At 28.3% G+C, this 72,089-nt stretch overlaps 1 protein-coding gene and 1 long non-coding RNA gene across 2 annotated transcripts; one reads left to right on the plus strand and one right to left on the minus strand.

Moving 5' to 3' along the window:
* Positions 1-21,558: 21,558 nt before the first annotated feature.
* On the minus strand, positions 21,559-49,816 carry LOC149061253 (uncharacterized). The gene is made up of 2 exons (XR_016189880.1): positions 49,684-49,816; positions 21,559-21,778 (listed from the first exon to the last, which is right to left on the minus strand). It is a non-coding gene; the product is annotated as an uncharacterized LOC149061253 (long non-coding RNA).
* LOC149061254 (syntaxin-16-like) lies at positions 34,681-36,785 on the plus strand. The gene is made up of 5 exons (XM_089215631.1): positions 34,681-34,922; positions 34,986-35,100; positions 35,588-35,753; positions 36,269-36,525; positions 36,612-36,785. Exons 1-5 carry the CDS (start codon positions 34,681-34,683, stop codon positions 36,783-36,785), a joined length of 954 nt encoding a protein of 317 aa, XP_089071757.1.
* Positions 49,817-72,089: the final 22,273 nt, after the last annotated feature.

Here is a 72,089-nt window from a genome sequence, read left to right on the forward strand (position 1 = left end):
CGTTTTTTAGTGCTATTTACCAGTCGGTGCGGCAGTCACGCCTATATAGTTAGAGGTTTGTAATGAAATTCTGGTAAAAACTAGTTTTTCTTTTAAATCTGACCTGCAATAAATAATACATACCACAATATGGCGTATAGAAAGCCTTTATGCCTTGATTATATTATTATTATTTACTGCGGAAACGTGAAGTTTTGAACAAAAATTGTGCATCATTGTGTGCGTTATATTATATTAATACCTATTATTATGTTTTAATTTCATTCTGTGTTCACAACCATGTAATTTGACGCTCAAGTTGTGTTCGGAATTGACCAATTCTGTACCTTATCGACATAGTCCCATTGTTTTATGTACAGTATAAATCGTTTATAAAGTCTTCCAAAGGAACAGGAAAAAATAGGTACTTAACCGATAGTCATAAAAATCAACATTTGAAGAGAAAAAATTTTATTCTCTATTAAACATCATTTCAATCGAAAAATATATAATACAACATCTATAATAGTAGGTATATATTATAATGTATTATTATTAAAAAATTAAGTATATTTTAATTACATACTATAATTATAATTAATACTGTTTATTGCACATAATTATATTAAAAAAATCAGTTATTTCTGTTTATGCCGTTTAAAAAAAAAAATAAAAATCTAGTTGTATTTTTGTTTCTATAGATGTTGCAAGTTTTTGAACTTGAGTTAATAATAGTTATGTCGTTTGAAACTGATTGTTTAGTATTTTCCATTTAATTTTAAAATTAGGCATTCGATTAAATATATACATACATTTTAAATATTACGTTACCGATAAAAATTAGCATAATATAAAAAATAGGAAGTTTTGACGGGTCCTATACTTTTGGTCAGGGCTGGGCCGATCAATTGCGGCGCTCCTGGCAAAACAAAAATTTGCGTACACTCCCTAGATTTTCAAATTTAATTATATCAAATTTTGCTCCCCCATTCCTAATCCATATTTTGCGCCCCTGGCAGACATCCACCTTGCCAGGCCCTCAGCCCAGCCATTCTTTTGGTCATACAACCCAGTATGTCACTATAACGGTTGTCACACTGTGGATGATGTCAACAGCAAAAGTATTAAACTATTGACACGCAAATAAAAAAAGAACCGCATTTTCAAATTATTATTTAATTTAAGGTTTTTTTTTCCAAATACAAAATAAACATATTATTCTGCATTATACATTAATAATAATTATCCCACGTATTAGTAGTTCATAAAAATAATATCAGATGACTATAATTTTTACTATTATTTACAATGTATCTAGCAATGGAAGTGATATTTTTCGCATTGTTGAAATTTCGACTAGTCATCAAGTGCTGTATATTTTATCAAGGTATATATATTAATATTAATAATAATAATAATAATGTTATGTATAAAATATCGAATATACTGCATTGCATACAAAATTACGTTTTTTTTCACGTTTTATACTTCTAGGCGTAATTTAATAATAATTTGCTACATTTGTCTTTTGTCTAAATAGCAAAACGAGTATCTATTATTTTCCATAACTAGCAATTTTACGAGAAAAAAAATAATCTTTGTTTCCACTTTAATAGTTATATATAATATATATATATATGTATATATACATAAAACCAAGAACATAATATTATACTAATGTGATTCCACACGGCCGCACGTAATATTGTGTGTAACCCTACACGCTCGTGTAACTATAATATAATACAATTTATAATACTTGAATAGTCAAATTCATATTGCTTTACAATATTATAATAATATAACGACTAACGAGTTAATCTTATGATAAACTCAATACATCTATAGAGGTATATAAGCAGTATATGGATGCAGGTAAAACGCGACTAACATATATTATGTAAATATTATATCCACAATACAAGTAGATGCGGATTTATGGCCAGTAAATGTAAGTTATCCTGCTGTAGTGCTATACATATAAAGACAGCTAATGAAATGTGGTAAAACTATAAATTTCTATTTAATTTTGGTTTTGTATTACTTATAATATAGATATATAGGTATTAAAATATCGTTATAGTACTGAAATATCACTGTCGCATACTACCAGGTTGGAAATTAAATTATTTTTCGAAATGCATATTTTAGCGTGCGATTTCTAAAAAGTAGAAAACTAAAAATTAGGCAATTTTATAATTACGTGTTTTCCTCACGATATATTGACAATCATGAGTACAATTAATATATATAATATATATCATGAGCGGATATAGGCCTACCGAGCAACCGGGCATTTCCCGGTGGGCTCGCTTCGTATTTCGGTAATGGGGTCTTTTAATATCATATATTATTAAATTCTTTTTCATATGGGGCACCTTTTTAAAATTTTCCGGTAGGCTAAAAATGGCTTATCCGCCCATGATATATATACCGTGTGTCCCAAAAAACAGGGGCCACTTTACCACTCATTACCATGAAAATATTTTTCAATTCTGTTTGCGGGACATTAAACTAGACTAATGGATCATAAATTTCTATGACTTACAATTTTTTTAAACTCATGTATCTTGCGCATGCGCAATAAAACTTACATTTTTTTTAATGGCAACCTGTAATTTGAATATCATATTCGGGTTTATCGATTTTTTTCAAGCCATTTTGATGTATCAACTTGTGTCATAAACCCAAAATTGACTAAACTAGAGCTATGGAGAATTTAAAAAATTAAAAAATTAAATTTATAATATAAGTTCCACATTTTAATAGGAATAGGTAGGTAAATAACAAAAATAGAAATACCAATGCTCATTATTATTTTAATAGATACTTAATTATAGGTAATTCTGATGGAAACAAAAATACACTTCTTCTTCTTTTTTGGTCTCGGCCAATTAAGACCATATGCAATTTCATAATGTGTAATAATAAAATAAGATAATAATTCATAAATAGTAAATAGTTCATTAATTTAATAATAATAATTTTGATTGTTTGTTGCATGGTGTTTAAAAAAAAAATAAGTACGTACTACAGTTAGAAAAAAAAATTAAATAAATTAAATTTTTTAATTTTTTAAATTCTCCATAGCTCTATAGTTTAGTCAATTTTGGGTTTAGGACACAAGTTGATACATCAAAATGGCTTGAAAAAAATCGATAAACCTGAATATGATATTCAAATTACAGGTTGCCATTAAAAAAAATGTAAGTTTTATTGCGCATGCGCAAGATACATGAGTTAAAAAAAATTGTAAGTCATAGAAATTTATGATCCATTAGTTTAGTTTAATGTCCCGCAAACAGAATTGAAAAATATTTTTATGGTAATGAGTGGTAAAGTGGCCCCTGTTTTTTGGGACACACGGTATATATTAATTGCACTAATCATGATTGTCAATATATCGTGAGGAAAACACGTAATTATAAAATTGCCTAACTTTTAGTTTTCTACTTTTTAGAAATCCCACGCTAAAATATACATTTCGAAAATAGTTTAATTTCCAACCTGGTAGTATGCGACAGTATATAATATATATTACATTTTTACGTGGTTCATAGGTTGAAATTGAGTACAGATATTGGTTATTTAAATGATTACGAAATATACTCCATGTGATAAAACTAAATCATTTATATTTCCAATTAGTTTTGTACCATATAGTTACATAAAGTTAGTTTAATATTCTAGCACTGAAATTTCACTAAACTGCAAATTACCGGTTGGAAATTAAATTATTTTGCGTATTCCAAAACGTATGCTCGTGGAATTTAAAATCTCTAGAAAGTATAGAAAATATGATGCTTTAATTATTTCTATGATAGAGGATAGTGAAAACTACTATTAAAACTAATATAATATAATATATTAATCATAGGTACATAATAATTATGTTTACATCATTTGGTATTTTAAAATACCAAATTATGAAAAAATTATATAAGTGATAAAACTAAATTCTTATTTGCTATTGGTTATTTATTTATCTGTATTATTTAGGTATTTATATTGTTCTATTACTAAAATGTTACTTTTAAATTTGTAATTTTTGGAGATAAAATTATTTTTTGTTTTCAGAAATGCATATATTGCGTGATTTGTAGAAAACAGAAAAGACAGACCCATACAAGTGTAAAGTCATTCCCATATGATGTATGTAAAGAGTTGTAATTTGACGATACATCAATAAATCTACTGGCTGTAAACAATTTAATATGTTAATAATATAATATAAATAATAATATAATATATAATAATATAATATAATATAATAATAATAATATAATATAATAATAATAATATAATATAATAAAATCAAAAATATATAATATTTATAAACAGAGCAGATATTAAATAGACTAGACGGGTTGGAAGTTAAAACCGATAAGCTACTTTTAGAGATAGAATGGAACGCTTGGAGCGAGAGTTATCCGAAGAAAAGCTTGTTTGAACAGATGATACAAGCAAGTTCCTTATGCCCCGTTAATTCTCCACAGCCTTCCATAATTGATATATATCCGGTACAAATGAAAATTGCTTGTACGGAAATTAAATTTTCCGGTCAAAACTCAAGGGATACGTTTTAAGAGCTGATCATCTGCACTCATCAGCTCTCAAAAAAGATTGCCCGGAGAAAACTCGCGAAATTAGAGTTTACCCGGAGTTTCTGGTAACCAAAGAAAAGAAAGTTGTAGTCGGGAAACAATGATCACCGGAATAAACACATGTTGTCCGAAAAGAAGTAAGCTACGGAGTTCTACTAAGTCAGTTAGTAGCATTTCAGCACAGGAGCCACAAACTATAAGAATTGACTTGGAGAAACGGAAAGCTTTAAGGGCAGGAGACATGGGAAAGGGTCCGAAAAAATAGGGACGGAAGAGTTCTGACCGGAAAAAACGGTAAAAACGAAAATTCTCTGTAGAAAAACTTTGTTTATATACGTAAATAAACTCTGGGAGGTCTTGAACATCGATCTTATAGGTCCTTACCCGCGGACGCAGCGGCAAAAGACAACGATTTTGGTAATAACTGATTGTTTCAGTAGCTAGGTAAAGACAAATTCTATATGTACTGAAATTTTGATAGTTATATCATGGCATCATGCATTATAATATGTACACGTTAATGAAATAGAAACTTGTGTCTTGTATCAGAGAATATCGTGTGCATGCGACGCGTTTGTTTATTTAAAAATATTATAGACATCAGGTAGGTATATAATATTATACGTCATATTATACATATTATTATTTTGTAAATGAATCGGCGGTGGATATACAGTTACGTATGTAGATAAATATGATATAGCGAGATGTATAATGGAGATAGGTACTACTGTTGTACAAGTACTGGTTTATAGTGAATAATAATAATAATACAATTAAAAAAATCCAACGAGATGTGCCGCCGAAGCTATTTCGTACTGCATGTACAACAGGTATATAATATAATATATTCTACATCGTACATGATTTCATGATGGTACAAAATGATGTACTGTAAAATAAAGTATACCTAACTCAAAATTGTATGTTTTATAAGTATCGCTATGAAGTTATATAATTTGTATAATGGCAAGGTTATAATTGTGTAGGGGAGGAGCCGAGGGGGTCATACTAAATATCCGTTGTGACATTGTTTATATTATAATTTTGTTGGCAATCTTAAGTTGAAATGTATTACAAGTTTATTATTCATATTATAATTTACTATTATTACAAAAAAAAAAAAAAAAAAAAACAGTACAATTTGCTATATTTCTTCCCCATAAAACATTTCAATCACACCACTGATTTACTAGACAATTTTTCATCCAAACATAATACGCTTACCAGCTACTAAACATTTTTATTTGTTTTTTTGAACATATATTATTTAAATTATATGATACTTTAGAATAATACTTACATAATAAATGACCCAAAAGTTATATTAAAAATAGTTGTTTAACGTCTGAATACAATTTTGACGGATTACGATAAAAAGAGTCACTTGTGCAATGTAACTCACCCATTGTTACTGTAAATTGTTGTCGAACCTTTTTTTCGAAAATTAAAAATCATCTATATAAATACATATTTGAATGAATAGTTTCCATTTTCTTAGTTGATAATAGTATATTATATTTTTATTAATGATGGGTCAAACTGTTTATTTCTCGTAAACCATACTGAACTGACCTTTCAAATATCTTTTACTGTTTGAAAATTGAACTAGAAAATGCTCTTAATATACTTATTATACTCTGCCAATTTTTACAATTTTTACTTTATTTTATCATAGCCTTCATGTTATCTAATTATGATGGTCAATTATTTTTAGTAGGTACTACTACCTACGTCCTATCTAAATACGAAAAATACTTTTCAACAATTTATACACTGCAATTTTTATATAACATTTAATTATTTATTTATACTATAATTTAAAAACTTCAAATACAAAAGTATGAATTTCAGTAAATTCCTTAAATCACATATTTAAAAAATAAATTATTTACTATAACTAGATAAGGTACCTATATACTTGTCTTTTATTGCCCCGCTGCAAAAGATCCATACGAGAGTGGGGGTACAAGATGAACAGCAAATTTTAAGAAGGGCCAAAAAGTTTATTGGAATAATTTAATAATATACATACTGAAGTTTTTATTACAAATGTTTTTTTTAAAGTGCAATAAATGATTATTTTGAATATTAAAAACTTAAATTGTCTATCTATTGTTTGCAATCATTGCAATCGCAACCGTTTTTATATCTGTATAATATACACCTGTGTATGATTATTACCAAAATGTCGTATTCCTTATCTTATTCACGACCTGGTACCTACGTTAAACAATGCTCATAGCTAGGTTACAGCTGAACACTTTTCTACAATATGTTAGCGACGTTATTATTATGTCGTTGGGTATTTCAATTGAATATTAGAATTAAATAACTAATGTATTTTATTTTTTAACAGTCAAGAGGCAGTGCATACAATATGTAACTTACGATTATCGCAGTATATGAAACAATTATACCTAACTTATAAGTTTATGGAAACACTCAAAATATGAAATAAGTGAGGATACAAAAATATATATACAATATTATGTAGGTACTTTACCACTTTGTATTATAAATTATAACAATATTTATACTTCGTAAAAAATAGAATGATAATTCTTCATAATAACCAATACACGAAATTAGATATAATGCGACAAAAAGACTGTTTGATCAATAATTTATTCCAAAAACAAATTTAAAAAAACATGTGTTTTTTTGTGTTAGCATTTAGGTAAATGTTAAAAAGAATTCAATAAAAAGATTCGTGTAAAAAAAAAATTAAATAAAAATCTATTTTAATTGAGATACATTGTATACTTGGCATATTCTTGGCGCCTTTTAACATTTCGACGCTACAGGCAATTTCAGCCTACACTGCCTCAGTATAAAATATAATTCATTAGTACAAAATAATATTATCATATAAATGCGCATTCACCGGCGGGTCAAACGAGTGCGTAGAAGCTCACACGCACGCACCATTCGAGTTATTTTTAGCGTAGTGTATTATTATATTATTATTTTACGTGTGTAGACTGTAGACATTATAATATGTTGTACGCACAAGGCTTTCGAGCCTCACCGTAAAATACGATTTCAATTACTCCAGACGAACATCGTCGTCGTTGTCGGTAATATTATAGGTGATAGTGTAATACGCAATATCTATACTAACACTAGACTACATAATAATAATATTATATAAACTGTAAGTAATATGGGAATCGCTACAACGACGAAAAAACAGTAAAATATAAACTTCCTATAGAATGCTCCATATACACTGCTGAAGCATTTGCTATTTTAAAAGCTCTTGAATTTTCATTGGAAAAACAAAATAACAACTTCGTCACCCTAAGTGATTCCCTAAGCTCAATAATAAGTATTGCTAACACACACAATCCCTGCAATGACATATTAAAAAGAAAATACATATCGCTATCTCTGACCACCACGCCAAAGAAAATGTAATCAAATTAATGTGGGTTCCTGGCCACTCGTCGATAAAAAGCAATGAAAAAGCTGATGCGCTAGCTAAAAAAACAGCACCAACCTCAGGCAATGTCGAAAACATATCCGTTCAAGATGTAAAACGCAAAATAAAACTTATTTCAGTACAATCCTGAAAAAATCTACACAAAAAATAAACTAAATGAAATTAAGCAAACTAACTTAATCTAACCCTACATATTTGGCAGAATAACCACTTAAACCGTAAAATAGAAACTATCATTAACAGACTCCGAATTGGTCACACAAAACCTAACCCACATGCCCATTCTGTAGTGTCAATTTGTCAATCAAACATATCATGATGACCGAATATTGCACAGACCGCGAAGCAAGGGACCGCAACCAACTATCAGAAGATATACGTATTTGGACCAAACCTGCCAGTCCCTAATATAATATCATTCCTCCAGCAAACCGGATTGGACAAGCTAATTTAGTTAGAATACTGAACCTTGTCTCTGTTTTTTCCCTTTTTTTTTTTGTTTGTTTACGTTTAGTCAACTGTTACAGTAATGCATATATAATAATATAAATGTAATATTGCGTCCAATGGCCACAGCTGCTACGGACTGTTTCTTTCTTTAAATAAATAAAAAAAAAATATTATATATTTATAATAGTAATATTTTATAGAGAAACCGGATTTTGGAAAAATATATCTGTTTTTTGTTGATAAAATATAGATTCAATTTTTTACTGATGTTTACATTGGTATTATTTATTTGCAATTTTTACCATCTTAGTAAGTCGAAAATAATGTTTATAATTAATTATTTGCGTTTAAATGAATAGGTTACCTACCTTTGTATGAAGGTACTGTCGATTGTTTGGTATTCATTTTAATTCTGCTGACTATTTGACTGACAATTATTGTTTCTAAGGTGCAGTTTTTGAAAAGTCCCTCAGATAAAAAAAAGAAGATTTCATGAGACCTGATTATATTTGGTTCTATTTATATTATCATACTTACTACATATTTTCATACCAGAAGGCATCACTCGTCGATTGATACAAAATATCATATAGACATTCGTTTTGAGTGTGCCAGGTTTATATGAAATTTCAAAATACATTTATGTTGGAACTTTTTGTGTTATATAAAAATGCTACAAACGGTAAATCATGAATATGGCAATATTTTTAATAGGTTATTGGAATTTGAAATCCTGCATTTACTTTTTAATAATTATTTAATATAGTTTATACCATTATCACCACGGTTTAAGGTAAATTATTGTAATTGTTAAATTTCTATATAGTTATCATTTTATCACAATCACAAATTAGTTTTCAATTCAAAAAAGCGAGTTTTTTAAGAAAATTATGCATCAGTTATTAATAAACTTAATGTATAAAACTGTTTATGCTTTAACTTTATGCAAACTATTGTTGAATTATAAATATACATTATTACATTAATGAACAATAAATAGTAACTTTGCTGCGATATTTAGTATTGTTTTTGTGAAGTATCGATTAGTATTGTTACCATAATAATATGATTGTTATTAAATGAATAATTAATGTTTTATATGTAGGTACTTACAAAAAAAAAAAAAAATGTGAAAATAGTATAACAGTAAAATATCAGTAAAACTAGCTATTCTTAGCATTATACATTTTTGAGGATGAAAGATTTTAAGAAACGTATTCAATTTTTCTTACATAACCGCTTGCCAAATTCCTGTGCACGCGGTTACCAAAAATATTATCCTATATGTAATTTGGTAGTTATAACTGTTATTACGAGAGCATCATTGCAATTTTAGTTTTACCGGGACAGAATATTATTTTTAATATTATATCATCGTCGTTGTCGTGTAGGTATAATGATATTTATTGTAAACTGTAATGTGACATTTTCGTGTGGGTGACTGCAGGGCGTGGGATTGAAACTGGAATATGACGTTTGCTGGTATAGCGTATTAACCCTCTTCGCAAACACAGATCTGTCGAGCTTTTAGTAGCTGGATGCCTCTCTCTCTCTTTAGATAACAAACGATAAAAAAAAAGTTATCCTTGGAACGTGAAATGTAGTCAATATCATCAAATTCAACAAAGTAATTTTTCTCTATATTGATCGGAGGAAAAAGCATTAAATTTTGTTTATAAGGAATCTTTTTTTCGATGGAATCTAAGATACAAAAAAGAAATTGTTTATGAATTTCTAATTCAAAATAATTTACAAATTGTTATGAATTTGTCAAAATTATAACTATAGACGCTTATGAGAAATTATTGTGAATTTACTATTAAATGTTTTTTTTAATTACCATCCAAAACCACTTATGGGAACCTTGTATTAAATTTTCATAAATTTTTTGACCAAGAAAAAATTATAAATCCATAATTTTATTATACCTATAAATAGCTCAGAAAGTCAAAAATTGTAAAAATATTTTTTAAATGTGACTGTATATACTAAATGGTAATTAATTTTTTTTCGTATGGCGCTATGTCCGAGAGTAGGCACGAAGGCCTAGTGCGGACGCCTATTTAGCAGAATTTCTATTGGGGCACCCGTTTCTGCAATGCCCCGGAGTGGGGGATGGCGGCACTTGTTCTCTGGTCCCTGTAACTTGCCCAGAGAAAAATGTCGCCCGATGGTCGAGGATCGAACCGGGTCCGGCTGAGCCACAGCCGACGCGTTAGAACGCTCGGCCACTTCGTTCCCCATGGTAATTTAAACTTGCGATAAAAGCTTAGGTAATGTATTCATAGTTGCACCAAAAAACTAAATTGATTTTGTCAAAAATAGGTTTTTATAAAAATCCTCATATTTCCCTATTTTTTCCCCCAGACGCTTTTGTAAACTAATGTGAATTTTCAAATTTGACCTCTCCACGCAAATTGTTTTTATAGATAAATCGTTCAATTTGTACTCACTACTCACAATAGATAGTGTGAATTTGTATACTGATATGTTTTATACAACATTGTGCTAATTAGTGGGCTTTGACTTAAGTACTTGTACCATATGTAGGTGTACAATGTACATGTTTAAAAAGATAAAATAATTGATAGGTGTGTGTGAGTATGTGTGTGTTGGTGTGTGGGCAGAGCTTCCAAAAAACAAGGGTATATGCGAGGCACAGATAATAGTATTGCTTGTATATAGACGCCTATATTACCTCCAATCCAGCCTTGAATTTGCATTTACAGTAAAAACAAATGGAAATAATTACAATATTCTACGGTTAAGCAGTAGTGATTATTATACAGTAATATTATGCACATTAAATATATTATTATGAATATTTTTATAAAGCCGTATGTAGTAATACGCTCGCCGGGGTGTTGATATTTGTTGTAGTGGTGGAGGAGTATTGAGGTTCGAGGGTAAGTTTAGATGCCAAATTTTTAATACTTTACTGTAGTGATATCTCATTAATATAGTGAGTCATTATCGTTTATAAAAAATTAGTTCTTCAACGACGGTGTTGTCGTGCCAAGTGCGGATCAGGTATGACGAAAGGTAGGATTAAGTAACACGATAAAAAAACATTGTTATTGATAAATGTATTTTATTTAAGTAATAGAAATTCGTGGGCATAACAAACTGTATCTGCCCGAGAAGTTATTTGTAAAAATCAATAAGTATTGGGAATGAACTTAGATATATCGGTTATGTTGAGGACAAGCTCAACGACTATACTAAGTTCTACATTTGGGAGATGAAAAACTAATTCTAATTTACATTATGAAAGAGTTGTGTATTTATACTGAATCTTCCCTAGCTTATGCGTTACATGGTAGAGGCTATGAGGTGAATTTAGAAAAGGCACCGACAAAAAGTTGTTGTTGTTGCCTTCATCCTTGGTAGAATTCTTGAAACAGATTATTGTTTGGTGAAACCGCAAGACCCGTGTAGTAAAAATAGTAATTTTTATTACACCTTACATAGTAGATATATTACAATGAGCTCATGTCTCATCATTCTTATATTTTATAATATCAAAATATCATATTATATCATTATATTAACATCAGTGGCGCTGAACTCTATGTTGAGATCAGTCCATGGCCTGATATATTTTGAAAATTTAGGATGGGCTTCTTCATAATATAATATTGACTACTTTCCTCTTCATGGTACGCCATTTTTGACAATATCAAGACATTGGACCTCTTTAAATGTTTTTCACCCTACTATGTTTTTAGAACTTCGGTGCCATTGATTAACACAATTATACTTAATATTTAAGTATGATGACTCTGTCGGTTTACTGCACTCCTCCCATTAAAGCTAAAGTCCTGACTTCCTTAAGTAAAGAAAGTTCTAATTTTTGGATACGCTACTGAGCTTATTCCGTGGTATAAGAGGACAATCGATTACGTCTGTTCCTCTAGGTGCGGATGCCACTGTTGATTTGGTTATCAAGACAACTGTCTTAATTATTCAAGTGCGCCCTCCGTGTTAGCTTGGTTAGGTTAGGTTGTTCTTTATTAAGTTTTAATTGTTGTAGTGTTTGGCCTTGTACAAGCCCTATTGTACTATTGAAATGCTTTATGCTATCTAAATTGCATATACTGTATAGTAATCTTGCTACTTTACCTACAAGTCCTAACCTGGTGTTTCTTTTGCTAACGTTGTATACGATGGAGCTTAACATTGAACTTTTCTTCCAATCGATATCTTTTACTATAGTAGTAGTTTGAGATAGAAGTTTATTACAATTCGTATCAGGTTTGTGTACAAATCCTTGGCAAATGGAGTTAATTTTTTGTATTACAGTATCCGTAAGGTTCCAATGCTCTACATATTTTTTAAGGTTAAGGTAAGCTCTTAAGTCCCACCGTGAAGTTATAAGTTTCAAAGGTTCTCGATTTTCATAGTAAATGCCTGGCCGTTGTGTTAAATGTTCATCTGTGTATCGTCCTGACGTGATTAGTGATAAGTATATATACATTTAGATTTTTAATAACATAATTAACTAGGTATAATATTTAAATAACCACGCGTGTCCGTGAATAATAATAAAAACAATATCAACTAATAAAATATTCTCAAAATTTTTAAATTGATATTAACTTAAGAAAATATTGTATCAAAAGGCGGCCCCTCATGTCATGAGCTTCGCTCAAACTTAAGACGTGCCTATTTTTGGCAAATTGAACCATCGGATGTGTTATTAATACTTATTATTATTATTTTTTGTATCCATATGAATTAATTGTAAAAAGAAATTACCATTGTTATCTTGGTTATAAAGTTAAGGCGATTGGTAGCACTTTTAGCTTTTTAAGAATTTTAAAATCTGCACTACCTTCCAACAAGGTCATGAAATCGTATAGGCTAGTTGTTGTTATTAATATACGTTGCCGTCATGTTCAGTTGGTTGTATGTTTCGAATAGTAAATTTAAACAATTATTGGATATAATTGTTTAGGTTTGTTTGAAAAAATCCTAACTAAGTGTTTACCAACGGGATCCATTCTGTATGGTTAACGGGGTGATTTTCGTTGATTATTAACGCTCACCCTTCGACTTTTGTTATAAGCCTGGGTTGATGGGGCTACATATGGACTGAGTCCCAGTATAACCTTTTTCGACGAATTGAGTTCCGGGTTGTTTTAGGGTATATACCAATTGAATCCAGTGAAATTTTAGGTATAATACTAATTGAGTCCATGTTTTAATACTAACTGAGTCACGCCAAATAAAAAAAAAAAATTCCTTTCCACTTTTACAGATTTAGGACTGTCTGTAACATAAAATTATACAGGTATGGTTGAAAATGTTCTACTCGTATATTGCATAAGTTAAATAAATATAGATGATAAAATAAAATTTTTATATTGATAAAATTGTATGGGATAAGCATTAAATACATTCAAATCTAGTTATTGTGTTTGATTGCAACAGTTACATTTGATTACTGGTTTCTTTTTCTTTTTCTTTTATATAATTTCTTGTATTAATTATATGAACTCTTCTATTTTTTATATACGTTCAACGAAATGTCTATTAACTGGTAAATATTTGGATGGGCTGAATAAAACATAGGTAGCATTAAATATAAAAAGTTGCATGGCTGTGTGGAATAATTTCCGCTGTCTCTGTACTCTTGATGGTTGATTTTATATTTTACTCAAAATAATCCTCAGACTCAATTCGTGTACTATTAGTTTCCTAACCCTGGATTCAATTAGTATATTATTTTTTTCTCAGTCAGGTGTAGGGTCTCAATTATTAGTATACAGCAGATTTAACGAATGTTTAGCCTTAAATACTAAGCAAAGGTGAGTTTTTAACGCGGCCCATTCCGTCCCGGTAACGTACAGTCTTATAATCGTCCCCACTTAATTGTGACAGTATATTCTCAAAAATCATCGGTTTAACTTTGACGGCTACAGTATTTAGTATGTGTTTACATTTTATTATATACGTAGGATGATAAATCTGCTTCAGTACGGTACCATGCGCAATGCAGTTTTTATATTCCTATTATAGCTATGGTGGTAATTGTAATGCGAAAGTTACGAGTATATGGGTTGTACCTTGTAACTAATTATTTCCCAACAAGTGGTTAGACACTCAGAAATATACCTATTGCATTAAATTTAAAATGACTACTTTCAAGTGAAACATATTGTCTTTTTTCTGGATCCTGTTGAATATGCTCTGCGTATTGGCTGCTATGTTGGCCGTCTTCTATGCTCCGCTTGGCCCTCGAAAAATGTAATTGCTCTGCATTACACCTTTCCCTAGTTCTGATGCTGATGTCGATCGACGCTCGTTGTTGAACTCTAGGTCCACTGATGTACCTATTTGATTTCGGGTTGCTTACCAAATATTATATACTTCTTCAGGTGACCCCACACCTGACACCAAAAAAGTATAGTCGTCTTTCACTATCGTATATAAAAAATGAGTTTATCACACATTTTATCGATGAGTACCTATTATTGAAATATTTTTCTTTAAAATCACTCAGTCATAATAAAACAACATTAAAAATATATGTATATTTACAATTTTTTTTTTAGCGTTGCTCGTTAGTATTCGTTGAGTATAATATTTTATTTTTTAAACGACAGCATCTTTAATTAATTTCATATTCCAAAGCAGAATTTATAGAACTCTAAGAATTTATATGCATAAAAATCAAAGATAATAAGTTACCTTTCACTCCTCACGGTGCACTCTCCACTAAACTTTAAATGCCGATAAGTAGGTATAACTTGTATATAACTCACTACCAATACTCGTCCGAAATTCGATATTTATTCATTGTAGTTCTCAGTAAATATTCCGCTATAAGTTATTATACACTGCAATAGTGACTAGACTAGGTAGTGCACTGATAATAATCACAAACCGGATGACCGCTAAATTAATAATAATAATACGCAATGCATTCCGATTTATATAGGTATACACAAACCTACGTAATGAGCGCATGCGCACATCCGTAACCAGATTGTTATAGATAGGGTACCTACCGGATAATACCGCCTCTAAGCCTCAGGTACCCGCACCGGCCGCACCCGACAAGAACAAACGAAATAATATAATTTTTTACATTCCGCGGTAATAATGTTGGATGTGTCGGACGATTGAGCACGTTGAACGGTTTTGGTCAAACGTTTAAGCACACTTCACAATATTATTATCTAGAGCGGTATACATGGCTGGCGCACAAAACTACCACTTGTGTTTGATTCGAACAGTTATAATTTTAAATACAAAGCTGAGCAAGTTAGTCGTTTTTTTCAACTAGATGAAGTTAAGTTATTTTAATACAAAAACTAACTAAATTAGAATATAAGTCTGTTTCTGAAATTTTTCAAATTTTTAACTTCTTAGTTAGAAGCTTAGTTTGATTAAATAATAATTAAAAGTTAGATTTTCCATAGTTTAAAATACAAATTTTAAAATCTTTTGTTCTAGATATTTTAAGTATTACATAAATTAATTACTCTTTGTCTCGGTATCTAACTTAAATTATTGTTGACAATAGTAAAATTTTAACGAACTAATAATTTGATCAATAATATTTTAACATTCAAGTAGTTAGGTAATAACTTTATGGGTTATAATCTATGACTTTATGAGTTATAACTAACGACCTCTATTTATTTAAAAATAATTAGAATATCAGTACCTAATTATAGAACACAGATTATATAACAAAATATGAAAATACAAACAATATGATACTTTATATGAATGTATGCACATTGCACATCTATGATGGCCTTTGTAATTTTAGACATCGTGGTTAACGTGGGTTTATAGATAATAATAGTTGGCACAAAGAAGTTTTACAAAACATTTGATCTTATGAAAAAAATAAACTACAGAAAAAACTAGTTACCTACTTATTGCTTATAATCATTATTTATTATGATTCTCAAAATAACTAAAAACTACAAGTATATACAATTTATTTCAATAATTATGAATCGAGTAAAATTGGTAAAAAAAATGTTTGGACACTAACAATAATATATGTCATCTCCAACAGCACGTTGAGCGTCACAAAATATTTTACATTTTTTTGAACAAGTAGGTAATTATAAATTATTTTTTAATGGCGCTAATTACAATTCTTATAGTTGCGAGAAGGTATATAGATTGGATAATGTCCATTTAACTGGTTCTAAGAAGCTATAATTACAACCTTAAAAGGAGACCGAAATTAATTTTAAAACGTAATGCGAATTACACCATTTTTAACCGTTTTTAGCCCAAAAATGTTGCTAGATACGATAAATGCAGTGCTCGACTTTTTTTTTTACCGGTAATATTTTATAAGCAGTAAACGTTGCTACAGGCATTAAATAGATTACTAGATACTAGAGGTATTAAATTTATTTACTATTTCCGTTGTATTGATGATTCCCAACAAAATTTAAATTTAAATTATAAAATTTTAGAATCTAAACTATTGAAACATTAGTGTATTCAGGATTTTGTCTCTAAGTGGGAGGGACATGGATAGGTCTAGAGGTCACCGACTTTAGTGAGGGCTCCGCCAATGTAAATTTTCTTGAAACTATGATAACTTGTCAAGACATTATATAAACACTAAATTCGTTGCCAAAATCATAATATATTAACCAAATAATTGTTTAGACTTTACTCGTTAATGACTTCAGCTAGCTTAATTTTGATACTCCAGTAGTCTAATGCCGTACTAATACAGCAGATCCATATGTTCTATAATTAAACCCCATAATATTTGATCATTTTGCTAGTTGTCTATATAGCTATTTAGATGTTACTACTATATTTTTTTATAACTTATATAACCACGTATTCACTTTTAATTGTTTATAATATAATATTAAATAGAATATCCCATTTTTATTTTTCTCAATATATTCCATAATCAATATTTTGCATTTGGACAGTAATTTACTAATTTATCATTGTTGTAATTTGACAATCGTCAACAAAATATCGCTATGTACTGAGGACTCTTGTTTTTTCCCGAATTATAGAAAAATCAATCAATATTTCCTTAGAATACAAAAAATAACTTATATAATAAAGGTCAAGCAAGGCCCTGCAAATACTCTACTGACCTGGCCTAGTGAATTTTATACAGAATAATACACACTCATAAATATATTAGGTATATATACCGTAGTATTTAAAAGAAGATGATGCAATTGTATTGTGTATAACCAATGGTCAACATTAACATTTTGTAGTTAAAAAGATAATTTTTTCTTAACTTTTTAATTATTTAGTTATTATGTTATTGGATGCTCTATATAGATAGGGTTATTCCTGTTGTTATTGAAAATAAAAATAAAAGAAAAGAAATAAAATAAGTTTTGTTAACTAGTTAAAACTATAATATTAATCAATAATTTTGTTTGCTTAATCAATAGTTTAAATTCGATGATTTTAACTTCAAATAATAAGCAAATAAACAATTCCTTAATAAGTAAAATATTTAGATAGGTACCTATTTAATTATCTATTACTATAATTTACTTCCTAAGACATAACCATTTGTTATGTGTTAAAATATATTCCCCCTAGTTTGAATGGAGATTGCTGTGAAAGTCTAAAATGATGTATACATAAACATTTTTTTTGTCCCTACCCCCCCCCCCCCCTCAAAAAAAAAAATAAAAAAAAATAAGAAAGTAATATATTCATGTTTTGATTCTTCTTAAGCTTATTTTCAATCGTATGTTGACTCAATCACTTAAGATAATAGTTAATTTTAATATTTGTATCGATAAAGTTGACTTTTGAACTTTAATAGCAAGATACATGCACTTTGTGGTCGATAACGTACGATTCGTTACAACGTAATATATTGTAGTAATCATGAAACGGAGAATCGTCAAAATGAAATACCGTAGACTTGATGCTGACCAATATGAGAATTAAACTTTTATAGGATAAGCATAATATTAGGCATATGTGTAATAAAAAAAAATGCTATACCATTCATTTCATTAACATCTAAGCTTAAAATTCGGTTACCTATTTTAAGAACTTTTGGTAATTTAGGTAATTTTGAAAATATTTTACCTAATGCATATTGTTAATGTTTTAAATAATATTTGTTTTTTTTTAAAATAATCTTTTTACAAAATGTGTTGTATTAAAAAAAGTGGAAACAAAGTAGAGAGGTTTCACAGTAAAAAAATTATATTAAAAACTGCTAAAAAAAATATTCATTAGAACTACTAATCTATATAGTAGATACACAGAGGTTGATACAAATATAATACCTCAAATAAAAAAATGTTATTAAATATATATTATAACTCAGATAAATAGTGACATAATACTCGTAACAGTTTTTAGGGTGGGAACGTAGCCATAATGCACGTGGTCCACGACCACTGCAAATGTTGGACGTTTTGTTATAAATATAAGTAACTTTTTTTCCGGCTCCAGTGAACTGTTATTCTATCCAAGAGTTTTAGGAAATTATTCATTTGAGTAGGTACTTACCAAACACAAATACATATAAATAGCCATTCTGCTGTACAATGGTATTGAGACGATTGTACCGCGTCATCAAGTATAGGCCACTGTAATGGTGTGTTAAATTTTAATTCAATGATAAATTATATTGTATCTGATGAACGAGAGACCATGTCTTTCAAATTAATAATAAATATAATGCTATTAATCGTTATAGAAATTTATTTCATATTAGTAGTAATGCGTGGTATGAAAATCGAATATTTTTTTAATGTTTTTAAGTAATCTGTGACTCTATGAGTAAAATTACCCACTATAAAAAATATTGAAGGAATATTTTTGAGGATATAACATATCATTATTGTTTCAAAATAATTTAATCTCCATTTGAATTTTTAAAAATTTTTTTTTTTTAGTTTTCAGTCGAATATAAAGTCAAATTATAATAAAATATATAATCGGTATTTAAACCCGCAAAAATATTAACCTCTATACTTTTTTTTTAATACCACAATGAGTTATTGCTAAAAAATCAATTTTGCAAATGCATTTCATATAATATGTTATTAAAGGTATGAAAAATACAAATAACTAAAGGATAGTCCTTAAGTATTTAGTAGGTACTTATGTATAGTATTTACCAATTTAAATACATATTTAAAATTACAAAAATCAGAATTCAAATAAATTAATTGATATAGTCGAAAAATAGAGGTAAAATACTTTGTTTATATTGTTTTCAATGCACACCCTCAGCGATTTTAAGAATTAATTTAATTTTAACTTTTTACAAAATTTATTACTCTTGTATTTCTGTTAATTTAACTTCAAATTTAATTTAATAGTTTTTTTACTAACATGAAATCAACGAATTAAATGTTAATTTTAACATGCAATGCAAATTAGTTTAATTAAACTTTATAACATTTTAATAAATGTCGAAAAATATTTTAGGTTATGTGTGTTATGTGTGTTATCGTTGTTTTGTTTTTTGAATTATGAAAGTCAATAGACTTCGATGAAGTAGTACCTACTTTATATAAGTACTGTATAAACACTAGGTACATATGTAGTTTTTAGTAAAATAAGTTATAAGCTAATGTTATGTACAACAACCTAACTTTTTTAACTTAATAAAAACAGATTTATGTAAATATTTTTAATTTAACTATTATATGACCAAAAATTAAATTTACTTTTTCTTATCAATACATACTATAAGTAAATTTAACTAGATAAGTTAAATTGTCCAGCTTTGCATTTTGTCCAGTTAAAAAAAAAATGTAAATAATATTGGCTTGGTTGTTTGAATTAAGGCCCATCCCCCTATATTGACCCTGCTTTTCATTGTAATAATATATTATAGGTACATATATATTTGCAGTGACGTATAACTAGGATTTACAGTGATCGTGCATCCCGAAAAACACGCCTGTTTCACTAATACAGTGAAAACTCTCTACAACGAATCTGAAGGGACCATGTGATTTCTTTCGTTATTGAGAGTTTTCGTAATAGAGAGTAATTAATAGGTTTTAAATCAAATCAACCATTATAAGTTAATTTAATGTTATTTATGTAATATAGAGTATTTCGTTGTAACGAGTTTCGTTATAAAGAGTTTTCACTGTATATTATTTACCAGCTGCAGACACATCGATATAAATTTATATTATAATAATAATATAATTATTGTAAAGTAAATACTATTATAAATGGGTACAATAATATGACCGCATCCACAAAGAGTCTAATTGTTTTTTTGTACTTGCTAATTGCTATAGTTGTTTTATAGGTAGGTACCTATAATAACGATAAAATGTATATCAACCACAAGCAATAATATTTCGTTTTAATTCGATATAACATACACCACTGGTTAGGTTGGGTTAGGTTATAGTGCACGGTTCAATTAGGATATTATGTATTAAATGTATGAATAATGAATAATATACAAGTACCTATGTATATGATGGTAGGTGGGTACCTGTTTTTAATTTTTTTTTTTTTTTTTAAGTCGACGTTTACCGTTATTTGAATACACGAATGCGCCGCTTTTTAATCGTTTTCATCAACATCAAACAGTGGGGTATGTATGTAGCGTGGGGGGTGGCGAGTGGCAAGTCGACGAATAACAAAAAAACAACATATATATACATATATATACATATTTATACCTCTATAGGTATCAATACTATAACAATACTACCGTTATCGTGACGACGCGACGTCATGAAGACCCTAACCAACGGATTAATACGTATATTTACACTACCGTGTATAGAAACAATTAATAAGGTTTCGACCGAACCAAAAAGAAAAAAAATAATTCTTATATTTAAGAGAACAATATATTTTTTTTACTCGAGTTGCTACACATAATAATATATTATATTAAGTAAAAGAATAGTGTATAGTAAACTAAAAAATATCAAATCAGAATTCGGAACGGATAATACCACGACTTGGTAATATATATATATACTATTACCAATTATAATTTAAAACTTGATAATGTGGTTGGCTTCAAGTTCACAAGCATTGCAAAATAAGACCAAATATGACGCAAAAATAAATATCACAGTGCAAATAAATGTTACTAAAATAAAGTTTCGTTTTAAATTATATTTATTTTAAATTGAGTTTTTGCATTACATTCGTTGTTGTTCGTCCATTTGATTGCAGTCTTAAGTAAATTTCTTTTAAGTGTTCTTTGAGTACTTTAACATTTCATCGCAATTATTAATTTGTGGCTAGTAAAATTGGTCTGTCAAGTGATGGTGGATTGATTCTGCATCATTGATAGTTTTCGAATCGTAGGTGGCTCAGCCTGCAATAAATGTGATGGATATCTATTTTAATTTCCAATCAATCTTGCTAAAACATAATCAGAAAACACAAATATTTTTGAGTCTCGAGAGCTAAACACACATAAGAAATATCAGTGAAAAGTAAAAAAAAAATATTTTTTTTTTCAACTTATGTTTAATTTCAGATTAATTTTTGTGAAATTCAATTTTAAAATAAATCGTCAAATGATTATCAACCGTCAAATAGAAATTTGTCACAAATTTACGTTAAAATACGAATTCATTTTGAACGAGTTTTTGGAGTATAAAAATACACTTTATGCACATATAATTGTTTGACAACTATGTATATAGCTAATAAGCGTCAAATAATTTTAAAACGAAACTTAAGGTGCAAGGTGCAACGGATACAATAATATTGAACCAAGTAATAACATTTATCTTGGTACTTTTATCACATGCACTATACTAAGAGATATGACATAGAAAATAAATGCATCTAAGCCCCTCCTTCCTAGATAACCATATTATAATTTAGTACCTAGGTATACATGATAGGTAAATGACGTCAAACTGAGACTCGATACTTTTAAAATCTAATCAATTATGTATATATTCCAGGGATAAGTGAACCGTTGTTAAATTCGTTAGATTTTTTATATCCTTTGCATAATTGCGATACTAAGTATTCTCTTCAATCATGAGATTTTTTGCACCGATTCAAAACAATAAATAAAAATATAATATCAAAAAATAAAAATGTAGCTGTTTATATTTTGTAATTAATATAAAAAGTGTTCTATTTACGTGTATGAATAATGTCATGCTATATGGTTTTGAATTTTTGAATTTTTTGAAAATAAATATTTATATTCAAACGATATTTTAAATTTTTTCCAATTTTAGATCATTAAAACATTTAAAAATCGAAATTGATTTGTAACCGTGCAACTAAAAAAGTTGTTGAAATATTTTTTAATTACTTACATGTTTTTATTATTATTTAGTAAGTATATATATTAATTCAATAGGTATAGGTATTTAAACTTATTTATAAGTTATATATAGTATTCAGCCTAGGTTAGGTTAATTATTAACAACTCCATCACGGAATTAATATTTATCCAGGGCCTGATTAACCAATTGGCTAAATAGGCTACAGCCTAGGGCGCCAAATCAGTCAACGTTAAATTTGGGGTGCCATAAATAATTTTGAGGTAAAAATCAACCCTAGCCTACTGGCGACCAACTCCTTAATCAGGCCCTTTATTTACCCTCAACTTAATAAACGTGATGTTTGATAGACTCAAAACGTCTACGTGATAACCAGACGAATGTTTCTCAATGATTTTAATAATACTGTCACCTATATAATATTTAAATATGAGCTTCAATAAAACTTAATTTCAGTTATTCCAAAAAATTTAAATACAATACTATACATCCCAATATAATTGATATGAGTATTTACAGGTAGCTATTTTTAGAAATAACGATATGAATTATTGATTACATAATATTTTATTCACAGTGAGTTTTTATAGTTTTGTAAAGTTCGGATTATTTTGGGTGGGTTTCACACCAAGAACGTTAAATTATTTTGGCCTCTCGATAAGTCCCAATCTAAAATAATTTAATAACAGAAAATTGATTAATTCATTTTTAGCTGGCCGATAATTCGGTGTTTGATTCTGAATAAAAAATAAATGTTGACAATAATTGGCTAAATCTAAATAAATAAAACCATCCTGTATTGTGTTAACGTATATTTTTATCATAATATATTTTTAAGGTTTTAAAAATCGTTCAACCGGATCGTTGTTTTATCAGGAGACATATAATTGGAAATGTTACAACGACTATTGTCAATTATTTTTAAGACAAAAACAACAAAAACATGACTTGAGATTTTTTAAATTAGTTGTTTTTGTACAGGCACCCTTTTTAATTAGACCCTGCAGAGACCCGTGTTACTGTTATAGGCCTAAGGGTGAACTAGGCCGGTGATACACTATGTCACTTGTCATACTTATGTTTCGAGTCGGCTGGTATATATTATTATATATTGTGTCTATTGTCTAATAAAACTTAAGAAAAAAAATAATGTTATATCACGAGTGAGTATATGCATCATATAGGTTTCTTCACAATCATTCATCCGACTTCAAACGCTCATAACATAATATGTTTACAATAAAATATATTATGATACGTTAAATAGAAATATAATATTTAAAATGTATTTAATGATACTTCGTATCTATAATTAATGTTCTATGTGGTTTCCGTTGGTCATACGAAGAACATCTACTATAAACTCAAATTCAATTAAGTAGTGCCACATAGCTTAAAATCAGGTGACCCACGTATCAAGTTCGTATTCAGTACTTCGTAACCATTCTGTGTCGCTAATTTTAGCTTACAAGTGAGTTGATACATCATCAAATCTAAAAGTATGGACATGACCAAGAATAAGTAAGAGGGTTATTTTTATTGATTTTTAAGTAACCAAATTCCAAACATTTCAAAATTTTTCAAAATTTATTATTAAATTTAATATTTCTACTCGATAAAAATAAAACTAAGCAATGCCCTATCAGATACTATTTTTACCTATCTATATTCGCATTTCCCTGTAATATTGTATTCATATTAATAAAATGAATTCCTCTGAACGCAATTTTTTTTTATTTCTATATATTCATGAAGAATGCGCATTACAAACATAGCTAGAAGGTTTGGAAGGCTAATGATAAAAATATGTTTTTTAAATAATTATTTAAATGACTATAGTGATTTGTGAAAATAATGGATTATTGAAATCGTATAGTGAGTGATAATTTCTAAATTTTCTGGGCCACCATAGGAAACTTTAAGTCTGTCTAGTCCATTATTCCATAACTATAGCTGCAGTAGAAATATATCGACTTACGCTATCGTCATTTGACAATCAGAGATGATATTTTAGGCATTTAATTAGGTTGGTATGTGTATTTTTTATATTATTTAAACACGATTTAAAAATCTACAAAATAATCCACGCAATAATGTTAACCTTATCAAATTATGTATCTTAATTGTTAAATGGAAATTAATATGGTAACAAGAAAAAAAAATGATAAATTCTTCAAGTTTATAAATAATAATAATTCATTAAATTTTAGTATGCACAAACGATCCAATATAATAACTTATATAACTGAATACTGTACTATATATATTACATAAAATTTATAAAAATGTTAATAATAATAACTTAACTACTAATTAATTATTTGATAATTGTAAAGTATTATTACGGCAGCTGATAACCTTATTACGCGATACTGAATACTGGTTGAACAAAACTAGTCAATTTACATCGTCATTAATATGTTTTAATCGTGAAAACTTTCACATGAAAACTTTTGATACTTCTCAGCTCTTACATATCTGTCGATGACAATGTATTTCATTCCACGTTCGTTCAATAGATTTTGGATTAATTAATATTTCGTTTTCCGCTGTTAACACTAATTAATTTCGATGCATGGAGTAATTGCATTACATTTTCATTGAATCAAAAACAGACAAGTACTCGAGACGATATTTTTGGTAAAATTTTACCATCGCACAACGAGCTACAAGAACAACCACCCATTAAAAAAATAAAAAAATAAAAAAATATTTTACATATTAATATGTAGATTAGCGTTTGTTTATTTTAGTATCTGCCCATTACAAAATTTTAGTTCACCTACCTACATAGTGTAGTATAAATACGATCTAAATTAAAAGCAACAGATTTATCGAATTTCGTACTTTCTACGGTAATAATATAAGGAGACAATTTTAAAATTTTTATCGTTTATTTGATATAAACACTTCTAATATTTGTTCACTTATGCAGTAGCTCAATAATTTTCAAATGAGATAAAAAGAACTATCGAAAAATGGAATAACCCTATGTCGCTCAAAAGAAGAGAGGAAGTCGTACTAAATCGCCTCAGAATAGGTCATACGCATTACACACATGGTCACCTCATGAAAAAGGAGCCACCAAAAATATGCCTTACATGCGGAATTACATCTACAATCAAACATATTATCACCGAATGCAGAGACACAAAAGAGGCAAGACAAAAATTCAACATACCGGAACACCTTCACGACGCACTGGGCCCTGACGAAAAATCCACCCAAAACATAATTTTATTTTTGAAAGATACTGAACTGTACAATTTAATTTAAGTCGTCATTTGATGTAAAAATAAGCCAATGGTCACGTTATCGAGGCTTTTCTCTTAATAAAAAAAAAAAAAAATAATTTTCAACCTCGGAACTAAATATTAAATGCTAGAAAAAAAAAAGATTAAATATGCAAACTGGTTTTGCAAAATATTCTGTTTTTCTTAACTTTTGGGGGTTATCCTTTTTAAAATTACTAGGAAATTTCAATTTTGACCTCCAAAATACACCTATTTGATTCATTTTCTTACAAGAAAAGTTACGGAAGTTGAAAACCGAAGTATTATTTCAACTACTTTTTTTTTATACCTATTCATTGTGTGTAGGTACACACACAGCCACACAGTCATAAAAATAATCATTAAACAAATGATTGTAAAATTAATTAATTCATAGCTCGGATCAGAATCTAAAATATTAATTCTATGTTGTATTGCAGGTATTCAACATGTAAAAGATTATAAAATGATGTGGGTAGACTTTTAATTTTTAAATTAAATTATATTTATATTTATTTATTATTAATAACATTATAATAATAAATTATATGTGTTATTATTACTAATAACTAATAAGTTTATTACGCAATGAGTCTGTAAATGTGCAAAATCGCTTAAATTTGGTGAGATATTATGCAAAAATGTCCAACATCAATAATTAAATCTGAGTTGAACGTGTTATGAAACGAATTTGTGTCTAATCAGATATCGAATAAATTCCTAAGAAGTATACGAATGCAAAAATCGTCTTGTAGTTCCGAGCCTATTGTTAATAAACTACTAGTAATTGTACTATATAGGTACTACGTTGTAGATTCTTTATTAAGTATTTTAAGATTCTGTGTGAAAAGATAAGAACATGTTCTTTTAGATTATTTAGACTATTTATATTTCTACTTATATCTCGATCATCGAATTGTTCGCACCGTATAATTATTGACTTATATGAGACGGACTCAATTTTATAATCTGATATATAATACAACATACGATTATAATATAATATATTATTATGCGATGTTGTCTACTAAAAATAGTTTAAATAGGTAATAAAATAATAATATCTATACAAAGGATTGGGTAAGTTACTCAATTTGTTGTAACTGGTTACAAATTACAAGTAACTTTTAAGTTGTGTAACTAGTACAAGATACTATATACATTTATGTCATATAACTGGATAAAATGTATATAAGTTATATAGCTAAGTTACATTTAAAGTTAAAGGTTACATTGATAAATAAAATATTTTTGTACCTATTTATTATTTATTTATTTATTATAATTAACACATTTTGAAAGTTTTTATAACAATTTAATAACATTTAATAATGAGTATCTCTTAATCTCTAATATTCAGTTATCTCATTAATTTGTGAATAACTATTTATTATTATTTTAATAAAAAAAAAAATACTTAACACAAATAATTTCAACGTACAATCAACAAGGTTGTTGATTTGTTTCTATGCTTAACGGGTTTTGTAATAATAAGATTTTAAAATGCTTCAACGCTTAAGTAAGCAATACTTCAATAATGTCTACTTTATTTTGACCAATTTTGTACAGTGAAACTTAAAACTCTCTCACAAACACGTCGGCAAATTATATTTACTATAGGTACGCGTGTGCATAGATATAATACCAGGTTGCAACAAGTATACAATCATCGTACATTGCAATACCTTTATTTTTGTTTTTTCCTTTATTTTCGTATCGCGTGTTCTCTATCTCTATCACAACCTTTTAGAGTTAGAAAAATGCATTAATTTTCAACTTTTTAAAAATTTGCAAATTGGATCAAGTTAGGTACTAAAGTTCTTAGACATCGGAAACTCAAAATCATAAATTTAAAATATGTTCTAAAATCAATAGATCCATTTATCGATCCGTTCAGAATTTTAAATTATCAGTAAGTACTAGAGCCCTGACTCTTTTAAAGGAAGACGGGACTTCATCCAATATATTTAATAAATAATCACACAAATCAATAACTAGGTGTATAATGTCATATTAAAAGGCATCTGGAAGACAGTGAAATCGTTGATAAATTCAAAGTTTTCAAAATATCTGCTTTGAGGGTAAACCAGAGTTGCTTTATCAGAGTCACGGCATTTAAAATATTTGGGAAAATTGATTAATATTAAAACACATAATAAGCATAAAAGTAGGTAAAGTTGATATTAATTATTAATTATATATATAAAATTTAATTTAAAAACTAAGGACAATAATAATACACACAAAAAAAACACTGTTTGCACGAAAACAGTTTGTAAGAAAAACATAAAATTATGAAAATTTTAAATTATCTTTATTATGAACTACACACCACAAAGTTATAACACTATTGTGTATCTACTTAATGTCATAATATATCGTTGAATCATACGTCATGTGATACACATGATATTACCACAGAATAAATAAATGATTTTACATTGTACTTTTAAGTATTTTTCCTGGAGAAATTTGGAAAATTTGAAGGAAGAAAGGACATGGGAAGAGCGACTACCCCATTCAACCCCCCTCCCTCCTTAATAACGTCCCTGAAATTTGTATGCAAAACAAGTTTTTGACAAAATAAATTTTGCTTTTTCTGTTGTAAGTTAACTGTGATTATAAATGTAGTGATGAATGTTGAATGTTCACCTAATATTTATATTGGCATTTAAAACAAGGTATAATTTAAGCTCTTTGTATTTTTTTTATATAGTTACAGTCGATAATTGACTACTTTTTTAACTTCATAAAATCCTTCAAAATTATAACAATTATTTTGCAGTTAAAAAAACATTTATTTTAATACCTATAAGGCATAACAATTTATTTCTCAAAAGTTTTCTTTACGGGTAAATAAAAAAAGTATAGCATAAAGCCACTTTCATTTTTTATGAGCGTTTGAAGTTTAAATTTTATAACATTGGATATTTAAACACCTAATAATAATTTATTCTCAAACGATTTTTTATTGTTATTTTACAAAGAATTTTAACTGAAAGAAGTTGGAATATTCCACTTTTACTTAAGTAAATTATATTTTTCTTTACGCAATAAAATTTTAAAATATTTAGAATTAGTTTAAGATATTTATTTATAATAATTGTATAACTTTGTCTCTTTAAACTCTGATTTATAAAATTTATAGTTAGTGAAAAATCTTAGAATTTGAAACATTATTTTTATATAAACGTTTGATGATCATATTTCAACAAAAATGATTGAAATCGTGAATATTTTCAAACTATTTTACAGTTATAAAGTATAAATTATTTATTAACATTATGAAACTATTAAAATCATTTTAAGCTGCCTATCTATGCTACGAACCTATTCGCACCATTCGATTCCATGGTGACTATTAAGTTGAAACAGTGTACTTATTAAAAAAACATGTTTTTATATCTATTGTTGGAAATAATATTACAATTATTATAAGTATTCAAAAAATGCTATTTTTTTTGTTGTGAAAAATTAGTTTGACCTATATTAAGTATATTAGTATAACTAATAGATAAATAAATTGCTTATAGCAACACAAATTTATGATAAAATATCGTTGTAGTAATAAAAAAATCAACTCTGCTCAGAACACTTTGATTGTTCAGTGATTTATAATTTAATTCAAATTCAATAAATGAATACATCCATTATAATTTATATAAGTGACCTGCTTAATGAATACTCGACTACTACAGTTATATACAGCAGGGGGATTTCTCTGGTTTTTGGGTTTCTAACCTTATATCCGTCCGAAAATTACGATTATTGATATTATGAATTATGATATTTATTTACAGAACACTGTGTTCGGAACACATTGTCAGTATTAACGGTACCATTCAAAATAAATTCATGTTAGCCAATATTAAAAAATAACATAATATAAGTATATGATTTAGATTTATACCGGTCAATATTAAAATAGGTGGGTAAGTGTGTACTGCCTAATGCCTATGTAATGGTTTTCGAGTAGGAGCAGGTCACTGTAATGGGTGTTTAAATTGGAATTTAATACTAAAAAAATCATTGTATGCGAAAAACGATTCTGAGGGAAGATGGTGTAACAGCTTGAGATATTTTTTATTAGGTAATATTTTTTTTATTTTTTTTTTTTGTTTGTTACATTCTTAGCCTCTGAGGTCCATATTTTTGATTTTCATGTCGTAGTTTCATACAACATTTAAGGATTTTCATCGACTACAAAATAATTCGAAAATTTTTTTAGTTATCCAAATTTGAGTTTTTAAACCTTATAAAAAAAAATTATACCATTATAGGTACCTACGAATTTATGTATTTATATTATTTTTTAAATTTTTTACTCATCTCACCATGAATATTTTTTTAAGTTATTTAGCAGAACGAATTATTTTTTATCGATATTTATAGAAGAAAAACTTTAAAAAAGTGAAGACGATTTAAGCGAATAAGGCTGTCTAATTGTTTGGTAACCAAAGTTACGATTATTTGAATAACAAATGTTCGTATTGATTTTATTTTTCCTGATTATTTTAAAAATTAATGATCATTTTAAATTTATATTTCCCAAAGTACCTCTTAGATCCAATTTTGATATCAAATGTTCGTATTGATTTTATTTTTCCTGATTATTTTAAAAATTAATGATCATTTTAAATTTATATTTCCCAAAGTACCTCTTAGATCCAATTTTATACCACAAATATTCATCAAAATTGTCAATTGATGATTTTTTTCTACTAAAATAGGTTCTTCAGACACAGAAAATAATCATTGTAAAATAATTATACGCTGAAGGTTTAAAATTAGTACCAAAATTTGATCGTCAGCATATCATTTTTATGTTGCATGTAGAATTACAGTTAATTGCGTAATATTGAATACCTACCTATGTTTGATAATACGTTTAGAAACTGGCAGGCTTTATTGTAAGGATATTTTCCAACTGCACAAATAAAATATATGTTACAGTAATAAGGGGCTCCACATTAAATACAATATTTAAACTATAAAAAAAAAAACTACACGAAAAATTGTCAAAGTAATTTTATTATGAGTTATTTATAACATAAATATATTAGATATTTAGAGATATTTAGAGATTTATTATAGATATATAATGCAGTGATGCACTATTCACAAAGTCATTTGTACACAAGCCATCACAAATTAAAAATAACAATAATATAACTTTATAGCATATCGATGGCTTAGTGCACACTGTGCTTAGTCACAAAATTTTGAATTGTACAGGAAAGCTATTTTAAATATTAACTTTTTTAAACCCGCTTAACTTAAGTAATATTTAATCTATTTTCTAAATTTATATTTACTTAATACTATAATATGTACTATGTAGTTTCCTTTTAATATATAAGTTTAATTCATATAACATATATAAATGTATTTATTTATTTTAACGACGTTTTTTAAAAAAATATGCGGACTTAGTAACTATGACAAAATAAATTTGGATAGACATGGACTTAAAATATTAAATAGACCTACAAAGTAATTATTATATTTTCTTTTCGTAAAACCTTAAAAATTAAATAAGTCCTACAACTAAAATATTTTTACTGCACTCATATAATATGTCCGGACTTATAACATGTAAGCAGTTAATAAATTGGATAATATAAATCAAATTTATGTTAAGTACGGATGTATAACAAGTGTACATTTAAATAACAGTACAAGTACAAAATTTAAGGATTTATCATTAAGAGTCGAAGACTTAATACATTAGAGCGAAAATAAATATAGCTAATTGCCATTCATGATAAGTGAAAATAGTAAATACCACATGAATAATTAATTAATGGTTATAGAATACAAACTCCTTGTAAAAAACGAAGAGAATTCAATTTTCTAACGATTAGTATCAAAAAGTGTTTTTCGGAAAAATTAACTTATAACAAGTTTGCATTGAGCCATCGATATGAGAGTATAGGTATCTACTTATTAATATTAATTAATAATTTTACCTTAATAATGATCCGATGATGACAAGCCCGTGAATAATGCAAAGTAAATCAAAAAAAATAAATGCATGTATGGTATACACACGTACAGTTTCAAGAAATAAAATGTTAAGTCGTAGATAATCGGCAACGATCGGTGATAATGACGATAATGTGATATTATGGTAAATGGTAATTAATAATTATATTATATGAATATAAAATCATAATATAAATAGTAAACAAAAATATTTAAAACTGGACGCGCCTGCTGTCAATAATCTATTTTTAACACGTTCAACGCCGATAGAGAGCGCCTAGTCGTCAATCGTCATTCGATGTGCATTATTTAAATAATTTTGGCAAAGTGATTTTTGTTGCATTTCTCAAGTGCACATATTCGCTAAGCCAACTGCACATTGTATATTTCCTAATGCACAATTAGTGTCCTACTGCACCTTACAATAAAGCCTGGAAACTGGAATTTAGCTTTCTCGAATAGTGAGCTTCCCTAATTTCTTTTCTTCTGGCTTATAAAATTATAACCCGCCAGATTCGTTGCTAATAGAGATACCAAAAACGTAGTTATATTTTTCATATAATGAGTTAAACTTTGTAATTTTTTTGATTTTCTATTGCATAAAAGTTTATAGTTATATGAACTCCAATTTTTCACCGTCACCGTTGAAAATAATTTGGTGAGGAGTCCAGTGAGTAATTTTAGTCTCGTTAGATTATATGCGTTTGTAGGATTTATTTAAGCTTGATTATCGTAAAGGTCAATACGTTTAAATTATTAATCTGACCTGTATAACCTGCAATTATAGTCAGTGTTTGAATTTAGAATTATTATAAAGTAGAGTAGCACAATCCAACGGTTTAAAAACTGCGTTCCAAATGCAAAATTATTTAATACAGATCCCTGGGTTCTTTATTTCCCCACACATTAAAACATATTTAATATTAAATTTCAGATTAGCTATAACATTTTAACTTTTTTAAATTCTAAGTACAATATATTTAGCTACTACGTAACATATGTAAGTGAATATGAATTTATATTTTATATTCACCTTATTTTTCAAATTTCTCCTAATTACATTTCATACATTCGGCTAGTTAAAAAAATAATTTATTAGTATTATTATTATTCTCATTTAGATAAATAATACCTACATGTTTCAGTAGGAAATCATCATATTACGTATAATGTTATTAGTGATAATATCTTAATTTTTGGTTTGGTTCAAAAGCATACCTATATCAATTTTCAACACTATTCCACAGATATTTAATGATAAAATAGTGTATTGTACATCTCTGTGCACTAATAAACTAGGTAAATAACAAGCGTTAACATAAAAAAACTATAGTAATACAGCAAATAGCAAATTATTAGGTAGTATAAATCTTAAAGAGCGTTTGCTGATCGCTTTAGAGTGCTGTGGTTACCAACTGGAAGTGTAATGAGGATTTTTAAAAACTCGTAGTTATATGGAAAAATTGTGTTATCACTATCACGTTCAAAAAACAAGTGCACGATATTTGTTGATAATATACTCTTAGATATACATTTTGTTCCCATGATTTGCATTTCACCACAATCTAAGCCTTCTTGGTATGTTTCAATCAAAAGTTTTAAGCCATTGTTGGTGTCTGAGTGAATTATAATATATTTTGGAAGAAAACAACAAAATTATTGAAGCAACTTGCGATGTTTCAAAAATCTACTCTCTAATTTTGCAAAAATTGTCCAAAATCAGCAAAATCACACGTTAGATCTGTAATAATTGTCATTTCTTGATATTTTTTGTATTCTTCAATTTTCCGTAACTCATTGGAAGACGAGTCTCTCTTTGGGTGTTAAAAACCTACTTTTACGTAATTTGCCAACTGCAGTGTCAAACTAAATAAATATTTTTAGTTTGTAATTGACGTCCAAGTGGGTGTCGCGTCAAAATGTCGCGGTAAAAATGTCGTGTTAAAAAGATCGCAGCAAAAACGCCGCGATAAAAATGTCGCCAAAACAAAAATGTCGCAGGTAGTAATATATCGCCGTAGTCGCCGATGTGGCTCACAGTTCCGGTTTTCATTCGGTCGTAGGTATGATTAGATTAGATTAAAGTAACATAGGTAATAAAACGAAAATAAAGTTCAGTATGTGATGATTACGAAAATCGATCAATTAACGACTACCTGCGTGGAATTTCGTATAACTTCCAATATCAATTGACATAAAAATACAATTTATTTATTTGTGTAAACTGTACATTATAAAATTATTCGATATATAGATTATTTCTGGACGCAATTTTATCGGCTGAAATACCAGATATCTTATCATAATATCATTGTAACTAATTTTAAAATCTCAATATAAAATATAAATGCGATAATGAACACTGCGACGAGCAGTTTGTAATCTGTGTTCGTTTTACGTATAATAGGTATTGTGTATTGTGTAGTACTACTCTGTAGTCTATAAAATCAATTTTTGGCAACATATTTTTGCATATAAATCCGAATCCTAATTATAATATATTAGTATTATATTAATCATATTTTTGACATCGCGATATTTTTGTATTCGCGATATTTTTGTATTCGCGACATTTTAACCGCGACATTTTTATAGCGACATTTTTACAGCGACAAAATTACCGCGACATTATGACGTGTATCCGTCTAAGTGATACACTTATTGACTGAAATATTTTGTTTATTATGTTACAGATAAGTAAATTAGAATATATGGCTACTAGAAATGTCACCGATATGTATACGCTACTGAGAACAAATTCCATCCATAAAAGAGGAATAAATTCATTTCAAACATTGAAATATTGTAATTATTATGATTCAGATAGCGATGAATGTATCAATAACAAATCAGCATTGTTGGAGGCCAATCGTGCTATTGACATGCGTTCTCAGGAAATCTCTTTACCTTCTTGGATTTTATTATTTGAAGATGCTCAAAATTCTATAACCTGGTTTTGTCCCAAATAACTAGTTTATTTTTATAGTGAATATAAAAAAAATAGTTCGAATTTTAGGTTAAAGAATCAATTAGAAGAATTAAATTCTTTACAACATGTAATTGCATTAAAGCCTAATCTAGATGACTCACAAAAGAAACGCGCCCAAGACCTTACATTACACATTACTAGGGTAAATAAGATATATGATAAATTATTAATTTATTGTTATTATTATTATTTATTTTTAATATCGTATAATATAATATGTATTAAAGTTCTTCTACCTGTCTCGCAATTAAAATCTAATTCTCCTAAAGCTTACTTTAACATCCTTAGTAAATCGTAAATACCTATGTTTTCAACATTTCATTCTTCTAAAAACTCAACTCTGGTACCATTGATTCATCCTCCCTTCTTTATGTCACAAATTTTCAAGTAACAATCAGTAAATTATTGTATGATTTAATATTTGATATTTTACTGTATTATATTGTGTTATAATTATATGTGTTTACTCCAATTCTAATATATACAATCAACTGTACATTATGAGGTGCAGGTCTGTATCGCTCTAGTAAATAAATAAATAATTCAATAAATATTTAGATGTATATTTTAAACATATGTATGTATTAGATTTTTAGGGACTTATTTTTTTATAATTTATTACGTTACAGGTATTTGCTTCGACAAAAAAAACAATCGACCAAATCCGATTGCATTCAAGTGATTTATTTGATAACAAAGAATCCCATCTTTCATTCAACGTGTCGTTTGCTTTGATGACAAAATTAAAAAATGTTTTCGATGAATTTCAAAATTCACTAAAAGCCTGTAGCAACAGTAATATAAAATGATTTTTACGGCAAATTAATATACTAATCATTAAGAGGACGTTTCACCCGCATGTGTTGTCTCCGTCTTACAAGTGCGTAACATTGCAAAAACTGTTTCGCGCGGGAAAGAACCGAGAAAGTTATAGTTATAACTAAGAAACGAAATTTTCACCACATGAAAAGGAGAATTTTGTCTGTGCAATATCGTTTTTATTTTTTTGATATCACTTATATAAAAAAAAATTCTTATTGTTTTATAATACATTAATTTTGTGTTTTTTAAGCATGAATAACTTTCTTTGTAGTTCTGATATCGAAAAAATAAAAACGATATTGCACAGACAAAATTCTCCTCTTTATGTGGTGAAAATTTCGTTTCTTAGTTATAACTGTAACTTTCTCGGTTCTTTCCCGCGCGAAACAGTTTGTGCAATGTTAAGCACTTGTAAGACGGAGACAACGCATGCGGGTGTAGCGTCCTCTTAAGTACTTACATATACATATTATACTTATATTTTTTAGAAATCCAAAATTTAGAACATACATCGTTGCAAACGCCTTATGAAACTGAAGAAAAATCATCAAATTCTGATTTACAATACATAAACAGTAATAGTTCTTTAGATAAGGGTTTAAGACATCTGAATATCCCACAGTCAAATCGATCAGAAAACAATAGAGAGCCTGTACAGTGGAAAGGTGAAGGAAATCAAATAGCAAGTTCTATTATTGAACTTGATAATATATTCAAAGACGTCGCACAAATGACCACTCAACAAGTTTGTTATTTAAATTTCATATCCATCTTTTGTCCAGTTCATACTTATTCTATCATTAAAATTATTATATAATATGGTTTCCGCAGGGTAGTGTTTTAGACCGGATAGATCACAATATCCAACAGACTGTGGTTAAAGTAGATTTAGACGCAGTGGAGCATATAAAATCGGAAAAGTGTTATCGAAGTAATCTATACATGAAATATTTTATTTTTTTTCTACTTCCCATTAGTTTTCTATTGTTATTTTTTTGGATATGATAACTTTTTAAGGTAGATGTACTAGATATAGATATTATGTTTATTCACTTTTTACATTCAACTAAAAATACTAATTGATTTATATCGTTATCACTTGTTCTTCGTTTACATTTATATGAATTTATTACGTTTTTTCGTTTAATTTGATCATAATATTATATATATAAGTATCGTCGTTTTATCCCCATCTATACGAGTCAATAAAATTTTATTCGACGTTGGCTTTCCCATATAATAATGTACCTACTGAAGGAAACGGATACTTATTTTATAATATATACTTAAATCAATATTACGATATTGATAATGGTTTATATTTTTTTAAATTAGGTTTTTAGAATCCATAAAAAATATTAATTAATATGTTGGTACTATTTTTAAGGTATTGTTGCATATTATAAGTTTTTTATGACATTGAAGTTTTTCAGCAAGTTTTGAGTATATTCTAAATCATACATTTAAAATGCTCATAATAATTCACTTAAAACTAAATTATCGTGAAAACCTTTGTATAAACACAAATAATATTCTTACCATCATATTTCATAAATGGCTGATTCACTCTAATTTTTTAACTAACAAATCTGCATACCAACGTGATTTTCTGAGCTTTAATTTGGTATATAATTAACTTGAATATCATTCACAAATCAAGATGTAAATGAGTTTACAGAAGTTTTGCGTGTTGATTGCGCAGAACCTGCCGACAAATAATGATCGTATCATCGATTGCTGTCATCTCCACAGCGATATAATTTTAAAACTAATTTGATAACTTATTTTGTCTGGATTACAAATTATTATTAAATCCAGATCTTTAAACGATAAGACAGGTATTTATATAATAAAATATAATATTATCGATTTGATATTCAAATCGTGTACAACTCGTGTGCAGTTAGATAACTAAATTATATATTTTATTTTTATATATTATTATGTTGTGAGATTGTATATCATCAATGCCATGATTCGACATCATAACATTAGTCAAACAATACTTTATAGGTTTTTATACAGTTGTCAGTCCACAACCAGACGGTAAATTGAAAACGATCAGTATCTCAATGTAGAGTTGTTCGATTTTAATAGCGATTTGTTGTATTTATATTTGAGTTTGTGGTAAATAGAAAAATAATAAAACCATAACCCAGTTATAATTAATAATAATAATAAGTAAGTGGATAATTAAATTATCCTCAGTATACACTGAATATGTAAGATACTAATGAGATAAATCCGATATTTTTCCCAAGTGGGTAGAATGATTTGAATCTAGAAAACGTTAGTGTTTTCTGCAGTTCTAAAACAAATATTTTTTGATTTAACTCTTCAACTATAGAGAAGAATTAAAAGAATTAGAAATATGGTAAATAAAGAAAGCTTGTCAAGTTAATATTAAATATTAAATTTTAAATTTTAAAAATCATTATTTTTTGAGCTTTAAAAACAAATGGTCCACTTTAGAAAGGGGTTTCTTTATAGCAATGCATAACTCCAAAACGGATTTCGATGACTCGGGCCTTATTAAAATCACATAGGTAGGAAGAAGTTGAGTGAAGAGTTTTAAGCCCTTAATATTTAATAATTTATTCGCTTTGTTTTTCTAGTAATATAATTATTCACAAACCAAAACCTATTATAAAATTTACTGAAATTTTGCGTGCCAATCCCAAAGATGGAAACCTACAGAGGGATAATGATCGAATCACCATCTGCTGTCATCGCCACAGAAATAAAATTTTCAAATTAATTTTTATAACTATTTTGCATGGATTATAACTATAATGATTGAGTCCAGATCGTTAACAGATAACTATATATAATATATAATACAAGGTACTTAAATAATAAAATATATTATAGGTTTGATATCTAACTCGCATACGGTTAGATAGCTATAGATAACTATATAATATATTTTATTTTTATATTATATTACGTCGTGTTCATCATAAATACGATGATTCAACATCATATTATTAGCCGAATAATAGTTTATACGTTCAGATGCAGCTGCTGGTCCACACGACCAGACCGGAAATTGAACACGATCAATATCTCACTGTCGTCGAGTTGGCCGATTGTAACTGCGATATTTTTGTTCATCATAATACAAAGACTGCTTATATCTTCTCTGTATTGGTATATTTAATTACCTCTGTTCGTAATCAAGTTAGTATGGTATAATGTTGTAATAAAAAAAAAATGAACTTGTATAGTTACTCGATTTTCAGCGTACAGCAGTAAACCTTTTTTTAAATTTAAAAACAACTTAGATAGATCTGTTTTCACCACTCAAACATAATAAACGAGTATAGATCTTGATATCAGGGAGGAGAGAAATTTTAACTAAGGACCCATGTATCCCCCCCTAATTTAGACAATTATTTTTGAAATTAATCCTCACACAAAACCATGGATGTGGTTAACCATGATTTATAATGATGATTAGGATTAGATGTAGGTTAAAAATAAAAATAATATAACAGCAATTTTCAAAAGTACCTATTCTTTTTCAAAAAATAATATTAACAATATTCTGAAATTTATATACAATAATTAATACCTAGTATGCTCTTGTTTTAGTATTTTGATAGCATAAAGAATATCAAAAGTATTTTTTTTTAAATAGTTAATACTTTTATGAAAAATCTCAGAATTGAAGATCTAACTGAGAAGTCCACTGTCTGTGAGGTTTTTTCAAACCTTATATACTTGTATATTTATGTATAAAAACGTAGGGATTAAGTATTGTATGTTCAAGATAAGCTTTGGAACTTTCAGTAGGATTTGAAAAATTATTTTTGAATTTGATGGCCTAAATATTAAGGGAAGTTATAGGTTATGATAGAGTTATATAATGCAAAGAGTAATCATCATAAATGTAATACATACATGTAAAACATAAATAAAATTGTAAATATTGTTGTCAAATATTATCTTTGATGATCTCTCACTAATTCTGTACTGGAATCATAATTATATATTTTTCTGAAAAAATTAGACTCTCCACCCATTTCAGATTTCAGATTTCCAGATAATATTATGAAATGATTATTGAAAATAAATTGTTTTGTGGACCGAGTGACTATGACCAGAGAGCTATTTTTATAACGATTCGGTTGTTAGAGTGAGGACGAGTGTCGCACGTTCAACGCACGTGGTATCAGTTACTATGACTTAAATAAATAATATTAAATTATATGTCTAAAAAATAGAGACCAAATGACCAGCCTTGTGTGCAAGTGACGGCTACTGTTTATAAAAGGTAGTGTATTAAACTACAATAGGGACGTAATGCTTCCATCAATGAATAAGTAAGTACCTATATCGTTTGCGCATTATGATAAAAATAAATATTATAATACAAAATATTAACTTTTTTTTTACTCTAAGGACCATTTCATTTTTGACGAATTTCGTGAATTTTTGAACTTTTATAGGTAGGTAGGTACGATTTTAAAAATAAAGTGACAATAATAATAATTTTCAATATTAATTATAAATAGAAATGTGATCATTCATAAATCGAAAATTTGTGTATTTAATTTAATAATGTATAAGTATATACATTTTTAGTTATTAGTCTAATTAACCATTTTCTCACGTTTCTAACATTTTGCTGTGTAAAATTAAAATACTGCTACATTTATTTAATGTTAAAGTATGCTATTCAAATGATATATCATATATGATTTCTCAAATGGCAGAAATTGAATCAGTGGAGCGAGTAGGTAACTTCCGACTGACAGACCGTCTTCGTTTAGATTCATTTTTCATACACATCAATTTATCATTGAAGTGACTTAATTGTAGTGACTTTACTCTACTCCCCAACGACAAGGCACACTTGACGTATACTGATGCTACTGTACAGAAGATCGATTACCTATTTTCTCTCTTTTAAAAAAAAAATTTTGACAAAAAAACACTTTGATATTGAACAATAATAATTAGTTCAATATCATCGTGTAAAAATGAAATACGCCTATGTCGATGGAACTAATTTTACGATACTTGTACCTATAAAAAAATCAACTTTAAAATAGAAATTATGTTGCTCGATAGTCTAAGAATTTTTCAAACTCCTTAAAAATATTAATTTATTTTGCGTACAAGTTCTATGTTTTAATATAATAGAGGGTCCAAAATATAATACAATTGCAATCTTTTCAAACATTGTAGATCAGTGGTTTCCGACCCGTGAGTAGGGCCCGCTTATATTTGGGCCACCAACAATGTGGCATTGGTCCTTGGTCGCTGCAGTTTAAGTGTCTAGGCCAATGGGTCAGAAAATTTTAATTACAGAAATCAACATTGAGATTTGTATGTTATTTTATACACAATATATTTTCTTCTTTCTATTTGTGACATTTGTGTGTGTCTATAATTTATACCTGTATATTAAGTAAGTGGCCCTCAATGTTTTTTTAAACATTATTGGTGTTCGGCACAACTAAAAAGTTTAGAAACGACTGTTGTAGATATTGCAGAGTAACTTATGTGCGAGCAGGGACGTAGGCACCGCCACATCGGAGTATTGAGTTCAAACCCTCCCCCGACCCACATAGTACTCGGAAGTAGTATATAAATTATATTTACAAACATATAAAATCATATTAAAATATTTGTAAGTAATTTGTTCTATGATGACCATAAAGTCCTGTCTGCGGTACTGCTGTGTACTATAAAATATTCGAATTTTCCACAGTTAGTATAGCAAGAAAGATTTTTTTTTTAAAGTTTAACTGGACACACATCACATGAGCTCAAGTAACATTTTATATTTTAAATTCCACGGGATTCAATTATTAGTATACCTACCTTATATCAACCTGGGACGTAATTCGTCCTAAGTGATTTTATTGGGACTAGGTTCGTATGCAGCAGTTTTAATTTTTAAACTATAATATTATTATTTAAGGTATATCGTATATGTCAGTCTATATTACCCTGCCTTATATTATTATAATGTCGGAGATAGAAAAAAATCCTCTAACTGGTAGGTATGTATCGTATTTAATAACACGTGGGTTAGGTTAAGTGTCACGGGTTGAATTTTATTTTGAATTATGTATGTCATTACTTTAGTTGCAATGGTTTATCGTTCTCGGTCATCAAGTACCACGGCGTATATTACAGGTCAGTGGGTACCTATGCAATATACCTATATCAGGTATGTATGGTTTATTCAGTTAAAACATTCGTTAGCGTTTTAATCAACCATTTAATCATAAATTATTGCGTTATCTTGATTTTTTGTGTTTTAGAAACTGATATTTATGGTCTTACAGTTATTATGCTGTATAGTTTGCCTACGTATAATTATAATAAATACCCGTGATGTTGTCGTATATTATACCCATATAATATGAATGCGCATCTCGTATGGTGTTCTACAAGTATAAAGTTCTACCGGTTATCGGGTTAGACAGACATTAAAAATAATATGCAAATAATCGTCAATATAATATATTATATAATCAAGAAGAAAAACCGAAGGCAGAAAAATAGTTTTTGTTTCATTTTATTCTTTGAACTTCCAACCCCGTTCAAATAGACTGCAGACATAATGAACCACTTTCGGCCAAAAAATTATGAAAGCAATAGGTATGTATAATATATAATACAACCACCTATAGTTTTTTTTTTATGTATCTGTTAATTTATTTAAAGGAAATAAATTGTACCTTAAAATATCTAAGTATATATTATAACTAGGTATGTATATGCGTTGCTTGGTAAACTTATATTAGCTATTTTGATAGTTGAAGTCCTGTCTCAATTTTTTTCATTAGCTCTATTATATTAATTATATAACTAAAACGTAACTTATACTAAACAAATTAGAGTCAACTGAACTGGCTTGAACATGCTAAATTAAATTTTATTTATTTATTTTATCGTACATAAATGTAAATATGCTATAGGTAACAAAATATTTGTATTCAAAATAATATAAGTATATACAGTGTGCATTTGGAAGAGTTATAAGTCCTCTCCAAACTCAACCCCCTCTCCTCTTAGTGACACCGATGATATTAAATTGTATTAATATTTATCACTCCATACAAGTAATATAGATGTTAAATTTCATCAATTTAATTGTTGAGAAATTTCTAAAATAAATGTGATTTTAAAATATCATTTTTTATTTGAATACAACTTTATTTGTTATCGGTGTTACATTAGTTTGGAATATTTTTAAATTAAATGTAAAAATAAATTTCATCAGTTTCACTTGACTATTATAATCTTTATAAGCTTATTAGTTAATATCAACAGTAAATACTAAATACTTTTTTTTTTTTTTAATGCTTCTTTAATCAATCCATAAATTAATAAAATATATTATGCAAACAGAAAAACTATTATAATATTTTTATTAAGCTACTAGTTGTTCCAACTACTAACATCACTAGTGTTCTTATGTTAACTATTTTTTTGTCATTGACATAGATGAGTGTAGGTAAACAATTTATAAAAATTCCGAACGATAAAATAAATGTCCACTCGTTCACACATTAAAAACATATTTGAAAACTGTACAACATATTATTATATATATATATATATAACTCGTGCGTTGTAACTACTATGTGCGCAATACGTTTATTCTCTTGATTAAAATTCATTATAGGTAGGTAGGTGAGTATTTAATTTTTGTGAACACTGCAGTGTATGTGTGTGTTTGCGTACGTGTGCGTGTGTTTTTTACCGCATATTCTATCAATAATAATAAATAATCGTAATGGTTTCTTTCGTATGCGACAAAATATTACGAGAATACCCATACTGAATATATAGATAGCTATAACAACGAATGCATGTACATATATATATATATATATATATACATTATATTATATGGTGTAGGTATCCAACGTTTGGCCTTGAAACACCAATAACATTTTCGTACACACGACAAACGTAAATGTATACAGATTACAGGGTGTCCCGCAGTGCCAGATGTATAATATTTCGTTTTATACACCACCGAGTACCGACTCGAGTCATTATTATTGTGTATTATTGTTGTATAATAATATACATTTTCAGATTATACTAAGTATGTTCTTAGCGGACTCGTGTGTGTGCGAGTGTGCACAAACGTCTTGTAGGCATTCGAAAATCGTTCATAATGTAAGACGCAATATTATAATAGTATATCAAATATTGTATTTTTATCGTTCCACAATGTTTATGTCTGAACTCTAAACACAAGACGATCCGTTCAAGTTAACATTACATTCGAAATAATTTTTAAACGTATAATCACAACGCTTTTTGAAAAAAAAAAAAATATTTTTACAATTTTTATTCGTTGTCGTTTTTTAAGATTTAAAAAAATATACTTATGTCATCGGTATTTGATTATTAAATTAATTACTTTGAAACTTAACTAACTTTTACTGACATCGTGTGATATTTAAATTTTATACATCTATTAAGCCGTACAAAACAAAACGTATTCGAGTTAATTATAATGATTGTATAGATATTATGAATCATCAGATTTTGAGTAATAAGTACGATTATAGTAAAGTTAATTAGATGAGTTAATTGTCTTAAATATTTTATTTATTTTTACTATGCAGGTATAATTTTAATTGTCAGCACACTAATTATAAATATATGTTAATAAATGATAAAAAAATGTTCAATTAAATGTAATATTAATATATAATATATAATTTAATTATAATACGAAATAATCATATCTATATATATTTCTATTATATTATATAGGTCAATCGGATTTTACTGAAATATTATGATATTTTGTACATCCTGAGTCGTACAAAACGTTTTTAGTAATGACTTGATCTTATGATTTTCAACTTTTATACTGATTACGATCGATCATTAGTTAGGTAACCCATGTATTAATCATATTAAAACCTAGTTTTACCTAGTGATCGGGCGTTTGCTATATGTATAATAAATTATTTACAGAGTTGAAAAAAAAATGTATTTAAAAATTGATGGTATCTCGAAAACATTAATTGTGGACTTAATATTAAAAATTTAAACTTGGTTTTGAGAGTTGTCCATGTAGAGGAAAGTTTTCGGAGTATAATTATGATACTTGCGACCCCTAGTTATTTTATATGTGTCATGCGATCACGCTCTAATTAACTTTAAAAATAAATTAAACCTTTTTATAATTTAAAACGTTACGGATATAAAATAAACATATTAAACAATAAGTTCACGTAAGGTATAATAATATAGAACGATTAGAAATGAATCGATAATATATTATTATCGTGCACGTGAATAATACATCAAAATGTATAGTGCGAGTAACTGCCTATGAAGGTAGAGTTATGACGAGAATTATTGTCAAGTTCATACATTATATTATGAAACTAGGTTGTACTAATTTTATCGTTTTAATATTTTTTCTAAAATTCTATTTTAACATGTACACATATTGCAATTTCTATCGCCTACAATCTGTTTGAAAACGCTGAGCACGCTTTATTCGAATTCCGTAAAGATTATATGGACATTCTCAGTGCAAGGAAAAAAATGTTCATCTCTCACGTCATTATATTATTGTATCAAGTACGTGTATAACTCTATAATAAATTATTATATTACTTGAATGTGGTATTATTGAAGTGACACGACATCGGAGAAAATATTATAATTCCTATATTTCTGAGCGACATGTTTTTAACTATCTTCCAATTATTGAAAAAATTGTCAGTTATATTATTTCCCCTCCCCTCCTCACAAAAAAATAACATAAAATTTATAAATTAACAGCTCAAAAAAAGTGCTGCTTTCTGTTATACATAGTAAGTCACGAAAAAATGTTTTCTTCGGTGAGGCTGTTTCTTGAATTTGGCTATTTTTTTACATTATTAAGAAATATGTTTTCCAGAATTTACTAAAGTATTACGATATATAGTTACCTATATTTGAAAATTTAGTATAATACAAATTTAAATGAATGAACATTTTTATTAAAAACTCAATTTTAATTAGTTGCAAATCAATTGTTATGGTTAAAATATACAATAGTAAGTAAATATTATACGTACCTACCTAAGTATAATAATATAGTATAGTATTTATAATAAGCCACTTACAAATATGATATAGACGTAATAGAGAGGGTCTAAGGAAAACATGTTTACAGAGGTTAATAAAATATAAAAATATGAATATGCACCTCCTACCATACCACCGAAAAGAATTTATGCAAGCTGGGCCTATTCGCAGTGCATTAATGTTGTCTTTCTTTTTTTTCGAGAACACAATACGATACTTTATTATTCTTTGACTTGATCAAATTGCTCCACAAAAAAAAAAAAATAAAAAATATTTACCTACGTAGGTAGTTAAAAAGACACTATCGTTTAAGTTTTAACAAAGATTCGTTAATCTCGCGAGCAATAACAAAAATTTGTCAACCAGAATCATAGTTATTCTCAAGTAGGATAGGTATCTCTTTATTAATATTTAATATAAATAAATAATAATACAACGAAAGGAGCACTGTGCTCACATTAACTCGAGCACACACATATCGTGCAGTAGTTATTGGTAGTACCTGCTATCTATCTCGGTTGAAATGTGTCTATTATATTTTTACCCTTTCACTCGTGAAGTGCATCATGTATGATGTGATTTGAAAAATTTTTTTATGTGCTACCTATATTTACATAATACCTACTCAAATCATCCAACTGAGATAAGTTTTTAGTCTAGACATCCTTGGACGTTGGGCCCTATTGTATGGATACATAAAAACCATATTGGTAAGACATATACACTTACTGCAGACGTCAGACTTAAAAATATATACTCGTAATACATTGCAGCAAACAAGTGAATAATAATTTAAATATTACTTAAGCCTTATACGGTTATAAATTATAATATAATAATATGTCATTCATAATTGTTATTATAATATGATTATTATATTATATTATTATTATTATTATTATTATTATTTTGTTATTAATCCCCAGAAAATATATATCGTTGGCTTTCTAATTGAACTTTCGCTGAATTCATCTTCTACATACGTACCGACTGGTCACTATACACTAGCTGTTTGATATTATTATTATTATTCATTCTATAGAGGTGTGTGTCGTGTGTCAAAATCCATAGTTTAAACGAGTTTTAAAAAACAACATTTTTTAATGAATATATTTTGATTATATTCTATAAGATTATTAGGTTTCTATTTATTTAAATGTATTTTACGTAGCTACCTTTATAGGTATGATACTATATATGAAATTGAATTCGAAGTATTTAGAAAACATCGTGACGCGTTTATCGTTGCTTTATGACGCTATTTTAATTAATTTACGGTCATCTATTTTTTTTTTTTATACAGGGTGATTTTTTAAGCATGCTCGCCCCATTTTTATTCTTAAATTATGCATATATTCAAATTTTGATTTTTGGAATATTTAAGTGTAGTTAAAGGCGATATTTTTGAGTACTTAGATTTTTCACAACTTTTAAGGAGTATCCTGTAGCGATACCAACTTTGGTTTTTCAAATGACAACCTATATGTTTTAAAGCAAAATGTGATTCAGATAATTTTTCTGAAAATTTTGACATATTGCAATAAAAATTCGAACGAAAACTTCCAGAGTTATTCTACTTGAAATACTAAGGAATAAGGATAAAAGTCTAATACTTAAATGCCTACGTTGTAAATGGATACACGTACATATTTCGCATTTGTGCTATTGTACACTATTGTTCGGTATTTTATTATAAGTAGGTATACCTATGCTATACAAATATTAACGTTGCCTATAAGGTATAGGTAACATGGATAAAATAAAAAGGATATTATTTTATTCATATTTTCTTTTCTTTTGAAAATTGTCAGATGCAATATTTGGCCATTTAGTAATAAGTAGTGATTATTAACAAATATTTTATTTTTATATTGTATACCGAATTATAATTATCGTATCCATTTACAACGTAGGCATTTAAGTATTAGACTTTTATCCTTATTCCTTAGTATTTCAAGTAGAATAACTCTGGAAGTTTTCGTTCGAATTTTTATTGCAATATGTCAAAATTTTCAGAAAAATTATCTGAATCACATTTTGCTTTAAAACATATAGGTTGTCATTTGAAAAACCAAAGTTGGTATCGCTACAGGATACTCCTTAAAAGTTGTGAAAAATCTAAGTACTCAAAAATATCGCCTTTAACTACACTTAAATATTCCAAAAATCAAAATTTGAATATATACATAATTTAAGCATAAAAATGGGGCGAGCATGCTTAAAAAATCACCCTGTATATACCTAAAAAACAAAATAATAAAATAATATATACCTAAACAATATAATTGCAAAATTTGTATTCTTCTTTATTGGTTAATCATCAACTACAGAGAATATTAGCTTAAAAAGAGTATTAAATGATTACATTATTACCTATAATGCTATTGTACAATTCAATTCTTTAGATATAAAATTATGTTTGATGGTGAACCAATTGCTTTGTACAGGTTGTCAGGGATGTTGAAAAAATTGGGGATTTTCATTTACGTTTATATAACATGATGGAGAGTTTGTGATATGACGCCTGAAAAAAGGTTACATCGCATTTAATTTCAAAATAACATATTTCCATAAGTAGGAACGTTTGTATATTCATGTAGTGTGTTAAATATTATGTCTAGCTGTGCAGTTTGTTACGATAAACGTTTACAGTGATACTTAGAATTCCAACTAAGTATATTATAATAGTAACACGACTAGAATTGAAAAATGACACACAAGTGCAATATAGTCGTAGAACATTTAGTTTTGTGTCTATTTTAAAAAAAAATTATTTGATTTTACTGACGCACCTATCACACACGTTAATATTATATGGATATTTTTTATACTATGATGGTGAATAACAAATAATATGTTCGTAAACAAAATACAAAATTATAATATTATTACGAAGTATGAAAAAAACGTTAGTTCGACAAAAAGTCTTCAATTGCGACTAAATCACTAACGGTAGTGAATGTAAACTATTAGGCATATAATGATGTAGAATTATATCTAATGCGACAATTTAAATATATATTTGATACATATTTAATGTATCTTATTTCAGTTGTAGTAATCTAATATTTTTAATTAATTATGGTATTATGATAATTAAAAGCGTTCACTATAATCATATTAGTAATCGACATATGATTGTAGCATACCTAACTATCTATTCTCTGTTTTAGTTATTTTGATAGAGGGTGATTGTCCCAAGATGGAAAAATCGAACCGAGTCATAAGTTCAGTTGCAGATTGCAGTGTTATAATTCATATGAATAATATTGTAATAACATAATTAAAAACGTACTCTATGATAGACTTTCGTACCGCGTGCCTAACAGCTTATATATTTCTTGTTTGGGTTTTTAGTAAAGTTTCATAGGTAGTACGAAAAATCTAAATGAAGTGTCGGGCTCGAGTTCGAAAGTCTAACCTAGTTTTAAAAAATCCAAACCAAAATCAAATAAAACAAAAAGTTCGATCAATAAATTTAATTTGTCAACGAAACAAATCGAATTTTACACTTGTTAATTATTTTTAAATAAATTTAATAATTCCGATTAGTGCGGAATTTGTTACAGATTAAACAGATTTAAGTTGGAACTGATATTAGGTACTTAAATCAAATTAAAACTTGATTAATGATGTTTAGTTATAGTTATATCCGTTTGACATTAAACTTTTGGTTTCGTAGTTGAAACTAAAATTCGATTCGACATTTAATTTAAAAGCTCATCTGTTCAAGATCACACTTTTTAGTTTTAAGACGAAATCCAAACACAATAATATTTAAACGAGTTTTTATACCATGCAGATGTAAAATTTCCAAAATTTCCAAATTTACCAAAATGTCGGCGAATTCCAGGTGAAGGTCAGTGTGGAACTAAAACAATGTCATATTATCGTGCATCATTTAAGCGTAATGTTTTCTCACATATTACAATATATAATGCACCACGACGGCGACCAGTTGTACCACCACGGTATACGTATTACAATGTAATACTATACACAAGTCGTCGTTATCCGTATGGTACTCGTAAATCTATAAATTCTTTTTTACACAGCTATTTAAAGAATCTGGTGACATTATTATATGTGCGCAGTCATGATGCACCGTGTGTGTGTAGTGTGTACTCTCGCAAGCTGCAGTTATACACACTGTTTGGGCCCCGTCCACGTGTGTTTTATTTTCCTACTTTTTCCGCTTCTTCGTCTCCACTCGTTTCGATTCTGTACAGTCCTAGCGGCGATTATATCTTTAGACGGTTTTTAATAACGTTCAAGCCGCGGTAAGCGTGTAATATTATTATTATTATAGAGCGTACAAAGAGATGAGAGTTTCTGACAAAAAAAAAAAAAAAAAAAAAAAAAACAGAAACAGAAACGGACAAAAAAAAAATATAAATAAATAAATAATAAACCAATGTTCACATTCTCCGTTTAAATGGTAAATATATTATTATTATTATGTTGTATGTGTGTGTGTGTGTGTGTGAATGTGCGTGTGTATATAACGTCACATTGTACGACGACTACATTACACGCATCGTATTATTTTTCGTCTGTGTGAGTTGACCTCCAAATTCCCTTACGACGACGATCATCGGGCCTATAATATGTAATAATAATAATATAAACCAGAACTAGACGAGTTTTCGGTCGCCGTCTTAACGCTGCACGCACGCACGCCGTATAATATATAATACAAATAAATAAATTATATTACACAAACGTGTGTGCGAGCGTTTTATTTAATTTTTTTTTTTTATTTCACTCTTTTTTTACATCGTTTCATTGTTCCGACCGCGTAGTCTTCGTCGTATGACGTCGACTACTTGACCGGTGACCACCGCGGCAGTGGTGGTATACGCGCACGCACACACCAGCAGCCCGTTAAACATTTTATTTTTATTATTATTATTATTATTATTGTGCGTGCATATTATTATTATTATACCAACGTCCAACATCCATATACCTACCGGTCTATCGGAAACACTTGTGCTCGCTGGCGTGTAGGTATACAGGGTGATCGCTGTTTGCTCACATATTATTATGGCCCGAGCTTTTACAGTGAAGATTATAGGAAATTCATGATATTGTGTCAAAAAGCAGACATTGTTCACGAAATGTGTATAAAAAAATATTTTTAGACAATTTTTTCGATATTTTGACGTATTCGAGCAGCATTAATCCTAATACGAAGATATGATTATGAAGTTGGCCGAAGAATGGAAAATCCAATCAACCCTAGATAGATTTTTATCAAACAATTAATCAGATTTTACTTACCTAGATATTATTCTACTTTTAATTGCGTATAGCTAGATTTTTATTTCTATTTAATTTATTCTAAATTTAAGCATTTTTTAAATTTCTTTTGGGTCATTTGCCTTATTTGACTTATTAGGTTAATCGACTCAAATGGACAAGTTTTAAAGTCCAACAAGCAGTGACCACTGTTTCTTATAACTGATTTAAGTTAATTAGTTAATAAAAATCTTTTTTAATCATTTTAATTAAGAGGTGTATAAAAACAAAAAATTACCTTCGATCAATGAAATTCTTTTAAATATATAAATAAAATAATGTAATATCCCTTACCTATATAGAACAAAATAATGAAAAAAACAATTATATTATCATTGGAAGCATGCACTATTTAATTTAGTTATGACTAAAAAATGTCGTAATTTGTTCATTCAAGAATTAAAATTATAATTCAAAATTATTTTTTTTGTATATGTGTATCATTAAGCCATATTATTATACTATAATGAGTATTGATATCAAAAAATAAAAATAAATAAATAAATAAACTCTAAGGATTACAACACAGTTATATTTAATATTCAACACATATATTATGTGCTGTGATTGTTTGGAAAATCTGCTTGTAAATATAATTGAACTCGTTAATAACCACCATTTTTCTTTTTAATTGCATTATGACACTACAACAATTGTTGGAGTTTACACGAAGTCCTTTTTAAAATATTTTTGAACCAATATTCAAATATATTGAACATTTAAAATACATAATGCCTAATTCTTTCAAAATGTCATTAAAATTGCCTATATTAAACCCCTTAAATATCGTGTCCTTCTAATTAGGTACATTAAACATTATTTATTAATGACAAAATTATAATATAGTGCTTTACAGTTATACATTTTGTGGCTTATGGGTCCACATCAGACTGTTAGAAACGTGTTTATTAATATTTTAAAATTAGGGTCGATGAAAAAATTAATTTATCCCAGAATATTATCATTCACTAATATCTTAAGTTTTTGCTTATAGTTTATCACCAAAAATCAAAATATCTAATACAAATTTCTGGACAATTATGATACCTTTGCTAGCCATTTTAACTATCCTGGTCCTGGTCTTCTTGTTTCCAAAAATTGACCACTCAAAATTTCTAACGGTGGAAAATTGGTAACACATATTATAATAATAATCAAGGTCTGGAAGTAATCAATAGAAAGAGCATTATTTTTTGAGGGCTCTAAGTTAATATATTCCAATTAGGTAAGTTATAGGTAGGTACATAATTTTCATTTAACAGACACTGAAGGGAAGTGAAATTTTAATTTTATATTTTCATGAATTTTTTTTCCAATGCATCTACATTAATACGTTTTAGAATAAAATTGTGCTAGCTTTTAGTGTAAATTATAAAATTCAAAATATTTTATCTAGAACTATTGTTTTCATAATGTTTGTTTCAATTGTTTTTGGGTAGATATGTACTTTTTTTTATCCGAACTAAATGTCAACAGTAATAACGTTTTCATCTATCTCCATCAATACCGCAGCGTTTATTAACCATGTGGGTCTAAGTTTGATATTTAGTTTTCGTACTATTATTTTTAGCTTTATCAAGATAAAAAGGTGTAAAAAATTTTGAAAATTAAACCGTTGTTTTCCTATTGGTTACGTGTAGTCGTGTGCCGATGCAAAAATATACTATTCATTTTTTAATGGCTTATTTTCAAGGCTGGATATTATAACGAGTTAATAAGTTAAAAGTTAAGTTAATTTTAACTTATAAACTTAACTAGTTCACTGTTTTAATTATATTAACTTTAACTTAACTCATTTATATCATTTATTTCATTCTTCAATGGCTCGCTCAGTCGCTTACACTGCTGCAATTACCACGATCTTTTACTAAGGTCAATACATTTTCACTTATTTTAAAACCTTTTCAATGCATTTTTTTTTTTTTTATTAACTTAACTTATTAATTGAAATTAAGTAAACAAAATTTTTGGTAACTTAACTTAAAATTTAATTGATGTATCAAAAAATATATTAACTTAACTTTTAATTTAATTGAACAAAAAAATATTTAACTTAACCGAGTTAAAAAAAAATCATTAACTTGCCCAGCCTTGCTTATTATTATATATCGGTTGTTTTTTCAAGAATGTTTTGATGGCCATTTAAATCCGATGGCTTAATATAAAAATAACGTATAATAACTTTAGGTCACTCATCGCTCATTGAACTGTAGTGCAGCAGAACAGTTAGAGAAAAATTTCATTGTCTGTGAATCGAATCACTCCGTATAATATATACGCGCGTAATAATAACAACATACAGTGCGTTGCAATTCGGACCGCCAACAACTAACCCACACCACGTGTGGGCAGCAGCACCTGCTGCAGCCGGGTGGTGGTTTCGCGCTCGCCAGTCGTATAATAGGTAACCTACTATATGTATAGTAATATCATGGAGGTACATCAGTTTATATTATTATTATTTACGCGGTCTGGCGCACGCAGACACGGCACTATGATGCGGCGGCGGACACGGGAGATGGACGTACGGATAAAGCGGCGTCGTTGGATAATATAATAATAATAATATTATCCGCTGCTATTGCACACGCAGATGAGGACGGTGGTGTGCCGACTATAGGATAATATGGGTGGACGCGATATCGTAATCGTACACACCTATATTATATATTATATATAAACGAACAGAAGGATATCGTGCCGATAGAGATAGATATTAGGTATACATATATATATATATATAATACGCGGACGAGCGCGATGTGAGGAAGAGGAAGGAAAAGTGAGAGAGAGGGAGACGAAAAATGAGCGTATATAACAGCCAGTTCGATAATTAATTGCCAGGACCGGTTCGATGTTTGATATCCAGCAAGACGAAAAAAACGACGGAGACGAAAAAAAAAACAGCCATTTACGATTAAATTGTTTGGATTTTATACTAAAACACTTATACACCATATATATTGTGCTGCGTTTGTGTGCATACAATAATAATAATAATGGTGGCGACGACTACGACTACGAAGACGACGACGACGATGACGGTTTTCCGAGAGTGGGTAGAACGAACATCATTTCGTATAATATATATAATATTATTATGTTTTTGTGTGTGTGTGTGTAAACGAAATACATTCCTATTAGGCGCGCGTATGGGGTCATTTCTCTCCGCACCGCCACAGCCTCCGCCGCCAAAAGACCGCCTGCACGGCCTGACGCCGATGTCTTTCTCTCCTTTTCTCCACGTCCATAGCGCATATAAGATAATACTGTATAATAATATGTATATAATAAATATATATATACCTAATACGCGACCACTCGACGACGCACTCGATATTATAATATACACGCCGACGTCGTATTACCTATACAGGTACCTATTGGTACCTCTTCTCTCGCATTACTGGTTTCTCATCTTACACACTCCACCACCGCGACGGGGAAAAGAGCAGAAAAAAATACCTATTCATTTAACGCATATATATATATATATATATATAGCACTGGGTACACAATAATATAATATGAATATTTAATTAATATTATATATCCAGATTGAACACATTACAATAATATGTGAATATGAGTGTGTGTCCGTGTCTGTGCCTATGTCTGTGTGCGACTGATGCGTATATAGGTACCTACAACTATTATAATTAGAGGTCACCGGTCAGAATGTATAATATTTAGGATACTAAAATTATACTTAAAGTGGATATTATAGTAATATTCGATTGCTTTTAAACGGCAGAGATAGAATTTAATTCACCGCTTGAAATCGAGATGAACATTTTGGGTTTTAATTTCAGTTTCAATTGGGCATCGATGTATTTGTTTTTCTGATTTAAATTTATAATAACACAAGGCTGAGTGAATTAATAATATTTTTCAACTCTGTTAAGTTGAGTTTACAATTTGCTTTTTTTAACCTAACCTATGTCCTATTGTATCCAAGAGTTGTGACTTGTGAGTACGATATTTGTATTGTATTACGTGTTTTTACTGCAAATTCCTAAAGTTATATATCAGGAGAAAACAGCACTATGCAACTTTCAAATAATTTCTCATCAACAATGACAGTCAAAACGAAATATACGCACCACTGACATCAGTAAAATTGTAGACGTTAAACGTTCATTTCAGCGTGTACAATAAAAACATTTTAACTGCGATAGGGAGACAAGAATGACACGATAGACAATAAATGGAGAAATAAATAATTGCAGTTGTAAATTTATTGTTTTACAAAGACAGAAAAAATAATTAATATGCTCGTAGTTTTAATGTTATTGCATTGAACATTTCTACAATTGTTATATTTTATATAAATTACAATTTATCGATTACTAACATATTTTATATTTATCCAAAATATATTTATATACATCAAAGTACTTAAGAGATTATATAATTAGTTTAAAAAAAAAATAATAACTTTAAAGAATACTAAAATAATATTTTAAAGTATACTTTTGCAGGATATTGTTATTTATTAGCAACTTGTAAAACACATTATCGTAACAACCTGAGACTAGGTAGACCTTTCACGAAACATAGAAGGTATAAAACTATATTATACATATTATGAAAGTTCCTATAGAAATGTATATCATCCTTATACGTTTAAGGTTCTACATGGAGTTAAAGTTACTAAATTCATTATTATCTGCATACTGCACAGACAAATAATCCGCCTAAAATTAATTAAGTTCGTATTTTAAAAAAAGGAAACAATTTCGAATCAAAAATTAATTAAATTGAGAAACTTCGACATAATGCATATCTTTGAAAGAGACTACGTTTTACGATTATCCAAGTTCCAGCAGGAAATTACGTCACATTATTGTTACCCTTTTGATGTTTAAATTCCTACGTAGAGTTAAAGTTATACATTTTTTTAAATGCATTCATTTTTTTTATACCTACTTTACAGTTGATAATTGAGCGATTTATTAAACTCGTATTTAAAAATAGGAAACAACACGATTGAATAAACATAATGAATAGGTCAAAAAAAGTTTGCAAAGGTCCATATTTTACTGGTTACACTTTAAGTAAATTAATTCTGGACATTATGTCACATTGTCAAACGTACATTGAAGTCTCTACGCGGAGTTAAAATAATGACTGTGGAATTGCATTATTTTCTATATTATACCTACTGGCTACTACAATAAAGATGTATAGTAAAGTAACAACTTCTAATTTATCAAGTTCGTAAATAGAAAACAATACATGTTTGAATAGACAATAAACTAAATTGAGAAACTTAGACATTATGCGTGTTGTAGCCGTATAGGTGCCTCTGTAAGAGATTATCATAATATTTTACTTGATCACCCATATTCTTCAATATATCAAATTTGAATATTGATTAAAGACGCGTAAACTAGTTATGCAGACGGTTCGTAAATTTTTGTTGAAGGATAACCTATTAAGATTTGGAATTATGTACCTACTAAATTATACTTGAAAAAATTCCAAAGATAACACTATATGCGTGAAAATAACTTGTTCATTAATATATAACATGGAAAAAACTCGCGTTTTACCACATCACCAACATAGTAAACTATAATCAACTAAGTAATATTATTATACATTTATATGTACAGACATTATATATATAATATATATATACATATTTTGAAATCAGGATAATAAAATGTGTAGGTAATTAAAGAACTTTGTAAAATTATTATTTGTTCTATATTTAGTCAAAATCTGTACATATTTGAGTATAGAATGTGTAGAATTTATTGTTAGTCATTCAAATATAGGTACAACAAAATTCATTAACCCTATTTTTGTAGCATCATAATTCATAATATATAGACCCAATAAATACTCGACTGACTTTTACAAAAAAATTTCAAAGTTAGTACTTAAAAATTTCAGGTTAGTTTATACATTTTGTAAATAAAATAAAAAAACTATTTTGAAATCGGTTAAATTTTGAATGAATGAACTACTACTATTTACGTTTTAAAAAATACAACACTATTTTTTTGTAAAATTGTATGGTTTTCATAGTTTGATAACTATAATGAAAACTTGTTGTAATTTTATTTTACCTAATATCTATTATGTACAAATCAATATTATCGTTGTAATGAAAATAATGTATCCCCGGAAATATAATCTCTCATATTTATTAATTATACTTCTAATTTTGTTACAAATATCACTTTTGTGGATAGCAATTCAGTTCATAATGAATATATTATAATACACAATATTATAAAAACAAAATAAATAATAATACCTCGCTTAACCGAAGGAAAATTGAATTAAATTTTACATATAGGACAATATCGTATAAAATGGTATCCGGTAAATTGGTCGCGAACAATTGATCGCCGGTGAATTGATCGCGGGCAAATTGGTCGCCAGGATAATTGATCGTCAAACGAACATTTTTAGTTATTTTATTATAATATTAAGTATATTTTCGAGTTATATGTTTTTAAAGTTTCTCACAGTTAATTAAATTTAAAATTATAATAAATAAATAAACAAAACTACCCACGAACTGATGTGTTGGTAAAAACCTATGTAATTAGTATAAAAAATGTATAATTATTAATATTATTATTATTTTATACTATTGTTATTATTGTTTATTTATTTATTATTATTTTAAATTTAATTAACTGTGAGAAACTTTAAAAACATAAAACTCGGAAATGTACATAATATTATAATAAAATAACTAAAAACTAAAAATGTTCGTTTGACGATCAACTATCCTGGCGACCAATTGTATTCGCGACCATTTCACCGCGAACCGTATAAAGTACCTACGGAACTTGTGGTATCCCTAAAGATTAGGTGCTAGCGTATACCGTGGTATATTATGTATTATTCGGCGTATACTGTGGAATTAAAATCGAAACGGCCGAGCATTAATATAATAATATTGTGGTCGCCCCGTCGCGATAACCGACGACAGTTTTTTTTTTTTTGATCTGTCGTCGTCGTCGTATCATATTTTATATATACCTACACTCGCTAGATTATTGGTATACCAACCTATACCTACCTACGTATAAAATATATATTTCATATTGTAATATATTATTATTATTAACATTATGTCGAGACCACGTGAACGATGCATACATAATAGACGCATCGCTCAGCGTTATTATAACATTATATAATATATGTATATATTATGTTGTATAGCATAGGTAGGTAAGTCGCACGCACTTGAACAAGTAGTTAGCCTTCGGTCGTTTATTTTTTTTCTCTTTCTTTTCGGATTTTTGGAAATAAATAAATAATATATAATATATATATTATGTATACACCACGCTTTATGTGTGTGCATTAATAATATGTAGGTACACCGTGCATGCTTGAACGGACACTGACTGGATTTACTTGTATATAGGTAGTACACGTGTGTAACGCACGATACGCGAGGCGATTTTTTTTTTTTAACACGAGACAGTAATTATTTTGGAATATATTTCATTCGTTTTAGAACGTTTTTTTTTTTTTATTCCGTACGCAATTCAACAACGACGTTGATAATGTTATTACTACCTATTTAAACGCACTATACGTTGGCGGTTTTTTTCGTTGTTTTTACATTATATATTTCATTCGAAACGTACATACACGTATCACATTATAAATTAATACATTAATATTAATTTAAGTGCAGTAGAGTATTTGAGAGTTAGTATTCAAATACTTTTTGGAGAACTAATATATTTATATGGGTGGGGCCTCCCAGCATAATATAATAGAAATCAAAATTCATTCAACGCAAAATCATTTTCTTATATGTTTTAGAGTAATTTTATACGAGTAAAATCACAAATTACAAAAAATACACAGAGAACAAAATTTTTGAGGGCATGACATAATATCGATTTTCTAAGTGTTGTATCGAAACAATTTAAAATTAGTTTAAGTTTACAGAAATTAATTTTATTTCAAAACCAAATAATAATAAAATATAACATTTTTATGCCAAACACTGAAAATCATAATCTTCTATAACATTTTTGAATAAGTGATTTTAAATTATGATTTATTAAAAATCGTAAAAACGATTTTACATGAATGCACTTTATATTTGTTGCACGTGAATATGAGAAAAAAAAAATAAACATTGCAACGAGTTTACGAGTGTCACTCGAGTGTGTTAAGTTCTTTCACGGGTATAATATTATGACTGCTAACATTTCATTAACACTCACACACACACACATGTATCGATTGCTTTTATGTTTTTAGGATTGCCATTAACGGCTAAATGTTTAAAATAATATATTTATTCATATACTTTTAAGCTTTTATTCGTGGCACGATTAATAATAATGATATTTTTATTTGCGAATAATTTCCGTTTTGTACATATAGAAACTTACTGTACTTATAACTTAACCTAACCTAACATAAGTATATGTGAAATAAAACAAAAAATAGAATTAATTAGTGACAGTTATTACTGTTATTACAAATATTCTATTTGTATCCCTCATCCGATAAGCTGGTAGCTTGTCGTGGAGTGTAGAGTATTATTATTGAGAATTTGCAATATCGCAGAACAATATTTTAATATCAAAAACTTAAAATTTCATAAACATTTAGATGTTTGTTTTTTAAATTTAGATTTATATGTTCCACGTGATAACAATAATGTCATATTTATTATAATATTGATAAGAATCTTTCATAATGTATTGTCACATGAATCAAAATTGTTGCACCAACGCTTTTTGAACCTTTATAGTTATACAATAGGTAAAATTAAAATATTTTTAAAACCCAAAACATTGATGTTGAAAACTTTAAATTCTTGGTACACATTATCAATGGTCTATTTCCATTTCTTTTTAAAGAATCAAACCAGTAGAACCGTGTAAGTGTAATGTAATCAGTACCAAATATAAATACATAAAGCCTCATTAGACCAGTGAAGTTCGGCAGCTTAATTATTAAGTCAAAATTCAATTGATTATTTCATTTAATATTAAATTATACTAAGAATTATATTAAAACAATCAAAAAATGAATATTAATAATTAGTAAGGCCTGGATTTTTGTGCTTAAGTTATTATTAAATATGCACTCAACAATTTAAAAATATCCAAAAAAAACATCTTTATTGTACTTATAGAAATAAACTTGACACTTTTAAACAATTTTACTGTATAATATACATCTGCTTAAAAAATAAATGTGTACAAACTATACATTTATACTTGTTGCTCAATTAAATAAATGCAAAATGAATACAACAATAACAAAAAAATGTAATATGTATTTATTTTGGAACGAATACCAGCATGTAATTAGGAAATGTAATTTTATATTTTAAAATTAAAATTTCAGCGATTTTCTCACGTGACATAGATTTGTATTTTGAAAAACTTCTTTCTACCTCGCAAGACACGATAAGTGCATACTTAAAACAAGAAATGTCTTCACGTGTCAACTCTTCAATACTTTCGTTGTCATTCCTTATTTCTCTGCTTAATACTCCACAAACATTTATTTATTTATTTATAATTTGAGAATACCCCGGATTCTTCGATAATACTTGCATTAGTTTAAGTTTAGCAAATTCTTTGTTTACTACTCCTTCATTTAACTCAATTTCAACATTTTTAAACAACGAGCTGGTTTCTCGTAAGTTAGCACCCGATTTTTCTATTTGTAAGATGTTTTCTGTGATGCATGGAAAATTCGTTAATATAACTGCAAGTTCATTTTTTTATTGAATTGTATTAATCCACTTACCCCAACGAGTAATAACAGGCTGTGGCGTTAAACTTAAATTTGGGCAGATTTCTTTAAAAGTACAATAGCAGATGCTTTTAAAAATGTTTTTTTTTTGTGTTAGAAATTAAAAAGTCAACTTTCCCTAATGGCTTCCGATATCAATCGGATCAAATGAATTTTTTATAAAATGTTGACATTTGAAATTGGAAATTGGTGACGGCAATTTCCCAATTACTGCTTAAAATAACTTTTATGTCAGAAGCACACTCGTCTTGCTTTGCAAAAAATTAAAAAAAATCATCAACTATTAATAAAAAAAATGCAACTTTTATGCCAAAAGTCGGAAATGGACAGAGCATGTATGGAGTAAACAGCGGTAAATGATATAAGGACTGTAATCAAAAACAGGGAATTATATATAATTATTTTTGTTAATTTTGATAATCTATACGATGACAGAAAACGAAATGGGATAATATTTTGTATCTGCACCTAACTTTCAATTTTAAGTTTTGAAATTTAATTTACTCATTTACTGAACTCACATCAGTTAATATATATGCTGAAATACATAAAAAATGAACAAATAATATCAACAATTTGAAAATAAACTATATTATATAAATTGTGTTTAAAATATTTTATTGTCAATAGAAATATTATTAATTGATACACAGAATAAGTGCGCCTATAAATTAACATATTTTAGCTTGCGTTTTTTTTCATTTTGCTTTATGCAAATTTTTAAAATGTATTAACTAAAATTAACTTGCCTGATGAATGGTTTAAAATACATAAAAGTAGGTAAGTTTTAAGGGGACTCTCCGTCGTGCATAACATAACAAATATTATACTCACGTTTAGCCTGTTTTTCTAAAAATTAGAATGATAGGACCTCAAATAAAATTTAAAAGTCAGATTATTATTTAGGCAATGACATACGCCATACGTTTTTTATTATAATTTAATCTTAGAGCAAGTTTTGAGTACTTTATGCTGTACCAACAATTTAAAGTCTTAAAATACTTATAATTAAAATATAATAAAAAACCTAAGTCATTGTATTAAAATATTATATGAGGTCAAATAGCTGTTATTTTTAAAATAATGGAGCTAAACGAGATCTACTGAGCGTAAAATTTGCTAGGTTACCTACGCAAATATAGGTAACACGAAGGCAACATTAACATGCCAATGTGACGTCCCCTTGAAAAAAAAATTAATTAATTACTTTGAAATGACGCTAATTACAGTTTTTATATGGTAAAACATGGCAAAAATTATTAAAATTAATTTTTAGATGTATTTCAAATAACTGAAATAATATATTTATTTCTTAACGGTACAAATTACATAATCCCCGGAAATAACCCTAGAGGAATGTGACTTCTGGGAAGACCACAATTATTATGGTAGTGTAATGTAGCATTATAGATTTATTTATGTAGTTAAAATTTTGAGGGATTAAAAAAATATAATGGAAAATTATATTACCTAGTTATTAATTTAATAAATTTGTAAGGTGAAGTGCAGGTCAACGGTAAAAGACTGTTAAACTCTATGTTAAAAAAATGTATCAATATTATTATTTAATTATAAAATACTTACTAATCGTGTCATATAAATATATTTTTAGATTCAGAGCGAAACATCGGTTATAAACAATGATGAATGTGTTTTTTGTTTCCGTGTATTATCACCTTTGGCGAAGTAGAAATGCTTAGATTTTCAATTATGAGGGTGATGGTTTCTTGTATCTTATATTTGTAATTTATGGAGTCAAAAGTAAAAAATGGAAAAACAGAAATAAATAATAATAATGAATTCAAATTATTACTCAAATTCAATATATTTTTTTTTTTGTGATTCCAAACCTTAGTTGGCATTTTATTAAAATAGGTACATATCACACTCAGACATGTAATAATATTTAAAAAGAATCTAGAAATTAACAATTTAAAATAAAAAAGCTGGTATGTGCAGTACAGTAGGTTACAAGTGGGTCACTATAATGCATGGTGTATTGGTATGGTTAAATCTGAATTTAATAATACAGTATCATTGTGTAGGTACGAGAGACGATTCTGAGCGAAACGATTTGTCGGTATATGATATTTTATATCGTTTTTATAACTAATCTATCAAGTAGATTTAATTAATATTATTTGCATAATGTCATATTTATAAATACAAATATAATTTATTGGTTTCAAGTTTTAATAATATAATTTAAACATCGTAGCTTCATAAAAAATGAAATGATAGTTTTAAACATAAAGAGACCACAATCTTTTATAGTGGATGCCAGGATAATAGACACGCATTTGGAGTTGGATTTATGATAAATAATTGACTGTTAGAGAACTTTAAAAAATTTGAAGCTATAAATGAGCGTATATGCTACATCTGCTTGAAAATAAAGGAGTAAAATGTAATAATATTTAGCTGTCACGCACCGAATGAAGAAAAAAATGGAGAAAGTAAAGATATATTTTATGATCAATTCGAGCAGGCGTATAGCGCTATCCTCCAATACACTATCAAAATTATAATGGGAGACATGAATGCAAAAATTGAACGGGAAAATATATACAGACCTACTATTGGTAAGGAAAGCATTTCATTCAGCTCGTCTCATACATTTCACGATGTCCAACGGAATCATCATAAGCAGCACGTCTTATTTCCACAAAAAGGACATATACGAGCAAACATGGATATCTCCCGATACGACAAATAAAAATAAAATCGATCGCGTAATTATAGAGAGTAAAAACAGTTTATGGTTCAGTAACGTTAGGAGCTGACGCAGATACCGACTGTGACCTAGTAATAGCAACTATTACTGAAAAACTATCAATTCTTTGGAAAGAAAATAAAAATAGGAAGAATACAAATATATTAAATAAAGACAGACTTAAAAACCTTTTGGAAATCGTGCAATATAGGAAAAGAATCACAGAAAAACTCTGTATCAAAAATGAAAAGGTGGAAAATATATTTCCTGATCACGAATCCAATTAGACAAATATCAAAAACATTATTACCTCGGCTGCAAAAAATCTCAAAGAAAAACCCAATCACAATAAAAAAAAAGACACTGTTTCAATAATGAGTGTATGGAAGCAATAAAAAAAGCGCAACGAGACTCACGTGAAAATGATACACAACCCATCACATGAAAAATTAAGAGAGATATAAACATTTTAAGGATTTAGCTGTAATAAAGCAAAAAGAAAAGAAAAAAAAGTAAAGGTGAGCGAAAGGTAAAAATATAAAGGTTAGTTACGAATAACAAGATTATTAATATAGGTTATCGGTTGTTAAGTAGATGCTAGGCAAACACACGGGACACAAGTCTTGAATGAATGCCGGATTTATTATAATACATATAATGCGTATTTTAAATTGAGATAGCTAAAACTGTGTCGTTAATTCCACGTCATACCCCGATTACCGACCAAAAATATTTTGCGACTGCTCATTCATTGAAATATGCAACAAATATGCATTTATAGACAAATATGCAAAAATATGCAAAATAAAAATTCAGCAGTGAATTCCAACTTGTATGATTTGTGGAGATTATTAACAAAAATAGAAAAAAGTTAAAAGGAAAAAAATATGCAAAAACCTACGAATCCGGGCTCTAATTATAAGTTATTTAGATTTGCGAAATTACCTTCCTCCTAATCGTCGGAGGGTTCTCGAAGTCGTGATTCGAGAATGGTCAACTACACCGTAATAATAAAATATTAATTATTAAATTATAAAAAATATAATATATAAAATTATATAAATATATGAATATTGATGCGCATGCACCTTACCTTATTCGCAGTTGTGTTTGAATGCAAAGTTGACGTAATAAGATAAATAAAGGTTTTTTATTATACACTCAGATAAAAGGAAACAACACTTTTAAATTTCGATTTAAAAAAAGAAACAGTTCAGCTGTCGCTCGCAATGTCTAGTGTCGAAGTGTTTTTAAGTGCTCCTGCACTTGTTTGTTTTACTGTTACTCATGCACTCATGGATGATGCTCATGCACTTAAGGGTAGTGCTCCTGCACTGATGAGAGGAGATGATCTGGCCAAGTCTGCCAGAATCGCAGGCGGCTCTATCAAAAGCCTCTGCGTTTCCAAAAAAATTTGTCTTAATCTTTGGCGACAGAGACCTCGATTGGGCCATCCCTTGACATCGGCGGTACACGAAATAGATCAAACTTGCGGCGACACATTGTCACAACTACGTCTGGGTTCTTACGTGATCAAACAATGCAGATCGTTCTTTCCGTCAGTGATTAAATGAATTCATTGGGGTTTAATGGTTATCTGCGTGCGATAACTTTACCGTTATTTATTTTATTGAATGAAAATAATAAATGTATGTGTGCATATTATCATTACATAGCAAACTAGACAATTAGAAGACAAAACATACTATATGAGAAGAAAGTACTCGAAGAACTTGTGAGAGAGAGGAACAACTTGAGGAAGTTCTTCAAACACTGCAAACGACTCAAACAAGATTTCAAAGCACAAACACTTTTCTTAAAAAATGATCAGAATGATGTCTTTTCGGAACCAAGAGATATCGTACAACATTTCAAAAAACATTTTGATATGTTACTTAATACAAGCCAAACAAGTAACAGCAATGGAACCAAGTATGTAAGACTGCCTTATCAAACGGCCGAATCAGAATGCAAGGAGCCTGATCTTAGTGATCTTACAGAGACAGAGAATATTATCACAAACCTTAAAAGTAATAAACTCCAGGAGAAGATAACATAAACTCGGAATTATTCAAAACAGCAGGAAAAGATATACTTATAAAATTACAATTCCTAAACCGAGAAATATTGCATAAGGAACAAATTCCAACTGATTGGAAAACCGGAGTAATTTGTCCAATATTCAAAAAAGGAGACATTAGTTAAGTATCATACTACGATAGGATTTCCTTTTTAGATACAGCTTACAGCTTACAAAATCTTATCGATGGCATTGCTGAGAAGATTAGAAATATACGGAAGACTTATCTTAACAGAGTACCAAACTGGTTTTAGAAGAAGAACATTTACAACAGATCACATATTCACAATAAGACAAGTAATAGAAAAATTCTAAGAATATAATAAAGACCTTCATATTCTTTTTGTAGACTTTAAACTAGCATATGAAAGTATTGACCATGAACAACTCTGGATAAAACTAAGAAATGTTGGTATACCAAGGAAATTGGTGAAACTAGCTGAGATATGTAACCAAAAGACATACTGCAAAATGCGTTTATGGGAGAGACCTCTGAAGCATTTGAATGCAAAACTGGCTTGAGATAGGGAGATGCACTATCTCCGGTACTATTCAATCTTGCCCTGGAACAAGTGATAAGGGACATATATGATATAACGAGAAATGGAATTGGTTTAGAATGTTGGGATGAATACTCTTCTAGCATATGTAGATGACTTAGTCTTTATAGAAGCATCTATAAATAAAATAAAAACTAGTGGGGAAAAATTATTTAATGGAAGTCAAAACATGGGTTTAATAGTTAATTAAGAGAAGACGAAATACATGGTCATATGCCAAGACAGGTAATCCCGAAGAACAATCTCAAGGTATATGAATATTTTTTCGAACAAGTAAAAGAGTTTAAATATCTAGGGGTAGATATTAATGAGAAAAATAACATGCATGATGAGATAAAGTTCAGGCTGATTATATCTAATAAATGCAGTGAAAGCAATGTCCATGTCAAAGTTACTATCATGACGTACAAAGTAAAAGTTATACGTAACCTATTTACGTCCCATAGCGACGTACGTATGTGAGACGTGGGCCAGCACAAAGGGTGGTGAAGGAAGGCTTACCATCTTCAAAAGGAAAATAGTAAGGAGAATTTATCGTCTCGTGTTTAATGTAGACTTAGGAGTTTTTGAAAGATGAAAAAATGAAGATTTACAAAGACTTTATAATAAACTGAACATTTACAAATTTCTTAATAGCAAAATACTAGAATGGGCTAGGCACGTGTGGCGTGCAGAATGTTGTCTTATAAGAAAAATGTTTAAAAGAAATCTGAATAGATAAAGACCCATAGGGAGACCACTTCATAGATGGTTCGATACGGTGAAGAAAAACTTCACACAAGTGAACCCTACTTAAAGCATCAATTTGGCAGTAGTTAAAACGCTATGAAGAGGAATTAGAAAAGTGACATGAGACCTAAATGGTCTGTTTCAAGCTTAAGAAGAAGAAGAAGAATGTGATGAATTACGCTGATTCATCAATCGCTAGTTTCCCATTCCCGATTTCCAGCAATTGTTTTGTGTAACGATCTGCTAATGCATCATTTTGTAGATATACACGCATAATTGTCAACAATAATTCGAGGATATATGTTATAACAATAATAAGAAATATATAATAATGATAAGCAACCAAATAATAATAATAATAATAATAATAAGCAACCTTCACTTTTTAACTTAGCCTAACTTTTGCCCATAGTTCTAATATATCTCTCCACCAAATTTCATCACAAACGGTCCAGCCGTTTAGGAATACATACAAGACAAACAGACAGACAAAAATCAATTTATATATATATATATATATAGAGAGAGAGAGAGAGAGAGCGAGATAAAATAACGTGTTTATGATATCTGATATAACTTCATGCATTGGATATAATTATTTCAGATTTACATGATCTAATTTTAAGTATTGCAAGCAGCTATTTTTTTTAATGTACTCCATTAATTAAGCTGTAAAAAATCCATCTAATTAGAGTGCAGTATGGTTTCAACTGAATCTGCGAATTATCAATCGAGGATTGAATCAATAAATGTATCACGACAATCTTTTACTAAAAACTTATGTATAGAAAATATTTTCAAATTATAAAATAATATTGTAAATGTCTATTTTTCAATAAATTTAAATTCTTCTACCTAGGTTACCTTGGTATAGTGTAATGTTTGACATGTATTTAAAAAAAATCATTTATTATTAATCTCACTGGAAAAATAAATTTAAAATATAATACAACGTTTTTAGAGAAATGCGTACAGTTAGGCACCTCCATAAATAATAATTTGTGAACCCACGGTTAAAAATTCATGATTATAATCCCTTGTAAATAAGCAATCATAAAGAATCTATTTCGATTAAATTCACGCACCTACCTCGGAGCAAATGTCAATACTCAATGTCAAATAATAAATACCTATATATAATAATTAAAATTTGTAAATCAAGGTTTAGACTTTAGGTACAAGGTACAACGCCTAACAGCAAACGTAAATAATTGTAATGCGTTCTGTGAACACGATTGTTTTTCAGTCACTGTGAATTCTCAAATAAATAATATAACTCTATTATGGTTTCTAATGTTTACGAAAAGCTCCAAAGCAATTTATGTAATCAGATTTGTAAGTAACAAATAGTCAAGCATGTTTAAATAATATGTGTATTGTAGCTAGATACCCACGCATAGTTTTTCAGTGAAAAAAAAACGATCTGACTGGCTGTTAATGATTTATAATGAAATTAAAATTAATTTAATGCTCTGCGGCGGGTATTTTAATAATAATATATACCGACCTGCAATAGTGCAGAAACACATTATACACAAATCGACGTATACGGTATACGATATAATGTAATGTATCGTTTGAATTCAAATCGTGTGAATATAAATAACAGTAATATATTTCTAAATACACGTTTGATTTTCTATACTCTATTGACCGGACATTAACCTACAACCATATGCGTACAAAATACGCCGTTATTAAAAACATTGCAGTATGCACTTATACAAATTATTATATTTACTTTTTTTTCGAATTCGATTCTACATATTATTATAATTCATCGGGGTGGTATAACGGTCGAAACGGACCTCTGTTAGAATTTTTTATTTAACTTTTTAACTTTTATGGTTGCTCAAAATAATTTAATGTATTAATAAAATTGTGGTGATACGTTTTGAAGTTTAAGTGTATTTTAAGCTATAAGTACATTTTTAGTGACTTTCTAAAGTAGTGCTTTTCAGCATTTGTAATGGTTTTAGTGCTAAATACTCGTATTCACAATTTCCAAGTTGTTAGGCACATTTTATAGTATGACACAAACATATTATGTGTTTTTTTATGTAAAACATAATGACTTGGCTACCAAACTTTTGAATGTGTATCAATTTGCATATTAATGTATATTATATTAATGTTCATTGAATATTTTTCATTTTTTTTTCTCTATTTATGAAAATATTAAGCGAATATTTGAATGTTTTAATCTAAAGAATAGTAGCGTAAATTTTCATTTTTTTAAACCTATAGTAAAAAAATCTCGACCTTTAAATTTAAATTTTAAAACATTTATACAATTTAAAACCAAACGCCATATTATAGTATAATATGATAAAGCTAACTGTCGCATCCGACGTTGCCTGGTCCAAATTTTTGTAAGTTAGGAAAGTTAGTTAACAAATATATTTGTAAAAAATATTATACCGATATGCCATCATAATTCTTCAAATTTTAATAGTCATATAATATGCATACAATGGCAATCAATATTAAATAAACAAAACAGTAAATTTTATTAATCATAATCGGAGAAAAAACTATGTGTGAGCAGTGAGTTACCTAAAGCTACTTATTACTTATAGGAGTTGAAATAAAAAGCTATAAATACTCTTCAAGTCTCAAAGAATCCATTTTTATTATAACTTTTATTGATGACTTTTGAGTATTTTAACTTTAAACAATCATTCATTTTTAGCTGTATAAGTACAACCTTACATAACCCGTGAAAAGATAAGAAATATAAAATACAGCGCATCTTGGTTTTGATGTATCAATTTTCACTCAATTCACGGAAAATGTTCCGTTGGAGTTTATCTTGCTTTGTAAATTAATTCGACCGAGATGGTCGATTCGCTTGTGGCAAATTGGATATGACACTTGATATATAAATTGAAAACTTCAAGATATGTAATATAAAAATAATAATAATAAGTTTAAGACACTTTTTTTTTGCATATTTAGCTCTTTTTCTGTAATAGTGCGAGTATTCTATTATATATTTATTTATTTAAGATATTATAAAATATGAATTTCTTGCATAGGTATTTACTTTTGTTTCACATATTATTGTGAAACAAAAAATAAGTAATTACCTATATGATAATTTTTAAATTTTTCGTGTTTTTTGTGAGAAAATGAAATTATTTTTAAAAGTATATTTCAAAACTTCTGCATAATATTGTTAAAACAAAAGTGCATGGTAAATTTATAAGGCATAATTGTGTGAATTTTTTTAAAGGAATTTTAGAGCATAAAGCTTCTAACTGTAAGTCATAATAGAGGATAACGTGCACGATTGCTGATGTCGAAAGCCAAAGCTTATATAGACGATGATGAAGCGTTCAACTGCAGACTTCACATTTTCGGAATATTTTACAATATTCGACGGTATATAAAATAGGTCAAGGAACGGCATTTTTCATCGGGTTGAAGACAGTGGGCCTTTAAGCCACCCGCGCTGCAGTAAATGACCTAAGCCGGGAACATATTACCTATATTGTGCGCCAAAAATAAAAACCCGTACCCTAATAATTCACCAATCGTATTATAGGTAGTAAATGTGTTTCGCGAGACCTGGCTTTATTTGTAACTATAATTCCTTGGTCAATTACAGGTTGTTAAATCGATACGAATATTGTATTAGGTATTGGTTTATTTTCACACGTTGACGATGTGCCGAGTCGCTGACTAACACGTAATATTCAAAGTCTACAAATTAGCACAAATAATATCGTGATTTTATTTATGCAGTAATATTCCGGGATACTACTATGTACAGGGTGATTATTTAACTATTAATTATCTCTTAAAGTATCAATGCTTTTGAAAATATAGTGGTTTTTTCACATAATACTATATGTCATTGTTCGATAAAATAACTGAGTAAACTTTTAATTTATTACTATAGTTTGTGTTTATCAATTTTAAGAGATCATCTTGTGAATTTGAGTCTAACTTAATTTGAATTTAAAAAAAAAAATACATTAAGACGGGATTACGGGATATACGCCATGGAATAAAATGATCATATATACGTGGAAGAGTCGACTAAAAAGTGTAATACATTTTTAGAACTCACAATAATAAAAAATATAAGTCATTATAAAAGCAGCGATCACGAAACTCAATTATGAAAACTGTCAAAAAGAAACAATAAGTTGCTAAATATATGTAAGCAAATGTGGAAATCATTGTAAGATTTTTAAATTTATTGAAAATTTAACAAAAGTAGGTATATGAATTAGGATTTTTTTTTTGGAATTTAAACATACCACAGATTTAATGTGAAATTCATAAAATCACGATTGTTGTGAAGGTTTAAAATGGAAGTACATTGTTATACAATATACTATAATTTTGTTGTTAAATATCTACTTGTCGGATAAACATTATTATGTCCTCACCAAAATGTTTGTATTCTATAAAACGTAATAAATCATGTTCATAAGCGGTTAATACAATAACAATAAATAAAGACAAATACATTTTAACCTATTACCTATATATACCATTAATTAAACTATCTGAGGTGGTTTAAAAATATTATATTACATGGCGCGATATCTACCTCCATCATATTATATCTTTAGGCTCAATAATTGTACACTAACACAGCCACTGATTACCAATAATCATTATATCAATTATGATATCATTATATCAATGCCAGAATGATTGGAAATTGTATTGTTTTAAAAGTGAGGTTTGCCTATTACATGTGAAGTGTAGCACATGTTATGAGTAATTTATAATATTGCAGGTGGATATAGCCGATATAGGTCAGTTAATAATTATTTGATGATCAAATATCGGTATATGAGACGACATTTTTTTTACAAAACAAATAGGTACGGTTGGTGCCTGATATTATAATATTATACAGATATTTTTGATAAAAAAATAGGTATAAAATATATTAAAAGAGATGGGGGTTGCTGCAGGATGACTTCTCTTCTTATTTCTTTTATTACGCTCATAATGCCATATAATATGCTTGTTGTGATTAACATTACAGATCCTATGTATTATCCGTAGGTTATAGGTATTGTGAAACACTATGACTTGTAGGAAATGTGATATCTTATTTAAAA

This window comes from Diuraphis noxia, unplaced genomic scaffold (assembly GCF_037042655.1).
Source record: "Diuraphis noxia isolate RWA-SAM2 unplaced genomic scaffold, SU_Dnox_SAM2 contig0001, whole genome shotgun sequence".
Classification (NCBI taxonomy): Eukaryota; Metazoa; Arthropoda; class Insecta; order Hemiptera; family Aphididae; genus Diuraphis; species Diuraphis noxia.

Excerpts from the sequence above, each read along its gene's own strand:
- LOC149061254 (XM_089215631.1), top strand. The coding sequence starts at position 34,681 with ATGGCTACTAGAAATGTCACCGATATGTATACGCTACTGAGAACAAAT. Across the intron at positions 34,923-34,985 it reads GCTCAAAATTCTATAACCTG|GTTAAAGAATCAATTAGAAG; the intron begins GTTTTGTCCCAA and ends TTCGAATTTTAG. Across the intron at positions 35,754-36,268 it reads ACTAAAAGCCTGTAGCAACA|AAATCCAAAATTTAGAACAT; the intron begins GTAATATAAAAT and ends TATATTTTTTAG.